Source organism: Rutidosis leptorrhynchoides, chromosome 11 (assembly GCF_046630445.1).
Source record: "Rutidosis leptorrhynchoides isolate AG116_Rl617_1_P2 chromosome 11, CSIRO_AGI_Rlap_v1, whole genome shotgun sequence".
Taxonomy (NCBI): domain Eukaryota; kingdom Viridiplantae; phylum Streptophyta; class Magnoliopsida; order Asterales; family Asteraceae; genus Rutidosis; species Rutidosis leptorrhynchoides.
The window spans coordinates 294,167,439-294,239,527 of NC_092343.1; the positions used below are offsets into that span (position 1 = coordinate 294,167,439).

At 38.7% G+C, this 72,089-nt stretch overlaps 1 pseudogene; it reads left to right on the forward strand.

The window, feature by feature from the left end:
- The first annotated feature begins 2,691 nt into the window (after nt 1–2,691).
- On the forward strand, nt 2,692–33,960 carry LOC139875584 (probable acyl-activating enzyme 16, chloroplastic; annotated as a pseudogene).
- Nucleotides 33,961–72,089: the final 38,129 nt, after the last annotated feature.

Genomic DNA, 72,089 nt, shown 5'->3' on the forward strand with positions numbered 1-72,089 from the left:
AGCTCAGCGCGAACAGTTTCAGAACGCTTAATTTCATTCAATAAGCGCTGGCACTCACCCTCTAGATGGGTATTCCTGTCTTCCACCTTTACACGAGCAGCAACCTCATAATGGAGCTGTTTCGAAATCCGTTTGTTCTCAGCATCAAGCCTGGCAAACTCCCTTTGCTCACGTGATAGATGTTTATGACCAAGAACTATTGAATTGGACTTTTGTTTCAAACGGCTGATATCTTTAACAAGGTTAAACATCATAGCTTGCGTGTCAACAAACAGATCTTCCTCGGGGGAAAGACCCTCAAACTTAGCAGCAAGATTGGAGGGGGCGCAGGCACCTAGATGAGAAAACTGTTGGGAAAAAGTGGGGACGGATATCTTGAAAAAATCCTCAAAATAATCCAGATTCATATCAGGGGATAAACTAAAGCTGGTAGGAATATTGAGACGGGCACGTTTGTTGCGGCTAGTATCAAGCGAAGAGGCGTCGGAGTACAGATTGGTGAGCCTTTGAAATGGCGGAAGTTCGCAGGAAACATTGGGATCTGCAGTTGATTTATGATGAGCAGGAGAAGGTGGAACAGTTTGGGATATTTGAGCTTCTGTAACAGGGGTGCGATTAACAGATTGCACCTCTTGATCGGTTTCCATTGGATCGCTAATATCTGCAACACAAAAATTACAATGAGATGTAATCACAATGATACTGAATGCAATGAAAATATGTTATAAAAAGCGCACAAAAGACACCAACCTATGATTGGCCTTTTTCCGGCCGCCTTCGAAGTCTCAACAGCAGGGGATCGCTGAATTTCGAAGAATGAAGACACGTCAGTTTCTCTCTCTTGGCGGAGACTTACAGTTCTACGCTTCGAGGTGGCAGGAGCAGTTGGATTAGTTGGAGCCTTGATAATTTCAGGGTGCGCATCAGAATCAGTGTCGTGCAGATCTTTCTGCTCATAGACAACACCGTCAGATGACTTCAATAGCATAAACTCGCTCAAGTCCATTTCTGCAAACACATGAATGCATAAAAATATGAGAAAAAAGAATTAAACTCGTATACTATGTAATGCAGGTATGAAAGGGATATACCCTTTTTGTTTTTAATTATAACAGGACGTTTATCAGCGCGGGCCCAGTCAGTGGAAATGCAGCCGATAACTAAGGGAACATTGGGATAAACACGAGACGTAAGCTGAAGGTTAAGGCAAGACTTATAAAATTTGTCCTCCTCAGCAGGAATGGGCAAAGGTTTGTTTTTCTCCCCTTTCTTGCCAGAGTACCAGACAAGAATGCTATTAAACTTTTCAGAAATGCAAGTAGCTTTAACATAGAAAAAAGATTTTTTCCATGCCCCTTTCACACCTTGTTTTGGGGTAACACAAAATCTGGCAACATTATCAAACGAGTACCAGCTCTCGTCGCTCATGGAAGCACAAAAAAGATTGGTAAAGATAGCCAAAGATGGCTTCTGACCGTTGGCGCGACACCACATCTCAAAAATAGAAATGTGATTGGCACCATACGGGTGCAGTTGGCTAATACCAATCGAATAGTGACGAAGAACGTCCATAAAAAAAAGGTTTGGAGGAATACGGGTGTTATCGAGCTCCATCACTTTCTCGTACACAGCAACCATTAATTCCGGTGGTGCATTAGCCCGTTGACAACTCAAAGGGGCAATCGGGGAAAATTGCTCAAGCGAGGGATACTGTTGAACGATTTGACGAATCTCCGATTCGGTGATTGACGACTCTATATCCTTAACGTTCTTATCGGACGACATGATGGATGGATGTAAGAGTAAAAATGTAAATTAAAGATGGAAGGAAAGAAAGAACGGACCTTCAGGTAATTGATTAGGAACGGAAAGGTAATTGGCTGCCGGAATAAGAGCAAAATTTGAAAATCAAAAGGAGCGTGTAAAAATCGAAAAAGGGTAACCTGCCTATTTATAGGCAAGTATAAGTGAAAATGACACGAATAATTCTTCAGCGTACACGTGTCACAATCTACGGGAGTTAGCAATCGGCGTATAATAGCAACTCTAAGCAGTTGCATATGCTGTCATCATTATCTTTAGGGTAAACAGTGACAACTGTCACCTTAGGTGAAGGAATTACAGTCGAAAGGACGATTTTTCAACCACACGAATATTTTGCATTTAATGCAAACGGCGGTTGGTTACACATACACGCATATAATGTTTTATGTGTCTAGCAAATGCATTAAAAACAAAAATTATGAGATCCGAGGTAATCATTGATCATTATTCGGTACTATTATTTTATTAGTTCGACGCTATACACTTATTGGCATTGTATATACCATCGAACTGGGGGGACTTAATGATACGCATATCCGCATAACTATGCGGATTGCGCATCCAAAGTCCTAAACCACACAAATTGCCACGTAAGACATGTAGCATGGGTATAGCCGCACATTGTGCGCCTATACCATCTGGTGTGAGTTTCGTATACTTGCACAAGGGTCCGGTACATTCTAGAAGAATGTACGGTATAATCAATTCGGATTCTCTTCCTTAAATAACGAAAGTTAGTTAGGGACGAGATTGCATTTAATTCGGGAAGGGATTCTACCAAACCCTAATTCGTGAGACTATAAATACATAGCTCATAAAACCCTAAAAGATATACGATTACTCGTTTACTCATACGTAAACAAAAGCATGCAAATCTCTACCGTACGAACACAGTTTCTTACGATCGTTAAAGACTTTCAGGTATGTATTGAACTATAAAACCTTCATGTCTTTGGGCCACTCAACCTGGTATGCTAGGTTGCTGGTGGGCTCTCAAATCGGCCACCCCATCGGGATCAAAACGATACCGATGTGGGTTATCCACGACTAAGCGTCGGAGGTTCGAATATTGATAGTCCTTAAACCCCATTATTGCACTCAAGCGTAAGTTCACCTTGACCCCGTGAAAATATGCTTGATCAACAATTGAAGTAACTTGCGGGCATAGTCCAACGGTTCCCCCATATACTTTGTGTCATGGGATAGGGAGAAGTCATGTGTTCGATCCTTAGGGATGACATGATTTTCTTTAAAACAATTGTACAACAATAATGGTGGTATATATTGACCATATAGGGAGGTTTTACCGGATTCGTTCACGAACCTCTACTCAGGAACACTGCCCAAATGGATGTGTTCTCGGGTACCGTCGATCAGGTTCGGGTTTCCGCCCGAACGTGTGTAATTCGTGCAAATGATGAAAAAATATAACGTGAAGTCAAAATTAGGTGACCCTAAAAAAAGTAGATGTATGATGGTCAAATGACATATGCACATCACAAACATCATAAAAATTTTCTCTTTACCTACCCACTTTTCTACCCATTCCATTTCCTTATCTTCATCCCTTCGATTTTACCTGCTACTTATTAATTTTAACATGAAATAAAAAAAAAAATTTCTATCTCACAATTCGATAGAAATGTGGTCAATATCATAAAGAATAAAGAGAGATTGTCTATACCCAAATAAAAATGGATGTTTAGTACCGACCTCCCTTTATGAGTAAGAGGAATCAAATGCCGGGTAAAGTTTAGTAACAACAAAGAATCCTTTCTCACTCAGCCCTACCTATCCTATGTATTCGAGGATGCTGGAATCAAAAAAGAGCAGCCATTTCTACCTATCCTATGTATTCGAGGGTTGGAACCGAAAAAGAGCAGGATTTATATTTTCACTTGTAATTCCGGTGGTCCACGTCAATAACGTTCGTTAGATTTTTTTTTTTAATTTCACATGTTAGTGAGGACAAAAGTGTCATATTGTACTATTCATTTATTTTTCTTTCAAGCACTTACCTGTTACTCTTCTTCTTCCCCATTTTCTTCCCTCACCCAACACATTCACAGTCGAGCACAACAATCAATTGAATAATTTCGCTCTGATAATCTTCGGTATTTTCTCCGATCGTACTAAATTTGGATTGCGGATAAAATACGAGTGCAAATCACAATCACGTTAACTGTGAGAAGTTTTATTCTTCCAGCACTCTCCGAATAACAATGATTACGTGATCCAGAGTCAAGCTGCGAATCCAGTCAAGGTCAAACTTGGTCAATCACTTTAGAGAGAGAAAGTTCTTCTGTAGAGAGAGAAAGTCCTGATCTAACAAAATGATGTAATCTACCTATCAATGGAATCCAGGTGGCCTATTTATAGGCAAAAAGGTCAAAGGTTCTTCTTCAAGGATAGACATGCGTCACGTTCTGATTGGTGAGTCAACCTTTATTCTTCGGAAGTTGACTTTTGTTCTTTATGTTATCCGTTGTCCGCTGTTCGCTGAAACTTATAATTTTTTTATGCTTTTATTCACGTTTATGGTGATCGGTTCTTCTTTGGATTGTGCTTTGTTGCCGTGTTTTTGTAAGTTAACCGAATAGCGTATCATTATTCCTCGATTTTACCTCAGAACCTTAACCTAACCCTAATATTTCGGTTCATTTCAAACCGAGGTTAGCATCTCGTAAATCCACTACATCAACTCTTTCTTCTAACCCTAACATGAACCTCGAAAATATTATCGATTTTTCCATGATTTTGATGGTGCCCGATACCGATTACCAGTGACATAGTTTGTGAAGGTGAATTTACGATGGGGTGTGTGTATTCCATGCGATTATGAAAAGCAGTTACCGTAATTGAGGGTGAATAAACTAAAATCCGAGGCATTCGATGAAGTGATTAAAGAGGTTCCGAATTTAAAGCACATGAATGTATTCGCGGACGACCACATAACTAAGTGATTTACTAAAAGAGAATCGTGAAATGAGACGTACATTGGATGAATATCAGGAAATAAAATCATGGCAGCTTTTTGTAGCTTTCATTCTCTTTGATTGATTTGAGTAAAGTTAAACCTTCATCTTATATTAAAGGTTTCTGTACTCACTCAGTTTGATTATTGAGATGCTTCGTTTGAGTTTTTAATTTGAATGATGAGTGCAGGTTAAGGTGTTGTTTGTAATATTAATACAAATAAATACAAATAAACATGAGTGCAGGTTTTGATGTTCCGACTAAAATGAGTAATTCGTTTTAACTTAATATTCAAATTTAGGAAACTGACAAAGAAACACTAGTCATATATAATTTGTTACATGACTAATTGTTCTACTTATAGAAGATTTTGATTCATGACCTATCTCTGAAGACTGCTCATTTGCAGAATGAAAAAAGGCAAGTTCGAAAGTACGCATCTCTCCTCGAGAGTTCATTACCATTACAAAACAATGTGTCAAGTATCGAAGTAACAACAATTCCCGACATTTTGAGATACTCCGCCGAAAAATTTGGTGATAAAGTTGCATTGGTAGATCCACATCATGACCCTCCTACAACAATCACTTACAAGCAGGTATTTTGCACATTATCAATTTTTCACTAGTCAAGTTTTAACTATAGAACAAGTTAATCGAAAAGTACACTATTGAGTTTTGAATATTGCAGTTGGAACAAAACATCTTGGATTTTTCTGAAGGTTTAAGAGTTATTGGACTTAAACCAAGTGAAAAGATAGCACTTTTTGCTGAGAATTCTTGTCGTTGGATCGTTGTTGATCAAGGTAGATAATATTCATACTTTGGACTGTTGAATACATTTATAAACATGCATCAATGTATTCTATGGTATAGCCTAATTCAGATAATAATAATAATTATATATAATATTGTTAATAAGTTTGGTTTTATAGGTATTATGGCCACAGGAGCAATAAATGTTGTAAGAGGATGCAAGTCATCTGTGGAAGAGCTGTTACTCATCTATAAACATTCTGAAAGGTTACTATGAATGATTTCGTTTGGTTGTTTGCATTAAACGTATTATATTCATCTGTTTTTAACGATATAAACCCTTCTTTTTTTTTTCTAATAGTGTTGCACTTGCTATAGACAATCCTGAGTTCTATAACCAGATAGCAGAGGCTTTTAATTCTGAGGTGAAAATTAGATTTCTCATCTTATTATGGGGTGAAACATCATCCATCAGTAGTCATATAATGGAGGGAGTTTCTGCTTATAGTTACAAGGATATCATGGATATTGGTCGTGAACATCGTGCGTTTTTGCTTGATTCATATGATGCTTGTAAGTCAATTTACAATGTTTATTCTGCTTTAAAAAGTTATAATAATAATAGTAAAAAAAAAAAAAAAAAAAGTTTGATGTTTATTAGTCACATTTAATTCTTTTCTATCTTAGAACTAGTAAACTAGAGGCCCACTTCCTTGGGCCAAGAAGACCAAAAAATGACATGAAAGAATAGAAAAAAAAACGTGATAACGTCATGATGACGCAAGTGACGATTAAAAATAAGAAGACATGACTTGAACCCTCAACCTCTTGGTTGAAGGGTCACCACAATACCATTTGGCCAAGTGCCCTTTGGTAGTAGAAATAATATATATAGGCTTACATAATGATAAATGAATCTCTTGAGTTGGTTGCTTTAGGGCATCTTTTGGAAGTGGAAGTGTCAATTTTGACCCATTTACTAATGGGATGCTTGAGTTAGTACTATGTTTCATCTCTAATGTTAGAATCAGATAACATCAATAAAAAAATGTTCAAAAAGGAATATGTTAGTTAAGGGTATGTTTGGCAAAATTAGCTGGTAACTAGTATGTTTTAGTTGGTAGCTTGTAGCTGTTAGCTGGTAGCTGTTAGCTGTTTATATGTATTTAGGTATTTGGTAGAGTAGCTGAAACGGTTAAAGTAAAGAGTCCAATGACAAAAAGCTAGCAAGTTTTTCTCAAATGCTAATTCTATTAACTTTTAGCTTTTTTCATCCGTCTAAAAGTTTTAAGCTCTTTTAACCAAACGAAATTTTCTTATTAGATATGAGTTTTTTCATTAAAGTTATAAGTTAAAAGATCCTAAAAACTTGAGAATGTTATAAATATAGTAGATTATAACTACCTTTAATGGTCTATATACTTATTATTAACTTATACTAATCTTATAAGAATGAAAGAAAGAAGAATAGAGAGAGAAAGGAATGATATATTGAGAAAATGTGTGTTTACAAGCTTTCATTGATGTAGTATTTATACTAAAAATTGGCCATCTATATTTGACTTTGTTTACATTTATATTATATTATAACACTCCCCCTTAGATGACAATTTTATTAAAGAGCAACTAGTACTGCCTCGTTAAAAACCTTGCTAAAGAAAAACCCAGTGGGATAAAAACTTTAGTCAAGGGAAAAAGAGTGCAGTATAGAGTTGACTCCCCCTCAAGTAGACATCGCTGAGTCGTCACATCTTTTGAATATGCCTCATGCCAATATTGTGAACGTGTGTTCTGAAAACAGCAGTTGGAAGTGCTTTGGTTAAAAGATCGGCAGAGTTTTGCTGGATTGAACAAATCTCATTTCAAACTGGTTGTCCTTGATGAGATCTTGAGTGTATTAGAAGAATCTAGGAGGTATGCGTTTTCTTCGGTCACTTTTGATATACCCTTCTTTTATCTGTGTTATGCAAGCTGCATTATCTTCATAGATAGTTGTTGGACTTTTATCGCGTTCTAGTCCACAAGAATCAGTAATGAGTTGTGGCATTGATCTCAACCAAAAACATTCCCGAGTGGCTTCATGTAATGCAATCACTTTGGCATGATTTGATGATGTTGCAACAAGTGTTTGTTTTTGAGAACGTCATGATATTGCGGTGCCTCTATTTTAGGAATACATATTCAGTTTGAGATTTAGCTTTATGTGAATCAGATAAATAATCTGCATCTGTATAACCAAACAAATCTTGTTTCGAGTTGTTAGAATAAAATAATTATAAATCGGTAGTTCCCTGAAGGTATCAAAATATGTGTTTGATCTCATTCCAATGTCTTTTGGTAGGGGCTGAGTTAAACGTTGTCAACAAATTAACTGCAAAGAAATGTCAGGCCTTGTACAATTTGTAAAATACATAATAACCCCAATTGCACTAAGATATGGAACTTTTGATCCGTAAAGATCTTCATGATCTTCACGGGGATGAAATGGATCGGTGTCAATATTGAGTGATATATCAACCAATGGTTTTGTCTTTAAAAATGTTTTAAAAGCTTTTTGATGTGCAAGTAAACCATTAGGCATATGTTCAATCTGTAAACCAAGGCAATACTAGGTTTTTCCGATATCTTTCATTTGCATCCCATACGTTTCACATCTTTAAAAGTGATAACGATTAATCTGAAAACTTTTCTTTTATTGAGCGATTCTAATTCAGCTCATATTGCTCCTTTCCATTGAGCTCAATCATGTCTGTTTTGATATTCAATGACAGATTTTGGTTCCAGCTCATATCTTTATTCATGATGTCATTATATGAAAAAATCTCATCAATATTTGTCATTCCATTTCGGTTCCATATGATTGCATAATTTATTGCAATTTATGTATTTACATTTATCAATATCCTCTGCAGAAGGAATATTGATTTGTGGTTCTTCTTGAACACTTTCTTTTACCTCATTATCAGCTGATTTTTCTTTTCGAGGATTTTTATCTTTGGAACCAATTGGTCTTCCACGTTTCAGGCGTGGCAAAGACTCATGAGTGACATTTCCAGCTTTTAGAATTTCAATTCTAGCTGAAGCATTTACTGCTGGTATATATGATTTAGTCACTTCTTTTTGTATCTGTAAATGCATCAAGTAATTTATTTGCAAGTTCTTGCATATGCATTATTTTTTAACTTTCTTTTCGCATTCTTTTGTGCGATGATCAAGATACATTAATTTATGTTCACACCATGAAACATATTTTTCTTTATTTTTCATTTCTCCCCCTAATCTAGGGAACATTGATAATCAGCAAAACGTGCTGTAAAAACATCACCCGTTATAGGTTCAATATATCTTATAATTGAAGATGTTTCATATTTAATATATATATCCCCATCCTCCTTTGAGGACCCATTTTAGTGTGTTATGGTTGTGCAACTAGAACATATATTGCACAATCAAATGTTCTAATGGTGGGAAATATTTGGCTCTCTGCCAAAATCAAGTTGTAGGGGAGAATATTTATGAGTTGCACTTTATCTAATGTGAAATAATATCGCAGCATGTAAATTTGCATGTCCCCATATATATCACCTTGAATTCTTTCAAGAAACATTGGTGATTCTTTCTCAATGTGTTTTTCATTAATCACCATATGTGCTTTTCATTGATCACCATATGTGCTTTTCATTAATCACCATATGTACTTTTTCATTAATCACCATATGTGCTTTTCATTAATCACCGTATGTGCTTTTTTATTAATTACCATATGCGCTTTTCATCATATATCCTTTTCACCATATGCGCTTTTAATCATATGTGCTGCGTTTTTCATCATATGCACTTTTCATCATATGCACTTTTAATCATATGCGCTGCGATTTTCATCATATGCGCTTTTCATCATATGCGCTTTTTATCATATGCACTTTTAATCATATGCACTTTTCATTATATGCGCTTTTAATCATATGCGCTGCGCTTTTCATCATAGCTTTTCATCATATGCGCTTTTTATCATATGCGCTTTTCATCATATGCGCTTTTCGGTGCTACATAGATATTTCTCATTATCTGTTATCATTTACTGATAATCATATCCATTATGATATATATATCAGAGAAACTCAATCAATTTCTCTTTGATTTTGAGAAAACAATGCATTGTTTATCAGAAAATTTGTACCATTTGGTAATATGAATTTTTTTGCCTTTTCTGTTCCTTCAAGTTTGCAGGACCTGATATAGTATTTATAATTCCTTCATTTGATTTAAATCAATGAAATATTTCTTAGATTTGATCATAGTGTGTATGTTACCACTATCTACAATACATAGGTCTTTACCATTTAATTGATGATGTATTTCAGCAAGATTCATACTAAAAATTCAAATAAGATAAGCAAATAATGAGTTATATTTCAGCAAGATAATCAAATTATATTACCTGCAAACAAGTTACAATCTGAAGTACATAAAAGATAACACTTTAATAAACATATGCGTTATCGTCTAAAACCATTTATTTATGAGTGATACATAACAAGCTAGACATCTTAGAAAATTCAAACCATTCAAGTCTCAAGGTAGCTCAGGGTTTATGTAATCAAGATTTTTCAACAAATTCACTCTCGTTTTCTTTTCTGTTGGGACTTATTTGTAGAGCTAAATAAGATGTTTATGTATTCAAGAAATAGTTACGCACAAGGAATTCAAATGATTCCAAACTTTAATTGCGCTCACAATTTGAGCATCATCTTCCCTTTCATTAACTTTGGGAGCGGTTCAACCAAGAACATCGCAAGGTTCAACGTGGTCAGCTAAAAGAATATCTTTTACTGCCAACGTTTAAAGTTCACACGAGTGAACTTCTCAAGTTTTTCTGCATCTGGATTCAACACCGAATTAAATAGAAAATTTGAAACAAACTATAATTCACGTAATATAATAAATGCAAATTTTAACAAGTATCACTTAGTTCATATAAGCAACATCCCAATATATTTAATTCATGTCATGCAAATTAATACTCCGTAATTAAATACGTGTGTTAGAAATAAATCATAACAATGGTCCATGCTCCAAAAGTCAAAGTCCGCAATCATAACAAATCATGATGCATATACCAATTTTATAGGTCGTTTTGATTTCTTATTATAGTCACACTATTTTGTCTTTCATCTAATCAAGGACAGTTCATACTAAATAAACGATGTATGTTCACTCGTGTATGAACATGCGTATAACAACCCATTTGGTTGTGAATACTCAGTTTTGTGGACTATATTATCCTTAAGGCATATTGAATATATAAGACATAAAACCAACTAATGGTTTAAATTTACAGGTGACCTACTCCCATTAGGTCATTATCCTTAAATATTATACTTATTAGGTAATAATATGTCTTATTAGGTAATCCAATTATTAACATGAATTAACAAAATAATAGCATGTGTCTGCATATAGCCATTAGTAATATTTACACTAGCACAACAACTACACTTGCAATTATAAAATTAGCAACTATATTCAACAACTAAACTAGCACAACAACTACACTAGCACAATTATAAATAGCCCCACTATCATCATCTTTATCTTTATATGTTAATATAAAATAATCCATATCAATAATAATATTTACACATATTCATGTTCCATGGTTACATATAAGAACAAGTCTTGATAAATAAATTTCAACCATGACTCACTAGATATAACATCGGACCATGTGTATATAAGCTAAAGCATATTACTAGCACTGAATCTTAAGTTTGGCAACCATGGATACAACCAATATCCATAAATTAATTGGACTTATTAAGATGAGTCAATTAATACAAAGTAACAATATTCGGTGCATAAGCTATATTATATAGATAAATAAATGATAAATGATAAATGTATGTGCTCTTAATTTAGAAGTCATACACGTAGATCTGATTAATTCTTATGTAATTTAATTGAGCATTACACGTAGAACATGGGCATAATCTAAGCAGTACACGTATAACATCTATTAAAGCTTTATATCCAATTTATAAGATAGATCATTATAGTTCAGATTTATAAACGTAATTAATCTCAATTACAAGTCAGTTTATCTTTTAAATCCTTTTGGCCCACAAATAATCTGTTGTTTATAATAGTTCAGTTTCGTAGGAACAATATAATCGATTTCGTGAACACGGGTCTGTTTAAGATTGTATGTAAATTATAACAAAACTGAAACAATTATACATATTATCACAAACGTAATAATAAGAACAAAAGGATAGAACGATCTAACCGAATTGAAGGTTGAACCGGGCTTGTGTTTGACACAATTCCCTTAAACAAATTCTTCGTCTGTTCCCAGGGTACACCGGTCCGAAACAGCGTACTGTCGGACTTGAACACTTGTCTTGATTAGTGACTTGTACTTGCTTAGATAAACCTTGATTATACGGAGCACTTCGTGCTGATAACGTGTTATAAATATAGTAGATTATAACTACCTTTAATGGTCTATATACTTATTATTAACTTATACTAATCTTATAAGAATGAAAGAAAGAAGAATAGAGAGAGAAAGGAATGATATATTGAGAAAATGTGTGTTTACAAGCTTTCATTGATGTAGTATTTATACTAAAAATTGGCCATCTATATTTGACTTTGTTTACATTTATATTATATTATAACAGAGAAATCATTGTGCCAAACATGCCCTAAATATCTGGCATGGTTTAAAATTTGTTAAAAGTGTCTTTATTTTATTTTTTATTTTTTTAAACGCCAAGCTTGCATCAGTGTATCATTTATTTCAACGACACTCATCATTTGCACACACACATGCGTTCGGAAGGAAACCCGAATCGCATTAAAGGAACCCGATCCTTTAACCCGATGGGCAGGCGGACCGGGTTTGAATCCTGAATGGATCCGGGAGAAAACCCCCATGGGGTCAATCTGGATATCTATATTTCAGGCAGATTAATTAATAGGATGGGCAGAGCGAGACTCGAACCCATGACCTAACCCCCAGTCCCAACACAAGGTGAAGGGGATGCCGTTGAAGCAATGATTCATTGGCAATTGTCTTTATTTTACACACAAGTATAGAACCTGCTGAATCATTTCATTACATAAAAAAAAACTTCTGATTCTTAAACATGTTTATACAGTAACTGACTCGTTCATTTTTCTACTATTTATTTAAAATATTTGTGTTGTCTGACCTTTTCCTTAATAACTGACTTTGTAAATTTTAGGTGAAAAATACATTTATGAACCTATCAAGTCTGATGATGTTGCCACTCTTATTTATACAAGTGGAACTACCGGCAGCCCAAAAGGAGTAATGCTTACACACAATAATTTTTTATTCCTGGTACAAATTTCTATCTTTTGCACCATTTTTTCATTTTAATCACTTTTTCTTTTTGAAAAATCTTGTGTCTAAATATAAGTTAAAAACAATAGATTTGACTTTAAAATTATTCGTCCGTGAGTTGGTTAATTACTCCTGATGTAAGACCGGACTTTCTTTAATTAAGAGGCCGAAGGTTTGATTCATTTGTTTATGAATGGATCCATTTTAGTTTTGTCTTCTCTTTTATTTAGGGATTAATTGGGTAGTTTAAAGAGTATCCTTAAAAGTAAATGTTTTAAACAAGTGGAGTTTTATAATACTCCGTAAGTAGGTTATACAACCTCCCAAACGGTTAATATATTGGTGTATTAATTTCTAATCACACCTTGTAAATCATAAAAACGTGAATCTAACATTGAATTTCAATGAATAGTCATAGTTCATACAAAAGTGGGATAAATGGAAAAACAGAAAAATGGCTTAAGGAGGCGGCAAGGGTTTGAATGTGTGAAAGGCTAACTCTAAAGTGGAAGTAATGGATTCCTCTTATACCTCTAGGAATCCATTTACAATTATAGGCTTAATTAGGGATATTGGCCCATTAAGCTAACGAATGGGTAGTTTGGTAAGTTCACATGGATACGTATTACATCAATAAAATTATGTCCTAACAAACACCCCCTTTGATGTGAGTTGTGCTTGGACTTCTTTGATCCTATTTAAATGTTGGGGGCGAGTTGTTATCTTCGACTTTTGTGTGAATTGATGTCTTTGATCTTTGAAGCTTTGACTTGATGATATTTTTCTTTTGAGCTAAGCAGGAAAAACTTTTTTGTGAGTTTGTTGATGTGATAATCTCTTTTTATAAGATTCTCCATTTTTGTTGTTGTATGATGTTGAAGCTTCTTCTTGAGGAAACTTCTTTGTCTTTAACAAACGCGAGATAAAGGTTAAGTGGTGTTGTTTTGTTAACTTTGTTGGAAACTTCTTCTTTTGGAAGTTGTCTTGTCTTTGTGGGTCTCTTGGTTTATTGTGTTGTCTTGACTAGATGATTTGTTTCTGAGAGAAAGCTTGTAGTAATGATACGCATATCCGCATGACTATGCGGATAGCGCATCCAAAAACATTAAACCACAGGAATTGCCACGTAAGGCATGTGGCACGGGTATAGCCGCACATTGTGCGCCTATACCATCTGTTGCGAATTTCGAATACAAGCACAAGGATCCGGTATATTATAGAAGGATATATGATATATTTAATTCGGATTCTCTTCCTTAAATAACGAGAGTTAGTTAGGGACGAGATTGCATTTAATTCGGTAAGGGATTCTACCGAAACCCTAATTTGTGAGACTATAAATACATAGCTCATAAACCCTAAATACAACACACACGATTACTCGTTTACTCATACGTAAATAAGAGTATACAAATCTCTATCGTACGAACACAGTTTCTTACGATCGTTAAAGACTTTCAGGTTTTCTTTTACTGTCAACAAGAATGGGTGGAGGAAATAAGAGTGCGAGGAGTCAAGGACGATCGGAATCTCCCGTGAGTCCAGGGTTTCAAACACCTCCGGCGACGGTTACAAACACACCGTCGACGCCGCCAGCACCAGCCAAAGGCGCGTCAAAACCTCCATCAACACCAAGTGTAGGGATAGGACCTGCTACAACGGAACCTGTCCCAAGTGAGTCATCTAAAGGATGGTGGCATACTCCCGACAGGAGTTTAATGGAAACAGGAACTGGTTTTAAACCCTTCGATGATCTGTCACCAAAAATTTTGAGCTTTGGTTCTCCAAGCGAAACTATTTCACCAGGTTTCAAAGCTAAAACTACCTGTGTGGGTACAATACCAATCATCACCTCGATCGAACCCGAAACGCCGATTGAAAGGGTCACCACCGAGAAAGCTCAAGACAAAATCAGACAAATGGGTCTGAGAAATCCAGACGGATCGTATATCATGTTGACACCACCGAAGTTTGCGGCGCATGCGTCTCCGCAGTCAGTTCATACTATCGCAAATAGCCAGTATAGCGGAACGCACAATTCTGCGTCCCAGTCAAACAGTCTTATATCCCAGTTACAGCAAGTTGCGCCACCACACTTGGCCCCGGCTTTCAATGAGCCAGCGCGAGTGCAAGAATTCATGAGCAATTGGTTCGCAGTTATGCAAGGGCAAAAAGCTAAACAAAGTTTGGAATTGGCCACCACCACAGAAAAATTTGTGGCGCACATTGCCAATCATCCCTTCGCAGTCGCACCAGTGTTGCCGCTAACACTGGGAAGTTATGACGGGTTATCAGATCAGGATGACTTTTTGCAAAAATTCGAAGGAACCGCAAGAACGCACAGCTGGGGAGACGCGGTAGCATGTCATATGTTGCCAATAGTATTGCAAGGAGTAGCCAGAGAATGGTTCAACAACTTGCCAGCCAGAAGTATTACAAGATTTGCGGACTTACGCTCAAGATTCTTGCTAAACTTTCATAATTTACGTGCACGAAAAAGAATGCACGTCGAATGTCACGACATTAAGCAGAAATCAAGAGAAAGTTTAGGAGAGATAATCGATCGATATACTAGAGAGGTGGCCAAGATACCAGACTTTCCAGAAAGCCAAAAGATATCTGGATTCATCCATTGCATAGATACTGACAGGTATTTGTCTTTATGGCAACGTCTGCGAAGAAGAGTTCCAGAGACTTTCGCAGAGGCCATAAAAGAAACGCATGATTACATGCGAGCACAAGAGGATATAAAGCAAAACCGCAGAGATACCTCTTCGGATATGGACATCGATGACGATTATCGAATGCAAGGAAGAAGTTCGGAGTCAAACAAACGTTATGGCAGTAGCGGCCAACCCAGAGGCGGTGCCTATCATAACGATAAATATCGCAAGTTCAACAATAATAAAGGGGGAGGAAGCCAGAGGTTCAAAAGTAGTCACAACGAAAATGTGGCATTGATAAAAGATCTCACAAAAACACCGAAGGAAATTTTGGCCACAGAAGCAGTGTGTGAAAACTTCGAGCCCCCAGTGCCTTTGTCAAGGCATGGAAACAGAGATAAAAGCAAGTTTTGCGATTTTCACGATGATTATGGACACGAGACTAACGAGTGTCGGCACCTAATCGAAAGGGTTATTGCTGAACTCAAAAGAGGAAGGCTGCAACACTTAAAGAAAAATGCAAAATCACAAGGTGATAAGCAAAAAGGAGAAAAGGAGTATCCATGGCAAAAGAAAAATGAGGCAAGAGAAACGGATAAAACCATAAACATGGTAACAAGCGGGAAGATAAACCAGAGGCGCAAGTTAGAAGCATCCGAAGAATGGGAAAATACACCCATCATATTCTCAGCTATGGCACAGGAACCCTTAGACGCGCCCATCACGATTAAAGGACGCGTCAAAAGTTGTGGATACATCATCAAACGACTGCACGTGGATACCGGTTGCGGTGTTGATATTATGTATGAACATTGTTTCCGCTTGTTGCCAGGGGCTGTGCGAGACAAGCTAGTTGCTCCTAATACTGCGTTGTCTGGATTCTCCGGCGAATCGGCATGGCCGATCGGAATCATTGAGTTAGAGTTGGAACTAGCAGACGATGATAACAGAGAGTTAATGAGGAGCACGACAGTGGAATTCGCTGTCGTCCGATCATACTCAAAGTACAATGCGCTTTTGGGGCGCACGACTCTCCAAAAATTAGGGGCAATCCCATCCACAATACATGGCCTTATAAAGTTTCCAACGCCATTGGGAATTGCAACTATCAGGTCAGAAAAGCAAGACGCAAACGTCGCAGCTGTTGAACATGCGGAACAACAGCCAAGTGAGGCGGAACAGATTAAAAGCTGCATGATCATTGCAAATCCACGGCACCCGGAGCAAAAAATTAAGATCGGTGGAGGATTGTCTGCATGAGACGAAGTTTAAACTTCGTAATATACTAACCGCCAACGCGGATGTGTTTGCATGGAAGGAAGCAGACATGACAGGCGTGCCAAGGGAGATTGCTGAGCATAAGCTTAACGCAAACCCTAGCCTCACACCAGTACGTCAAAAGAAACGCGGTATGGCTCCCGAAAGAAGTGAATGGTTAAAAGCAGAGGTCGACAAGTTGGTCAAAGCAAATATTTTAAGGGAAGTAAGATACCAAACATGGGTAGCAAACTCGGTGCTGGTCAAAAAGCCTGATGGGTCCTGGCGTATGTGTGTTGACTTCACAGATATTAACAAAGCATGCCCTAAAGACAATTATCCGTTGCCGGAAATAGATTGGAAGGTTGAATCGCTAGCCGGTTTCCGGTACAAATGTTTTTTGGATGCATACAAAGGATACCATCAAATACAGATGGCGGCTGATGATGAGGATAAGACCGCTTTCCATACAAGCCAAGGCATATATTGTTACACAAAGATGCCGTTTGGATTAAAAAATGCCGGTGCAACATATCAACGGGTAATTGACAAAGCTTTCAAAGGGCAGATTGGGCGAAACTTGGAAGCATACGTCGATGACATAGTCATAAAAAACAGGACAGAACAGGGCCTCTAGGAAGATATATTGGAAACATTCGCGTCATTAAGAAGGATCAATATGAAGCTCAACCCGTCGAAATGTAGCTTCGGAGAGGAAGAAGGAAAGTTTCTTGGTCACATAATAACTGAGCGCGGAATACGTGCAAATCCAAAGAAAATAGAGGCAATCGAGAACATGCCATCGCCAAGAAACAAGAAAGAAGTTCAAAGTTTAACGGGTAAGTTGGCGGCATTAACCAGGTTTTTATCAAAATCCGCAGAGCGATCACTCCCATTTTTTGGGACACTAAAGAATTGCTTGAAGAAAACGGATTTCAAGTGGACGAAAGAAGCAGAGACAGCATTTCAAGAAATGAAGAAACTGCTGAAGGAGCTGCCTAAAATGACTGCGCCAATTGCTGGAGAAACATTGATACTATACCTGGCAGCATCAAAGGAAGCAATAAGCTCAGTTTTGATAGCGGACAGGGGACAGGTACGCACTATAAAAATTTTAATATTGCTATCTTCAATCAATAGATAATTACATATATAGTTATGCTATGCGAGCAGGTGAAAATGCCTGTGTATTTTGTGAGCAAAGCTTTAACAGGGAGCGAATTAAATTATCCGGCGATCGAAAAACTAGTTTATGCGCTCGTGCATACAGCTAGACGCTTGCGGAGATACTTCCAAGCACACCCAATAAGGGTTCTAACAGATCAGCCGATAAAGCAGGTATGACACACACTTTGTTGTTGTCAATTAATACAACATTGCTTGATAAGCTCTAGCAAAATTTATATTCGCCAACACTTGTTGAGCAGGTGCTATACAAACCAGAAAATTCTGGTCGCATGGCCAAGTGGGCTATTGAATTGGGGGAACATGAGATAAGTTTCTCACCAAGAAGTGCGGTAAAAGGACAAGTCCTCGCAGATTACCTGGCTGAAACAGCTGGAGATATCGAAGTCTCGCATGAATCAAAAGAAATACCACCTCCGCCCGAACAGCTGTGGGAAATGCACACAGATGGGGCTTGTGGTCCAGAAGGCGCAGGGGCAGGAATAGTCCTAAAAAGTCCGGAAGGGGAAGAATATACTTTCGCACTCCGATTTAGCTTCCCCGTGACAAATAACGAAGCCGAATATGAGGCATTGTTATCTGGAATGAGGGTAGCAAAGCATCTGGAGGTCAAAGAATTATCAGTGTATGTTGATTCGCAGTTGGTGGCAAACCAATTCAACGGAGTATTCGAAGCACACGACGAATCAATGCAAAAATACCTCAAATTAGTGCAAGAAATGGCAGTTGACTTCGATTTATTCCAGATAGCCCAGATTTCAAGGACGCTGAACAAAAAAGCGGACGCGTTAAGCAAACTAGCCGCATTGACATTTAGTCATTTCAAAAAAGAAATTTGGGTAGAAGAGGTTAAAATAAAATCTATTGAAGAAGACAATGTTTTAGCTGCGGTTGAAGAAGAAGAGCGGAGTTGGATGACACCTATAATAGAATTCCTAACTAACGGCACATTGCCAATAGACTCGAGTGAAGCGCTAAAGGTTAAGATGAAGGCACCAATGTATTTGTTAGAAAAAGGAATATTATACAGAAAATCTTTCTTGGGGCCTCATTTGCGATGTCTCAACCCAACTCAAGCAGAGTCAATCATACGAGAAGCTCATGAGGGGATGTGCGCTTTGCATTCAGGACACAAAACAGTCGCTTCGAAAATCATGCGGCTTGGATACTACTGGCCATCAATGTATAGAGATGCCGCAGAAATAATCCGCAAATGTCAATCATGTCAACTTCATGCACCAGTGTGTAAGGCTCCGCGACATCCTATGATACCGGTTGCGTCCCCATGGCCATTCTGCAAATGGGCCATCGATATAGTTGGGCCATTTCCCGCAGGACCAGGGGGTGTAAAATTTCTGGTAGTGGCCATCGATTATTTCACCAAATGGGTAGAAGCCAAACCACTAAAGACCATTTCGGGCAAGCGAATTCGAAATTTCGTGTGGGAAAACATCGTCTGTAGGTTCGGAATCCCAAATGAAATAGTAAGCGACAATGGTACGCAGTTCGAGGGGAACCCATTTAGTGATTGTTGCCAAGAATTGAATATAAAGCAAACATTTACATCAGTCGCACATCCTCAGGCGAATGGTCAGTGTGAAGTGACGAACCGTGATATTGTTTTGGGAATCAAAGCAAGGCTGGGTTTGTGCCGCAGGGGATGGATAGACGAGCTGCCTAATGTTTTATGGGCACATCGCACAACTCCTAAAGGCGCAACGAATGAAACACCCTTTAGTTTGGTGTATGGGTCCGAGGCTGTAATACCCGCTGAAATAAATATACCAACATTGCGCGTAGCTTCCTTCGACGAAAGTAGCAATAGCGAAGAACTGCGTGAAAACCTAAACTTGGTTGAAGAAAGCAGAGAAATGGCGGCAATAAAAGAAGCAATCAACAAGCAAAAAATTGCAAGCTACTATAACAAACGAGTTCAACCATTATCTTTCCAACTGGATGATTTGGTGTGGCGCAAAAACGAAGCAAGCAGGGCAGAAGATACGGGTAAGCTTGGACCTAAATGGGAAGGACCATACAAGGTTATTGGCGTAAGCGATACAGGGGCGTATCGACTAGCAAGTTTGGATGGAAGAATAATAAAGCGCACTTGGCATGCGCAGACACTGAAACGGTGCTACATGTAAAAAGCTGGCAGAGGGATTGATCACCCCAGATAACTGTTTTAAGTCTTTATCATGTAAACTTTTCTTTCCACTGTAATATGACAGCTAAGTGCTGATCAAAACATATATTTGAATTAAATTGAATTATGCAATTTAAGCCAATAACTTATGCATTTTTTATTCATTTGTTGATTGCATGCCCCTTAAGCTGCACAGGGACATACTCCGAGTTCCAAGTGGCATAGTTTAGTTTGGTTACTAATACTATTTTTAATGGTTACAGTAGTAAAACATTGGTTTGTTTCAAACGCTTGTACACTGCGCAAGACGGAGACTTGCACAGTCTAGACTATAAATTACAAGTTTGGTTACTTGTTTAAAACACCCGGTCATTGGTTTGACCGGAAGACTCTTGAGCATAGACATTGGTTTGTCTATAAGTGCGGATAAAATACATTGGATTGTATATGCACACATACTTATAAAAATTTTATAAAAGTCTTGAGTATAAATTTATAAGCATTGGTTTGCTTTAATTTGCGTACAACATTGGGTTGTTAGCGTACGAGTAAAAAGAGCACGATAAGATTGAAGGGTCGCTCCCGTCATGAAATCGTGACATTTATTCCACATATGAGTTATTGAATGCATTATGTTGTAACAAATCATTATAACCGCCATATTGATTTCGCACAAACACCATAAAAGCAACGTAACCATTAAAATTCATCGATATTATAATCAAAAGATATCCAATTACAAGTGCAAAATGTACGATCAACCGCTTAGTATGAAAGCGGGATATATACCAAAATTAAACCTAACATAAGCTAAAAATAAAATAAGGGGGTGGCAATTGGCGAGAACGTTTGCCCTACACTAAGGAGAGTATGCCATCCTCGCACGCAGCAATCAGATGCATACCCCACTGTCAAACAAAAAAGAAAAATATATTATAGGGATGCGAAACCTCCAAGATTGCAAGGCCCATCCCTCACTAACAAAAAACATGCCACCAAGGGTGGTAGGAAGTAACCACCCATAGTGACATAACAAACTTAGTTAAGTTTGTCTGACACAATCTCCTGCGAGGAGACATTGGGATCATTGATTAAAGTTTCAAGACGGGGAATCTGAACGTGTTGGAGTTGCAGAAAAGCTTCATCAAATCTCTCCTTGGCATCATCCACAAGGAGTGCAGCAATATTCGGGGGGATAACAGGGGGCACAGATAGCTCTCGACAGATAACATTCCAGAACAAAGTTCTCTCATATGCACGTGCAGCAACCATCGCCGCACCAAAACGCTCCTCGACTGCTTTGCAATTGAGGGCGTGTTGAACAATGGTGGGAAGGCCTTGACGTAGAATGTCATGCTGCGCCTTGATAACGCCATGCTTTACTCCCCAGGACTCCTGAGCGGAGATCCAATCACTAAAGTTCTCATTTAAAAACACCACATGATTTTCCGCCTCCTTCAACTTTGCGGAAAGGGATGTGATCTCCGACTCTAAAAATGCCTTTTCAGCAAAATGCTGGTCCTCCTTTTGATCACGCTTAAACATCATAACGTTGATCCGCTCTTCCGCATGCTTATGCGCGGTCACCGCAACCGCCAACTGCGCGGAGAGCTTCGCATTCTCTTGTCTCAGCATCACCTCTGTGGGTGATGGTGTAGTTGGACTTGCAAGAGCAGATGACTTCAATTGGAGACGATGAAGGTCCTTCGCAAAATTGAATAGGGTCGATTGAGTATCAATGTATAGTTCTTCAGTAGGAGAGAGCAATGAAAGCTTCTGGATCAGAGATTGGGGGGCGCAAGCTTTGAGAAAAGAGAATTGTTCGGCAAACGCCGGTAAAGAGACCTTTATAAGTTCATCAAGATTCGGGATCAATGAGGAGTGATCATTTGGATTAGGGAATGCACGCTTAGCAGGTGGAGTTGAACAGCTTGGACCTGCATATACATAAAAAAAATAAATAATAATAATAATAAATAAAACGTACGAATGCCATAAAAGCTTCAAGAAAGTTGAACGATCGACGGATGAGACTCATACCTTCATCAGCTGCTCTTTTGTGGCTTTGAGTCACAGATGAACCTGGAAGGAGATACAGTGGCGGTACCGAATCCGACCGGCTGACCGGCGAACTCGGATCGGTATTCTGGTTGGGTGCATACGATTCTAGCTTCATCTGCAATTCGAATAATCAAACGACAAGTTAGAAATAATTTATTTCTTTGTTAAGGGCTGCTATATGTAAAAGCTTAAAGGAACAAGTTATACCTTTTACAAAATTGCAGAGAAGGTAGGTGAAGAAGATCGTCTTGAAAAGGAAAAGATTGGAAGCTATGAAAAAACCAAGGAAACTATTTATAGATAAAATTCAAAGAGTTAAAATGGTAACGCGGGCGTAATGATAGCCGTACACGTGTACTAATCTGGAGCTAATTACCTTGTTAAGCGTTCCGGTGCACGATAGCATCAACAGGCGGTTGCATAATTACAATCATTACCTTTTCGGTAAACAGTGACAGTTGTCACCTCGGTAAGTGGCGATGCAGCCGAAAAGACATTTTGGTGACTGCACGCATACATTGCATTAAATGCTAAAACAGTATCCGGTCACGCAAATATGTTTTAAAAATCATATAGAGACATCCGGTTGCAATTGAAAATCCGTCTTATAATTACATTGGCATTATTAAGTGTGAATACCTGGTTCTGGTATAATTGTTAGATTAACATGTGTATCGCTTTTTTCTTTCTAGTTCGACGTCATACACTATATTTCCTTGTATATAACATCGAACTGGGGGACTTAATGATACGCATATCCGCATGACTATGCGGATAGCGCATCCAAAAACATTAAACCACAGGAATTGCCACGTAAGGCATGTGGCACGGGTATAGCCGCACATTGTGCGCCTATACCATCTGTTGCGAATTTCGAATACAAGCACAAGGATCCGGTATATTATAGAAGGATATATGATATATTTAATTCGGATTCTCTTCCTTAAATAACGAGAGTTAGTTAGGGACGAGATTGCATTTAATTCGGTAAGGGATTCTACCGAAACCCTAATTTGTGAGACTATAAATACATAGCTCATAAACCCTAAATACAACACACACGATTACTCGTTTACTCATACGTAAATAAGAGTATACAAATCTCTATCGTACGAACACAGTTTCTTACGATCGTTAAAGACTTTCAGGTATGTATTGAACTATGAAACCTTCATGTCTTTGGGCCACTCAACCTCGTATGCTAGGTTGCTGGTGGACTCTCAAATCGGCCACCCTGTCGGGATCGAAACGATACCGATGTGGGTTATCCACGACTATGCGTCGGAGGTTCGAATATTGATAGTCCTTAAACCCTATTATTGCACTCAAGCGTAGGTTCACCTTGACCTCGTGAAAATATGCTTGATCATGTAGTAAGGCTATCGATCTTGCTTGTCATGTCTCCATCGCCACTGGTCAAGCTTGTAGACCTAATTTGAGAAATATAGTCGTCGTTGATCAAATCGCCGGTGATACATCTGTTGTTGCTGTGCGCATCGAGCATTCTAAGAGTAAACCCTACGCTCACCCCAATTATTATTCTAGTATTTCAAACAGGCCCAATTACATTATTAACCTAAAAACCGATCAGTCTAAGTCTAATTACTCTAGCCCATCATCGAAATCCATCACCACACCAGCCCATACTCCATTAAGCCCTTTAACGAAAACCCCATCAACACTATCTCCTGCATTGACGATTCATCGCTTATCTACACAGAATCAACCGTTATTCCAGTTGAAGGAGAATGTCACGCACCAGACCACCATGTCTTCTCTGATTCATCCTCTAACCTTGGCACTTCAAAATTCATGGGTAACTTTGGTAAAAGGTTTAGAGAAACCTTAACTCCGTGTGCCGTAGCACCCATACCACCCACCCCGTGAATGCCAGTATGCCGTAGAAACTCCTCCCCCCAATACCCAACAATTGGTGCAGGCCGAGAATCGAACCTGCGTCTCACATTTTGGCAAAGGACATCCAATAGTGAGCCCGGGGTTCAAAGGAGACGGGTACCTTTTGCCAGCTAACAGCTGGTTGGTAATTCATGGGTAACTTAATAACTACCCTGCTGTGATTTTTGTGGACAATGGTGCTACTCACAATTTTATCTCTAGAAAACTCTTTGAAACTCTCGGTTTACCAGTAAACTCTACTAGTCATCTGAATATTCAATTGGGAGATGGAAACCGCTTGAAGATCTCTGAACAATGCAAAGACATCACACTTCAATTCATCAAATTACAGGGAATCCACTCACCCCATGATGATTCATTCGATCACACAATCATATGTGATAAGAATCAAGTTAAACTATGGCCTATTGCATGGCAATCCGATTCTACTGGAGCTACAATTTGGAAGAATAAGCAAGTTCATCAATGGATTATTCCATGGCAACAGTCATATCTCAGGCTTGAGGACAAGCCTATTGTTATTGAGGCGGTATTGATAGAGAATAGCCCAACACAATAGTTAATAGCCCAATTGTAAGTCTATATATTAGTGTGTCATTTAGGGTTAGATTCATGTTTGGATGTACGTCTTTTGGTGATCGGATGTAAACAGCTTGGGCAGGAAGTTTCCATAGTTGGATCTTCTCTGAGTTTGGCAGAGTGATTTCAATCTGTGATTTCCTCTGATATATTTTGTTATTCATCTTTATCTTTACCAATATAATTATTCAAGTATTTCTATTGCTACAATTATTCATCATATCCAGTGTCCCACACTTCATATATATTGTTCTTCATTATTACAAAGTGTTATTCTTCATATTTGTTGATGTTGTTATTAAATCCTTACATAAGGTCTGTCGCACGAGTGTCATGCGATGGTATGGAGTCTTGTATGAGCGTTTCGTGCGATGGTATAGTGTGTCATGTGATGGTTTGTCTGTCGTGTGTCGTATGAGTGTGTCTTGCGAAAGAAGTTCTTGGTTGTTCAGATTCGGGTGATCGGAGAGGGATGGTGCACGACTAAGTGGTGACAGTGGAAGTTCAAAAACACTTCAAAACTCACTAAAACTTTTAATAAATGATATAACAAGGTTCCTAACACTTCTAGAAACGTTTATAAATCAAAAACTAGTCCAAAACATAGCTAAATCTAAGGAAAGGAATCAAAATTGCGTTCAACAATTTTAGCTCACAAAACACTGATTTTGAACTCGTTTCTTGATCTTTTTTCATGATTCAAGTTGGAAAAGATTCACAATGACCAGACGCAGCTTCGTTGATAAATTTAAGACCAAAACAAACGTTGAAATTTGAATTGTGATTTAAACTTAAAATTGAAAGTTTTGCACTCAAAATTGCATAAAAAGGATTAATTTTTGTAACAAAATGAAGCTATGGATTGTGGTTATGCTCTTATACCATTTCTAAATCTCAAAACTTAAATCTAACATTGAAATTCATTGATCAATCATAGTTTATACAAAGAGTGGGATAGGGTTTAAATGTGTCAAAGGCTAACCCTAAAAATGGGAGTAATGGATTCCTTTTGTCTTTTAAGTAATTTATTTACAATTATGGGCTTAATTAGGGATAATGGTCCATTAAGCTACCAAATGGGGTATTTTGGTAAATTTACATGGATACAAATTACCTCAATAAAACTACGTCCTAACACGCCTAACATATCAGTTATTTTTAAACTAGTGAAATGACCCGTGGAAACACGGGTTTGTTTAAACGAAACAGTTTAATGATATGTTTTACGTATTAAGTGAATGTAAATGTTAAAGTCATTTAGTTTATTGCCCCGTGGAACCACGGATTCCGACTAAAAACTTGTCGTTGATTTTACAAACATAAAGTTCGCTCAAAGTTGAGTATTTATATTTATATTTATATTTATATTTATATATTTAATAATAATAATAGTAATAATAATAATAAATGTCTTTTAAATTTTTTTATAAAGGTAAAATTACAATTTAGGAGAGATTAATATTTCCATTTATAAAAGATTTCGTATTATTTTTTAAAGTAAATTAATATATAATTATGACATAATTATTATGAAAATTAAGCTTAATGATGACATCATCATTTTAGAGGTTTATTAGACTATATACATAGGAAATATAAGATGTATGTCACTCAGCCAAACCCGACCCATTTCAATCTATGCTAAAAAAATACAACCCATATTGATACTGTTATGGATAAACCCTAACAACCAATGGTGACTAATAGGCTGAGCCCAATAATAAATGTGCTAGTATCAATATCGGCTAACAGCTACCTCTTATGTATGTTAGTAATATTTTGTCTCTATCCCATTCTTAATCATTCTAGCTTTTTCCAATCATATATTATATACGAGAAAGGTTAGCTAAATGCTAGTATATTATGTTGTAATGATTGGGTTTATGTTCATATTTTTTCAGGTTAGAAATTTGTGGGAGTTGTTCTCTGTTGGGCCTAAGGATAGATATCTAAGTATGCTTCCACCTTGGCATGCGTATGAACGTTCTTCCGGGTATCATGCTCTTTTTCATGGAGTTGAGCAAATCTACACAACGATCAAACACTTGAAGGTATGTTCAGTATATATATAATAATAGATTTTCTGATTACACACTTTTTCACCTTGATAAGTAATACGGAGTAACTAATTAATTTGTTGTAGGATGATTTGAGGCACTATCAGCCGCATTATATCCTTTCGGTGCCTCTTGTATACCAAAATTTATACAGGTACATTTCCATGTTTAAACGTTTTACCTTTTGGCCTCATTTGTTTGTGGACTTTATGGTGCCAATAATTGAATGGCCCAATTCGTTGGGATGATATCATGATGACATCAACAATGGGAAAAAAGGAAAAACTGGAAAATAGAAAATTACCAGTTTACCCTTGTGAACAATAACTATTCCACCATAATTAGTATATGTGAGTAGTGTGTATCATGTTATGCTATTCGTAAACTGATTTCACTTTCATTCTTAAAGATCAGTATGGCATACATGCATTTCAAAAACATATACGAGGTTCAACCTTTATCGCTCTTCTTAATTTCAACTTCTATTTTTGGTATGATGATAAAATTTGAATTTGATAATTTGATATTATTGTTGTTGTTTCCTTGTAGGGTAATATTTTACCAAAAAACCAGAAGCAACCGTCTTACGTTGTTGCGATGTTGGAATGGTTATACGCACGGGTTGTTGCTGCAATGTTGCTTCCATTGCATTTATTGGCGCAAAAAGTTGTGTATAGTAAAATTCCCTCGTCAATTGGGATCTCTAGGGTATGATTTATAAACATCCTATACTTTCGACCCATATACTTATGAATGGGTAAGCAAGGTTATATTTTATTTATAGCGGGTCAACCAGGTCAAATTAAAAATGACTATAAACGAAAAGTCACAAAAAATTTATTTTTCCTCTTTTCGGGGTCTAACGGCCCTAACCCTGGCTGGGTTTAGGCTCCATAAATACACCAAAGTGTATTGATCTTTTGTTAATGGATAAAACCTCCTAAATCATTTTCTTTTGTTACTTACATTACTATTAAAATGATTGTGTTTTTAAGTATATATGTAAAAACTGTACAAAATATGCACAAAAACTGATATGAGCCAATTCGACCCGTCCGATTCCGCCGCTTGACCCGTTATCCAACCCTCTCACCTCTTACATTTCGCCACATCTAAAACAAATATTTGTTATGTGGATTGTGTATATGTATTTTTTTTTTTTTTTTTATTTTTTTTTTTATTATTTTGGGTAAAATAAAGATTATATTAAGCAACCAAACATACACAGGCCGGAATGTGTGGAGGTGGTAGCTTGCCTTTGCATGTTGACAGATTCTTTGAGGTTTGGAGTAACTGTATTATATTTAATACATAGTTGATTATATTTATATAATTTATAATGTTTTCACCAAAAGAAAAAAGTAAATAAGACGCTAAAGTTTTATATTTACAGGCAATTGACATCAAAATTCTAGCTGGATATGGACTAACAGAGTCTTCTCCAACAGTAGCTGGTCGAGGATTAGATTGTAACGTAACATACCAATCTCGATCTGACTTTTCACCATTATAGTTGGTCATATTTTCTAATATAAAGAAAATTTGATAAAATTAAAACCGGTGAAATGGGTCTAAAGTCACAAACTGTATTCATAATGCATAAAACTATTTGAACATTACTCTCTCTGTCTCGATTCAATAAGGATTTCTTTTTTGGGACGCCCTAAATTAATAGTCAACTTTCATAAATAATTAAGAATAATGAAGTAAAGTTCTTTTGTACCTTTACTTTATGCATTTAAAATAAAAAAATATGTAAAAAGCATTGGCTAAAACTGTAGCATGAATAAAAGTATTGTGATAATAACATTTATTAAACTGTGTACCCTTCTTTTATCTGTGGATTATTATACTCGGACGGAGTGAGTATTATTTTTGAAATTGGATTATAATTAATCCCTTATCTAAAAAGCAAAGTTATAAACAATGTTTTTCAATATGGAAAATAAGAATAAGTTACACATGATGAAATTGTTACAATCCATTCTAAACAAGTACTATACATATTTTGACTTGTTTCTCAAATCCCAACTTGCCATTTTTCCAGTGATATATCCAACACTAGTTTTGATAAATCTGTTGTTGGGAAATTACGGCCTCACTAATCCCCAACAAACGTCCAATGAAAAACAGTAAAGAAATAAGAACAATACACAGCACAAGATTTAACGTGGAAACTCCAAAACAGGAGAAAAATCACCGGCCCCCAAAGAGAGAAATTCACTATATCACAAATTGTTACAATGATATAGACGGCTCTCTTAAGCCAACTACACTCTCCAAAATATTTAACTAATACAACTCTCAAACAAGAGTAAGAAAGAAAGAAATAATCAAATACTTAAAGTGTATTGATTGGTGCAATTTGGAAGTGAGGCTTAACACTCCTTTTATAACCAAGTCACCCCCCTCCCATTTCTTCCTCCCACCTATGTGGGATAAACATATCTTCTACTAGCCAAAATAAACCAACAAATCTCCACCTTTTGGATAGAAGAAGATAACCATGCTTCCACTTTGCAAAAGAAACCGACGTAGATGCTTCCTCGACGACAACTTCAAGATCCTCATCTTCATGCCGCTGACATTACCTCTAACCCAAGAAATAAAATTTGCATCTTCATCGAACATTGTCAAGACCTGACAATCATTATCATAACAGACAATCATAACTCTAAATAGAATTATCATACTCCACCATAAAGAGTATAACACTTAGAATATCACATTCCAAGCATTTCACATCGGCACATGTTGTATACCCAGCTGAACTGTTATGGTGCAACTTCCTGTTTGGCTTTCCCTGGAAGTTTCATCAGCTACAACATCCGTTTCCACCACACACCTTGCATCAACGCCAAACCAATGCCCATGTGCAATTGTGGAACCGCTAACGAACATCCTTTTCCATGGTGGCGCGGACACACCATGAGGATGACGTGACCTCAGAGGAATTCGTCACTCTCCGTAATAACGGAGACATCATTAGCGCCTTTGGAGCCATTTGCCGAATTAGCTCCACCTGGACAATTAACCCTAACATGCCCAGTCTTCCCGCACCTCCAGCATACCAGATTCTTCCCGGAGTTTCTCTTCCGCCTATCTGAACACAACACTATCGTATCTCCTGATGACGAGACCCCGTTACCTTCCAGTCTTTTCTCCTCGGATAGGAGCTTGCTAGTAACGTCTTCAAACTTTAAAGTTTCCTTCCCATACATCAAAATAGGTTTCATGTGCTCATAGGACGATGACAAAGATAATATCAACCTCAAAGCTTTATCTTCATCATCCGTTTTAACTCCAATAGCCTCCAGTTCCGAAACAATACCGTTCAAAATGCTCAGATGATCTGAAATCTTTGAACCCCCATCCATACGCAGAGTATGAAATTGTTCTTTAAGACACAACCGATTTGAGATGCCCTTGCCCTGGTACAACTGCTCTAGTTTAACCCAAAGCTCCTTTGCCGTTGATAACCCGTGCACATTTGCAAGCACGTTCTTTGCAAGACACAAACGAATCGCACTTGCTGCCCTCAAATCCATATCATCCCATTCTTCTTCATCGAACTTACTGCTAGAATCACTGCCAGAAACAAAGGTGGGTTTACCTTTCAAAGCCTTGTGTAAACCGGATTGAATCAACACATCCTTGACTTGAACCTGCCACAAGCCAAAATTGATCCTACCATCAAATTTCTCTACATCAAACCTCATTGGACTGAACTTCGACATCGTATATGTATCCTAAGAACAACACTTTCTCTGATTTTGCCCACGTTTCGAATAGCCAAAAGATGTAGCAGGAAGCCAGGACCCTTTAAATCGGAAGCCCACAACTTGCCACTAACAAATCCAACTATTACTACGAATCAGAAAAAATATTGTCTAACCAGATACCCTATACGATCAATAGAACTCGTTTCTAATGTGGACGATCCACTCCCGTGGCAACCAAAGAGTATACTCCGACTCCTATAACCGAGACCCCCGTCAAACCTGACGCTCTGATACCAGTTGTTGGGAAATTACGGCCTCACTAATCCCCAACAAAATCCACCTAAATTTCCTATACTATCTTTAAATGATGCCTTACACAACTTTATTGTTAAAGTTTTTTGAGAGATATATTTGAAAAGTAACATCAAATGATGGTGGATGTAGTAACTTGAATGTTGAATATATCATCTCCAATAATGTTTACTTATTGTAGAGCTTTATATCAAGTTCATATATGTGACATTTGAAGGTTCTTGGCTCAGTTGGGTGTCCGATTCCCTATACAGAAATAAAGGTTGTAAATGAAGAAACAGGTGAAGATCTTCCTCCCGGTGCAAAGGGAATAGTCAAAATCAAGGGCCCACAGGTCATGAAAGGTTATTATAAGGTACATCAATAATTTCGGCCTGGTTCCCATTTTGAAGTGAAATATTGTTTCAGTTTTGCCTCCAAATTTTTTAAAATTGAACCTGACGAAACTGAAAACCAAACTAATGCAGTTTTATTAGATTGCTAATGATGTTTATCTATTTCTAAATAGAATCAAATAGCGACAAAGCACGCGTTAGATAAGGACGGGTGGTTATATACAGGAGATATCAGATGGATTTCACCTTCATATTCAATAGGTCGAAGTCGTAATGCTGGTGGTGTTATTGTTCTTGAAGGACGGGCCAAGGACACTATCGTCCTTTCAACAGGTAAACAAGCATCAAAATTTGAAAACAATTTCTTCATATATGATTATATAAAAAAAGGTGACGAAATTAGGCTGAATTGGGCCGAAACTGGGCCAATATTGTATGAACAGTAAGTGTACATTTTTTCCATTTGAATTGATTATATATAAAAAGGTGACGAAATTAGCATGAAATTGGGCAGAAATTGGGCCACAATTGTATGAACAGTAACTATACATTTTTTTTTTCTGTTAGAATATGTATAATATATGACTTGATAACATTTTTTAATGGTTACTAGGGGAAAACGTTGAACCGGAACAACTAGAAGAAGCTGCCATGAGAAGTAGTTTAATTCAGCAAATAGTTGTAATTGGCCAGGTGTTACAAAAAATCCTAATTCATCATCAGATTTTTTCATCAATCTTAAATACAAGTAGGAACATGGATTAATCAGGTGAATCCAGGATGGGCCAAAACGGTCGGGGGTCAGGTCGGGTCATTTCTTACACTTTTATTTTTTAGCTTTTATAACCAAAAAAATGTTTTAAGAAGCACGCATTCACAAGTTCACATTACACTTTGGCTGAGTTTTGACAACTTTCATTCTTAGCTACTTTTTATTTGATTACCCAATTTGACACATTCATTAGAAAATGGGTCAACGTTGTCACGTCTACCTATAGATATTGCATGATTTTGGTGATATTAATTTGCAAACTATATACCATAACTGAAAACTAGGATCAACGTCGTCTTGGAGCTATCATTGTTCCAAACAAAGAAGAAATTATGTCAGTTTTTGGTGCTGCTGAACTTAACAAGGAGAAAATTGTTGGCTTGATACATGAAGAGCTACGGAGATGGTAAAGAAAACTTCATCTCAAAATATTATAAATACTCTCGTTAAAGTGGTATATTAGACTACTAATTTTTATCTTGGATTCTTCTAACAACAACCTGTCGTTAAAATGCATCAATTATTTGTACAATTTCAATTATAACTGCCCCTTTAAAGTCAACACTTAGCTTCTATTTACAAGTAGTTTATGCATCTTAACGACAACCTAAGGGATGCCGTTAAAAGTCCATTTATCTTTTTTACTTTTTTTGTGTCTATACTTATTGTCTACGTAAAGGTAACTAGGTCCTATCTATTTCTGTTCATAGGTTAGTAGGAGCCTACGATTAGATATTCCTTCGTACAACTTATATGACTGTTTTTAACCCTGACGCTGAGATGTAGTCAATTCGGTGAAAAAGTGGGTTTGTGACTGTGACATAGCAATAAAGTTAACTAGTGGTGAGTGTTATATTTAAGTGAGTGAAAAGCAGTGGCGGATCTAGGAATATTAGTCACTGGTGTCACCGGTTAAACCTCAAAATATTTTCTATTAGATGGCTTATTTCAATGGTGTCACTCAAAAAAATTTACATTATCCAGTGGTGTCACTCAAAAAAATTTACACTATCCAGTGGTGTGACTAGTTAAAACCCCGAAAATTTTTCCACTACATCGCGTATTTCAGTGGTGTCCCGTGCCACCACTCACTCTATAATACATCCGCCCCTGGTGAAAAGATTTGGGTGATGTGGTGACGCCTCATTAGGGGGCGTCAGGCAGCCACCTGTGCCAGGCTGCCACATGAGATGCCACATAATCTCACGCCCATATCTCACGCTGGGTTAATTAGTCTAAATAGGATTTTTGAAAAAATGGTTTGGTCTAACATGGCCGAAATATTAGTGATAGTTCTTGCTGCTAGTGTATAAGCATAGATTCAATTTCTCTATATACATACAGGACTTCTGAATGCTCGTTCCAGATTGGACCTATTCTTGTAATTGAAGAGCCTTTTACGGTAATCAACATAAACCCTTCTCTTTTGTTTCTGATTAAAGTCCCTTTGTTCCCTTAATTTTTCATGTAACCAGGCACATCTAAGCTGATCTTTAGTTTGGGTAGCAAATGTGACCCGTTTACTTATAAGTGGGTTGACTTGGGTGTGTCAAATCTTTAGCCGGTCAAATTTGTAAATAAAGAAAAATTTAAATCAATATCTCAAAGTGTAATCTTTATGCTAAAAACCTGCTTGGTTTACTAACAAAGTTTGTTTATAGCATAACCTTTTATCATATTGGACACAGTAACTATTTAATATTTATTACTAGATAATCTGTAAATCTTGGACAATGTGTTTCGGGTCAACCCACTTCATCCCATACAAAAAAATTTCTTAGGTCTTTTTAAGTCCCAATCTTATCGATTCATAAATAAAATGTGTCAAAACTGTTACATCATATTTTGCTTATATAGTCCTAGAAGTGACTTTTACCAATTGCTTTAAATCTCAACTAATAAAACAAATTTCTTTCAACCTATGTTAACCCTTTCAGATTGAAAGTGGTTTGATGACTGCAACCATGAAGATCAGAAGAAACCAAGTTATGGAATTATATAAAGATCAAATAAATGATTTATACAAGTAATATATGTTGTATGTTTAGCATGTTTCATAAATGCAAATGTACTTTGGTGTGCTAGAAATATGTAACTAGCATCTTCTTAAGTATGATATCTTGTTTTTTATATCATTCGGTACGGTATCATGTTATTCTGCTGTACCAAAGATTATGTAGTACTAATACATAACTCCAAATTTAAGGTGGTTTTGATATAAACTATGTAAGTTCTTAGTTATCTAAAGGAAAAGCGGACTCAAGATTGTTAGAGCATAACAATCATCGTAAGAGAGTAACTTCGTAAGTTCATACGAAAGGGTTGGTATTTTTGATAAATTTAAAGAGGGTTAAACATTCAATGGATATTAAACACATAACTTAGTGTGTCTTTTGTGAAAATTTATGAAAGTTTACTCGTAAATAACAACAAAGCGGATTGGCTAATACATTGTTTTTAAATATAAGTTAAGCATCAAATTTGGGATGAACATTAGTGTTAGTTCATAATCCCAAGTTCTATTATGTAATAAGTTCTATTCGTATCGTACGTTGTATTTCAGTCATGTATGGACATCGTCATTAATACTTTGTATTTGAATTGCTTAGTATAATGTCGTGAAATGGTTAAGAGCAATTGGTTGGCTGCTCAGACCATCGACCGATGGTAGGGACCATCGGTCGAGGGACTCTCACCATCGGTCGTAGGTCCCTGACCACCGCCGATGGTCACTGGAATTATATATATATATATATATACGGGTTTTGTGGTTTATTGTTAGTTTACACACCACAAACCCTATTGCCGTCGTATTACTATGTGTTTATTGTCCCAAACCAATCCCCAACCGAATACAAGGCTCTAGGCATCGATTATATCAACTATTTGTTGGTTAGATTGATCTCGATAGTTAATCAAGTATTCGACTCACCCTAGTTATCGTTTCCGCCGTTAATCTAGGTTTATACGTTTGATCTAAGGTCCTAAGTATGACTACAAAGTGGTATCAGAGCGTAGAGTTGCTGATCCAAACGTTTTTGAGTCGAATTTATAGTTTTGTGTTTTAGGGTTTTGGTCAAAACGGGTTTTCAATCTAAAGTTGTGATTTTTACGTTTAATTCTTGTGTTTTCGAGTCTTTTATTGTTCAAGGGTGTTTTTCTGAAGTTTCTATCAGTTTTGTTTAAGTCTAGAACGCCAGAATCGATCAAAATTGAAGTTTTTGTCAAAAAGCCTAGCTTTTTCTGCTCAGATTCGTAAGAACTACCCTCGGTCGATCGTCTTAGACCATCGAACGTTCGTCTCAACCCTCGACCGTAAGTCAGACACCATCGACCGATCGTCTAGCAGTGAACCGGAGGACAATTTGTCATAACTAAGAACCGTTTGTCTTTACCATCGGCCGTTCGTCTTTTGACCATCGACTGATCGTTCTTGACCATCGACCGACAGAAGTGTCCATCGACCGAAGGTCTTTACCCTAAGAATTTGTCACTAAGTTTTCACCATCGACCGTTCGTCCACGACCTCCGACCGATTGTCTTTGACCTCCGACCGATTGTCATCGTCCATCGGCCGATACTCTTTTGAAACAGAATCATTTAATTTATCACTAATTTCATACTTAATCAGTTAAAATGTCAGACACGAACAAACAATTAACAAATGAATACAGTGCACTAGTTATCGCTCCTGGATTACAAAAACTGTTACTGAATGAAAGTGAAGCGGGATCTAACAACAAAGTACCTAGACTTGAGAATCTTAAAGACTTTTTGGACTGGAAAGTTAGGTTTGTTATTTATCTTAATGGTCAAGATTCTAGACTTTAGGAGTGTATTGAGAATCCTTATGTTTGGCCGTGTGGAGCTGAAGGTGAACCCAAAGAAACTCAACAGTTTGATCCTGCAGAGCGCAAACAGTATAATCTTGAGTGTAGATGTTATGCTCAGTTAACCCAAGCTTTGACTAAGGAGATCTTTCAACAGTTTAAGAACCACAATAAGACTTCCTATACTCTTTGGTTGGCTCTTCAATCTGCAACAGAGGGTACAGCCACGTATAGGGCAACAAAGGGTAAAGTGTTGAAGGATGAATGGAGGGTATTTGCAGCCCTTCCGTCAGAATCTCTTGGACAAACTTTAGAGAGGTACAGGTTATTGGTTGCTGAGATGGCAGACTATGGGATCGAGGTGCCTGATGATAAGGCAGTAAAAGTTTTGACACTAGGTCTTCCTGAAAAGTGGGATTATGAGATTGAGAAAATCCAAAACAGGTATATTGCTTCGGGTCGTCCTTTGACGTTGACAGCTTTCACTTCTAAGTTGATGGAGAAGGACATTCAGGTTGAAGCCAAAAGGAAGAGACTTGGTACTGTAGCTGCAAATGCTTCATCTTTAGCCTCTTCTTCAGGTCATGCTCCATTGCAGACAGCTTACATAACAGCAAGTGCTTCTCAAATGTCTGCACCACAGTCTCAGTCCGACTACTTTAATGCCAAATAACAAAACTCAACAATTAAGATGATTGAGGCTTCTCCAACTCAGCAGACTCAGACTCAGACTCTAGTGTTTGAGACTGATAATATTAAGAAAAGGTCTATTGAGAATATTCAGGAAGACATGGCGTTGGCAGCTATCGTTGTTAACTCATACAACGATATGATCAGTGTACAAGTGCTTAATAGTCATCTTGAAAACGAAGACTATGATCAGATTGATGAGGATGAGCTTGAGAGAATGGATATTCTTTACTGTATGGGTAGCATTGTGAGGCGTGCGAGGAAGTACTTGAAGAGAACAGGTCAAAGATCGTTGAGTTTAAATCGCGATTCCAAGTTTGGTTTTGACATGTCGAAGGTTAGGTGTTACAATTGTGATGAACTTGGTCACTTTAAGAAAACGTGTACGAGACCACCCAAGCCTGGTTATCATGATCCTTTTCTCAGTACAACCATTTCAGTCACTCCACAACATTTGATTGTTGAGAAAGAATCATCGGGTTCTGCTCAATCTAAGGCTTTAACGACAACATATGCTGATGAAGTATGTGACTGGTCCATTCCAGTAGATGCTCAGAGAGCTAATGTAGTGTTTGTGGAAAAGAGTGCAGCTGAAATTGAAGAAGAAAGAATAGTTAGGAGAAATTCAGGTTGTAAGGGTAAGGATAATCCAAATTGCACATGCTATGTGTGCAAGTGTGATGCTAGGTTGAAGAGAGCAGAGGAGCTTATGAAATGGTGCTTCAGAAAGAGAGTTAAGGAACAACTGTATGATAAGTTTCGCAAAGCCAAAGACTTATCAGACATTGAGTTTACTACTGATTCATCTGATGAAGAAGCGGGTATGAGTTGTCATGAAGGAACTTGGTTTAGAAAAGAGTTGGGACACTTGCTCAACTGTAATCTTCAGAGTGGTGATGAGAAAGTTGTTACGGTTCAGAGTCCAGCTTGTTCAGATATAAGTGAGGGTAAAGAAGGTTATGATGCTGATTACTCAGATAGCACGAGCTCAGAGTCCGAATCAGATTCAGATACAGATTCTCAGAGTGAAAGAAATGATTATGCATTCATGGCTAACACGTCCGGTAACGATAAGGTATGTAATGACTCAGTTTCTAATTGTTCTAATTGCATTGGTTATGAACAGGAAATTGAAAGGCTTGAATGTATTATCTCTAAGCTAAATGAGATATCTGTTACTTGTGAAACTTGCCCTAAACTTAGAATTTACATTAAGAACCTAAGCTTAGAGAATCAGACAAATAAGAAGAACTACGAGGATGCCCTTTTCTACCTAAATAAACAGAAGACTATGTAGAGGTGATTAAGTCTTTAGAAAATCAGGTAGGATACATGAAATCAACTATTATAGATGATGAAAAAGTGATTACCATGTATTTGGGACAGATAGAGACACTTAAGGCAGAAAAGGATTCCTTTAAGTTAAAATATGAGTCTGAGAAAGCTAGGATAGATAACTGGCAGAGGATGTCTTATGTGACTCAGACTTTTAATCATCCTAAGAGGGAGGGTTTAGGTTATTCTGAGGTTGCTCCACCACTGATGGGTGAGTATGTTAATAAGCCTGTAGAAAAGAGTAAGGATCCGGTAGTGGAACCACCCTATGGCAAACCTAAGGAGACCCCAGCTGTGAGTTCTAGTAAGGTAGTTGAGTCAAAGAACCCTCTAGAGGTTGTTTATGTGACAGAGTCCGATACTGACATCGACACTGAAAAAGAAAGCAAACCGTTTGTGCCGGTGACTAAGCCTGTTACAATTCTTAAGAATCCCAAACATAGTGGCAATAGGAGTAAGAGGCATAAGACTCCGACAAAGAGTGTAGAAAAGCCCAAACAAAGTAAGAAGAAGACTACTTTGTCCACTCCTATTAAGTTTGTTAAAGAAAGCAGTTCTGGTAAATCGCAGTTTAGTGATCCTAAGGTAGAACAATCACCAAAAGGTGAGAGTTCTAACTCTAGTAATGTGTCCAAGTATGTTCCGCCTAGTCGGCGTCAGACTGTTAAGCAACAAGTTTTGACACCCCCTACGACTAGACAACATGCTGAACCGCCTAGGAGACAGTTTTCACCGATTAGACGCAGATTGTTTAATTCTAATGATTTTGATAATGTTAACTGTTTTAATTGTGGGAGGCTGGGACACATGGCTGTGAATTGTGGACCCATTCGACAGAAACCCCGCAGGAAGATTGATCTTAGTCCAAATCGTTCTTTTAATAGAAAATCATCTTCACCTGTATTTAAATTCTATGTGAAATCAAATGAAACAAAGGTCTTTCAAACTAATGATTATTACAGGAAACCATTGCCTAAAAATACAGTTTGGAAACCTAAATCTGATGCAAGGGGTGGTCAAAGTCCTGAAGATCCTTCTGGATCTAAAGGACAATGGGTGGAATTGCCAGTTGTTGGTGTTGATGGGAAACCCACTGTCATTAGGACATGGGTGGCCCTTTCTAACTAATCCTCTTACTTTTATGTGCAGGCTGCCTACAATCCACGCTGCAGTACTTGGATTGTTGATAGTGGGGCGTCCAGGCACATGACAGGGAACTTGTCCTTACTTTCTAATGTGAAAACAGTGGATGAAGGACCAGTTTCTTTTGCTGGTAGTGAAGGAGGATTTATTACTGCTCAAGGTGTTATTGCTAATGAGAATGTCAGCTTTGATAAAGTTAATTATGTGGAGTAGATGTCAAATAATCTGCTTCCAGTTTCTCAAGTTGCTGACAAGAAGTATACAGTTGCGTTTGATGATAAGTTTTGTTATATTTTAAAGAAAGAATTTGTTTTTCCGGAAGACATGATTCTGATGACTGCTCCAAGGTGCAAGGATCTCTATATCCTTGATATGCGTAAGGCTCATGTTAAAGCAGCCACAGGCCATCAGGCCTTCGTTTCTAAGGCTACTGAACAGGAGTCTATTATCTGGCATAAGCGTATGGGTCATCTGAGTCTAAGGAAGATGAATAATCTAGTCCACAATGGATTAGTTGATGGTGTGAATGTTAAGAGTTTTCATATTCCTGATGTATGTCTTCCGTGTAAACAGGGGAAACAGACAAAGAAGTCACATACTACCAAAAAGCATCATTGTGTTAATATTCTTTGGAGTTGTTACACATGGATCTCTTTGGTCCAGTCAATTGTAAAACTCTCACAGGAGAATCTTATTGCTTGGTAGTTACAGATGAATATTCCCATTTTTCATGGGTTGTGATGTTGAAGCATAAGTCGGATACTTTTGAGCATATTAAAGTGTTGATTCTAAAGCTCGAGAGTTTGTATAAGTTGAAGGTAAGGAAGATTCTTACTGACAATGGTACGGAGTTTAAGAACAATCAGATGCTGCAGTTTTGTAATGAAAAGGGGATACAACAACAGTTCAGTCCTGCTTATACACCACAGTCAAATGGTGTTGCTGAAAGGAAGAATAGGACTTTAATTGAAACTGCAAGAACGATGCTAGATGATTCATGTCTTCCAATTGTCTTCTGGGGTGAAGCCGTGAGTACAGTGTGTTATGTGATGAACAGAGTTCTAGTGGTGAAGCGTCATGGTAAAACGTGTTATGAGCTGTTGCACAAGAGAAAGCCTAACATTAAACATTTTGAACCCTTTGGCGCACCTTGTACTATTCTGGTACGTGATGCTGGAGGAAAATTTAATTCAAAGGTTATTTCTGGTATCTTCTTGGGATATGGGAATCCGAACAAAAGGGTGTATAACAATGAGACAAGGTGTGTGGAAGAATGTTATGAGGTTGATATTCAGCGCAATGCTCCGCCTCATGTTAGTAAAGGTTATGCATGGCAGTTTGAGTATGACAAGTTATTTGATTCTTTCAATCTTCCGCCAGATGCTACAGAAGAAGAACTTCTAACTCAGATATTGTTTGATTCTCGAAACTCTTCGGAGAATGTTATCACTATTCCAGTGCAGGTTCAGAATCCGGTTTCTAGCTTGCAACCAAGTTCACAAAGTGTTAGAGGTAACATTAATTCAAATGAGGACGGGGTAGTTGATACAGATGAGGATAGTGAGTTAGAAGATGATGAGGATACAGAACGTTCAATGTTGACAGAGGGAGCTACTATTCCTCTTTACAATCTACAGCCAACTGTGACAGTGCCCGAACAGACAACTGAAGCAGGAGGTGTACGTAGATCTAATCGTGTTATTCTGCCTCCTAAACATCTAGCAGATTACTATGTGGACACTAGGGGAATTCCTCATGTCAGTCTTCCTCAGTCTACAACAAATGAGGCATCCACGTCTGAAGTACCAACTACATCTGAGGTTCCCGTGGTTACTGAAAGTACAACAGCAGCAGAAAATGTTCAGACAGAAAGTACGAATATGGTGACAAATTTTTATTCTTCGTTGAACAAGACATGAAGAGTATTTGTTCATGCTAACTCGTGTTATGTGTGTCAAATTGAACCTAAAGATGCTTATGAGGCATTGAAGTATGATGATTGGGTTAGTGCAATGCAAGAGGAGCTGTTACAATTTAAACATTTAAAAGTTTGGAAGTTAGTTAATCCACCGCATGGTTGTGTATCCTATGGTCTTCGTTGGGTTTTGAAGAACAAGAAGATGAACAGGGTATAGTGATACGAAATAAAGCTAGATTGGTGGTGAAGGGATATCAGCAGATCCCTGAAATTGACTATGATGAGGTGTTTGCTCCAGTTGCGAGACTGGAAGCTATAAGGATTTTCTTGTATTTCGCATCCTACATGGGTTTCAAAGTCTATCAAATGGATGTGAAAAGTGCGTTCTTGTATGGAGAGATCAATGAGAGAGTTTTTGTTGAACAACCACCTGGTTTTGAAGATCCGCATTTCCCAGAAAAGGTTTATCGATTAGAAAAGGCACTGTATGGTCTTCACCAAGCTCCTAGAGCATGGTATGCAACGTTGTCCAATTACATGCTAGAGAATGGTTTTCGGAGAGGTGTCATTGATCAGACACTTTTCACCAAAAAGAAGGGACAACACCTAATGTTGGTGCAGGTTTATGTCGATGATATTATCTTCGGGTCAACAGATCAGAGTATGGTTGATGAATTTGAGAAGGTTATGCAACGGAAGTTTAAAATGAGTTCCATGGGAACTATAAAGTTTTTCTTAGGTTTGCAGGTAGCTCAGACGGATAAAGGCATCTTCTTGCATCAGACTAAGTACGTTGCTGATATCCTAAAGCGCTTTCAAACAGATACAGAGAGACCAGCAAAGACTCCGTTGTCGGTTAATCATGGGATCTCACCCGATTGTGAGGGTGCTACAGTGGATCCTACTTTGTACAGGGCAATCATAGGTTCTCTAATGTACCTTACTGCTTCTTGACCAGATATTATGTTTTCGGTTTGCCTGTGTGCTCGTTATCAGCGAATCCTAATGTTCATCATATGTTCGTGGTTAAGAAGATTCTGAGGTATCTGAAAGATACACCTAGCTTAGGGTTATGGTATCCGTGTGAGGATGGTTTTGATCTCACAGCATACAGTGATTCAGACTATGGAGGTTGTAAGAAAGATTTCAAGTCAACATCTGGATGTTGTCAATTTCTTGGTAGCAAACTAGTTACTTGGCAGTGTAAGAAGCAGACGGCAGTGGCACGGTCCACTTGTGAAGCAGAATACATTGCCGCGGCTAGCTGTACATCACAGGTTATCTGGATTCAACAGCAACTACGTGACTACGGTTTGCAAATTTCTAACACTCCTATTTATGTTGATAATACTGCTGCCATAGCTGTCACTAAAAATCCCGTAAATCATTCTAAAACGAAACATATAGGGATTAAATACCATTTCATTAGAGACTGCAATGAGAAAAAGTTGATAGATGTAGTGCAAATAGACACTACAGCCCAGAGAGCTGATCTCTTCACAAAAGCTTTTGATAAACCACGTTTTGAATTTCGGTTAAAAGAGATAGGTATTAAGTTGCTTAAAGATGTGGTTCCTGAAACTGAGGTTCCTGACACATAGGAACCTAAGCCTGAGACTAAGTTGTGAATGGTTAGAAACTGCTTGTAGGGTATGTATAGTTTTGCATGGTAGTTTGTAGATCATGTGCATGTTTACCTTTCATTTGCATGATAGATTAGTTTTTCTTGATATTTCTGCATGTTTGCTTATGTTTTTAAGATAGTTTTATGTTTTTATACAGAGAAAATCAAAAAGCAATAAAAATCTGAAAAACCAGAAAAACAAATAAAAATTGAAAAATGGAAAATCCATAAAAATTAAAAAACCTGAAAATGAGTTGCTTATTATGTTTGTGGGGAAATGATTGCAATACTGAACTGACATGTAAGTTGTGAAAAACAAGTAATACAGGATGATTGATAATGTGTTAGTAGACTTTATTGGCCTAATTCTAGATAGAGATGATCACACTAACAAAGCGTAAATATCATGATGAGGAAATCATGGAAAGATTTACAGCGGTTGAGGGTAGTCACCTACTTATCACTGAATATGTACTGAGAAATGATTGTCCAGAAACTCAACAGACGGTTGAGGTCTCCCCTACTACGATTTATACTCGGTAGCAAAAGGATAATTTTGTGAGTCCCCAAGGTGAGCATACTTTGTCTAGGATGCATACTTGTTTCTATTTATCTTTATTACTTGGACCGAAATCCAACAACATACATATCGGGTACCCAAGGGGAGGTGTTTTCTCTAAAAGGGTTGAGAAGTGCAGTCTTGTATCACAGACACAGAATGATTTGTATATTGCAACATCATCGGGTTCTAGATTTCAACATCAGAAGAATGGTTTTCCGTGCAGTTATTACAAATGTCAAAGACAGTGGTGCATCATCATCATGTATAGAGATTTTTATTTATTTATTTATTTATTTATTTTGTTTGTTTATTTATATGTTATGTAATATGGATGGCGAAAAGGCAACACCAGAAAATACAAAAAAAAAAAAAAATTGATGATGCAGTTATGTTTTGTTTATGTTTCTTTATTTATAGTTGTAAATAACATGATGCGCCACCTAGCTGCAAGAGAATCATGGATCAAGAATTGAATAAAGCTTCAGAGATTCCTCGGTTATCTAAGTCTGAGACAACATATATTTCAATCGGAGACTTATTTGGAAGATTTAGTTATCTACATCCGAGGGGGCGAATTTATCAGATCATCAGATATAGAGAACTTAAATCATTCAGTTCACATCTCAATTAGTGAACTTTACATCTTTTGTCTGTGGTATGGGATTGTGCCTATTGACCTGGATAGAGGGAATATCTTCTGGAAGGTATCTTAGCGTTCCATCACTCAAATATATATATCACTTCCATCCATCCAACATCATACATCATACATTTCCGTTTAAGTATGGGGTTTATAGCGGTCGGTATGCGTTCTTAACATCGTATGCAATAAATTTGAGACTACCAATGTTATCTGAAATGAAAAGTGTAAGTTTAAGGTAGAAGCTCATGGCTGACAGGGTTGCTAGAAACATCGTGAGATGGTTCTGTTCAATAGAATCGAAAGTACATTGATGTGATAAGAGGACAACGTCAACAGGTTTTTGCTCAATTGTTCTACCCGAGAAATCGTGCGATCTCAAATGAGGACTGACTTTGTGATCAAAATCTGGCATTGAAAAATTTTAAAGTAATTAATATTACGTGATCATCAAAGTCTAGGGTGAAAGTTGATAAATGTCTACTGATATATTTGAAAGTTGTTATGTATATGCTTTAACAAATAAGTTTGTGAATGAACTGTGAAATAACATGTTAATATAGTTCAGTTCTGATCCCCGAATCAAAAAGATTTAATCAATTTGATACGCCAACTCACAAAAAGATGTGTTATACTCCTTGAAGTGTGATTCATGATAAGCAGTTTTACCTGTTCCTATGCTGATAACATCATATATTCTACTGATTCAATTGTTTAATGAAACTGATGTTAGAAGTTGATTTATTACTAATCTGAAAGATTAACTGTTACTGTTATAATATTATAATATTGATAATCATGACACACTGGATCTTGTACAGTTATTTGCTTTGTGTATTTGCATGAGCATGCATATTTGAGATAGTTTGCATTCATATGTTAGTTGCATGTGCATTTCTGTTTCATCTTTTAAGGTTAACAACTCAGTTCTCAGAAAGGTTTACTGTGAAAGGAACCCTAGGTTTCTCATTAATTTTGAAAACAAGTTGTTTTGAGCTTAAAAGAACAAAGCGTGTTTGATTTATACTGTGGAGATCAGTCCCAGGGGGAGTAAATGTGAGAAAAGAGGTAAAGTTTGAATTTGAAAAGGGTTAAGTTTTAAAGTGTTTCAAAAGGATGGACTACCGGCCGAAGGTAATCACCACCGGCCGATGGACACTTACACTCGCCCGAGTGTCAAGACCATCGGGCCGAAGGACTTGACCATCGGCCGATGGTCACTGACAGGGTATAAAAGGACCCAGAGTCGAACGAGTCAGTCACTTTGTGCTCTTGTGATCGATTTTACCCAATTTTTCAAGCTAAAAGGAAAGGAGATTTAGTCCGTGTGTTTTATTCATCTTTTTATCGTGATTCTAGCGCCGTAAACGAGGTAATCTATCTCGATTTTGTTTAGTCTAAATCGTTGATTTTGTGTTCTGAGTTTAAACTTTAAATCGAATGATTTTTGTAAGTTATCTGCTGAAATTGGTGATGAATATGTGATTATCGGCCCCTTTAGCTTCTATTGTGACCAGAATCTGAATCAGAAACAACAAATTGATCGATTTGTACTTTTAACCAAAACAGATCTGATGAACTACCTCCGGCCGATGGTCTCTGACCATCGACCGATGGTGCCTCACACTCGGCCGGATGTCACCTCACTCGGCCGTAGGTCCTAAATAGATCAGTTTGTAAATGTGCTTTAGACCAACTGCCGTAGGTCTAGACCATCGGACCGATGGTCCAGTCCATCGACCGATGGTCACTCAATTGAGCCGATGGTAGATTTTTATATTGAATTTAATTGAATTTTTGATCTCTGGTAATTTCTGTTATGCCTATCTAATGCTAGTGCTTGTAGTCTGTATTAGAATGTTAGGTGGTTCATTTGTTGGGCAATGGATGTTTAACATCGACCGTAGGAGAATTCTAACTAGACGACGACCCATCTTAGTGGTACAAAAGGTCATTGCGACTCGACAGACCTATAGTCCTTGGGAACAGATTGGGTGTCAGGCTTTCTTAGACATTGGGGATTATTACTGTCCTGAATTACAGAGGGAATTTTATGCCAATGTTGCCTTAGAGGATGGTAAGAAGAAATTTGTGCACTCAGGCCTATTTAACCAACAGTATAAGTGGACTTTGGAGGAATTCTCAAACCTGTTGAATGTTCCTCATACTGGGGTTAAGATACTATTTCCTAGCAAAGATCTAAGAAAGATTCCCAACAGATTCAAACTGCCTGACATAATTGCAAGGTTATGCAAGCCATAAAAAGTAGTTAATACTGGTAGGGTTGAGGTTAGAGATGATGATATCTTGCAACAACATGAGATACACTTGAGAATCATCAAAAGGAATGCGACCTTTAGGAAAGAAGGAGATAATCTGTTGTCTGGTACTGAAGCTTTGTTTCTGTATTGCTTGTTAGAGGGTATTCAAGTAAACGTGGGTCACTTTCTCATTCATGTAATGAAAGATTTTCTTGAGTCGGAAGAACCATTTCCGTATGCAGCTTTATTATATAACTTGTTTGAGAAACTAGGTGTGATTCAGCATGAGGATAAGCTAGTGCCAGAGGATCCCATTATGGGATGAATGATTCTGATTTTATGTTTCTGTGTTTATTTTGATAGTTTGTACTTTAAGAATGATATGTAATTTGATAATGCTAGCCTGTTAGCATTGATACACTATTTTATGTCTGTAATAATCTTACATCAGACATGTAATCGTGTAACTGTGATCTTAATCTACTATTCTTACTAAAGTAACATATTTTGTGATGATCAATCAGTGATAGCTAATCAATCATGAATATAATGCTGATCTGAAATTGTGTTTGCAGTTATTTGTTAATCATGTCAGGTGTTCAGATGGATCAAGAACAGGTAGCTCACAGTTCTGAGACTGAATCATCGGGAGGACCAAGTTCTGCTAATCTTCCGGGATTGAAAGCGTGCAGTGGTTCAAACTTGACTGCTTGTCTAAGTGATAAGGGTCCTAATGCTGGCAAGTACAAAGAAGTGATTGAATTCTTAAAATGTTCAAGGATTTTTGCTGCAGTATCCATATCGTGTACTGCTTACTATTCTCATCAGAGAGAGTTCTGGAAGAATGCTAAAGTTGAGACTGTTAATGATAGACAAGTGATAGTGAGTACTGTGTGTGATCAAGAGGTTAAGATTTCTGAAGATACGATTCGCAACACGTTTTTATTTGAGGATGCTGAGGACATGCCCAAGAAGCTGTCCAAAACAAAGATTACTGGATGTATGCTGAGATGTAAGTATGCGGGTGACATTACTCGAGCTACCATCAAGAGAAGTGGATTCACTCCACCGTACAGATATCTGTCGTTAGTTGTGGTTAAGTGTTTGAGTCCGTTACAAGGCGGTTTTGATGAGCTCAGCGAGATTTATCAGGGAATGTTTACAGCATTGATTCTTAAAGCTGATTTTAATTTCTCGAGTGTTATATTCGATCTGCTGGTGGAGAATGTGACGAGTCAACAGTATTTGATTTATCCAAGGTTTCTACAGATAATGATCAATAGTCAAACTATGGATCTGTCGAGATTGAAGAAAGATATCATTGAGTTGAAACATATGACTGATCTCACGTTCAACCGATTGAATCAGAAGAAAAGCGTTAATGATGGTAAGCTGGTGTGTGATCTTGCTCGGGAGGATTATCAGTGTCCACCAGGAAAGAAGTGGAGAAATGAAACTAGTTTATCTGATCGGGAGCCTGATTTTGAGGTGGCAAATAGTGACGAAGAGGTTGATCAACCCATGAATACTCAAGCTGCAGGTGTTTCAGGTACTGGAGGTTTAGTTGATGAGATTGGTGATATTAATCCTATTGTTGGTGAGGAAGCTCCGAGAGGTGAAAGAAGAAGGTTGGTAGAAGATGAGGGTTCACAGGTTTCTACAAAGTTGAGACCACATAAGAGGTTTAGATTTGTTTTAAAGAATCAAGGTGGATCGGCTACTGGTGCTACTCAAGGAACACCGCCCACTCAAACTCAAGGTCAACCACTACAACAAACTCAATCAACACATCAATCACCACCAGTCGCACAACAAGTGTCACAAGAGACTGTTTCTACTCCAACTCCTGATGCTCCACCACGTACCGGGGCAGAAGGAGGTGTTAGTTCATCAGCTCTTCAAAATCTGAATGATATATATGTTCAAGCAATGGCTGATAACTTGAGGTTGAGGAAGGAGATGGATGAGAAGGTTGAACAGTTAAAAGAAGAAAATCGTGTGAAGTCAGATGATGTTACTAGGTTGGGTATGCAAGTTGAGTTGCTACAGAAGAAAGTGGGTGATCAGTCGTTGTTGTTGACTGATGCTAAAAGAGAGGCTTCTCAAGCTAGAAAGTTGGCTGAATCTGCTTTAGCTAAGGTTACTGCGTGGGAAGAGAAGTTTGATTTGATTGAATTACCCGAGGGAGAGACTGATACTCAAATGGTGGAGGCTCCTGGTTCCTCCAAAGCTACAGCACTGTCAGTAATTCCTCTTAAAATTGATTATAGTTTTAGTGATTTCTTTTCTAAACAGGATGAGCTCAAGCATTCTGTTTGTAACACCCGTTCTTCCCGGTGTATATTTAAGGTGCGTGTTTACCCTCGTGGTTATATATTATCATTTCCGTAAATGTTACGTTGCATTTTAGTGTTTAAAATATAGAAAAGTGGCCAACAGGCCTTCTGTCGCGTCTGCATGGGGTCTGTCGCGACCTAGCTCATCGCGGAACGCGATGCTTCACACCAAAACGCGATGAACCAAAATCCTGGCCGACTGTTCTACTTATCGCGATGTAAACTGGTGTATCGCGTTTCAGAAGTAGCGGTACGCGACACTATGTCGCGAAACGCGATGGCTTGTGCTGTTTGGACGTTTTTAACCTTTAAAAAGAGGATCTTTTGAGGGCTATGTTGTCTTTTCACTTTGTGGCCGGTTTTGGGACCATAAAACGGGTACAAGCTTATCCACAACTCACTCATAACATTTCCATTTAATTAAATTTAAGTTTAGAGAAAGAGCGAGGTTTCAAGAGTGAGAAAGCTTGGATTATGGAAGAAGAAGGATGAATCGGGTCAAGTCGTGAGTGTTAAAGTTGTTCACCTCGTTCACGGCTACATTTTGATAGTAGTGGTATGTTCTAACTCCGAATTTCAATTTGTTTGATTCTTGCTCATGTTAGGGTTTGAACTTGTTAGTGTTCTAAACCCCATTTCTCATGAAATTGGGGGTTTTGTTGTATTGCTAGTGTAAGTGAACCCGACTATTGTGGGTTTAGGGTTAGATGACAAATTTGGAAGTATTTGTCATTGGTTTGGGTGTTAATCACTAGATTGTAAGTGTGTTGGTGATTTAGATGTTCATAAGAACATGTTAATTGGTTAAAACGGGTGTTAACCTTGTTTTGTTGTCAAATTGTGTTTTGGGTCAAGATTTGGATGTATTGAGTGTTCTAGTGTTTGAATCTAGTGTTAATTTGTGTTTTGGTAAGTAATCACTAGTCGTTAGTGATTTTGGGCATTTTTGAGACTTATGTCAAAATGGGTTGACTTTGATTGGGTCAAATTTGATAATGACACTAGTTTTAATCAAATAGATGTTTAAACACTTTTGTAAGTGTTAAAAGGCATTTGAAATAATTACTACCTAAGTAGTAATTTAGTGTTAAGACCTAGGTGGGTTTAAATGGCGTCGAGTATAATTTAGGTTAAATTGTACTTGTTTGAATGGGTCGAAATTACCACCCGTAGTGGTAATTGGTGAAGTCCACTTTAGGTGTCTAAATGGACGGATTGTGGAAGTGGGTATAAACCCTTGATTAAGGGTGTTGGAGTCGAATTCTCTTGTAGAGAACGTGTGTTGATTTTGTGTATATCTATACGCGTATTATAGGTATAAGCTTGCTCGGTTGCGTTTGGAGGCGGGTTACATATATGATTTGTGCGGGCATCTCGAGGTGAGTGGAATGATTATACATGTGTGTATATAATGTATCTATTTGTAGGGCGGGGGATGGGGCGAGGTATAGGGGTTTATACCACCAAGAGTTAGTGATATATGTCGTTGTACACTAACGATGGACATTGTGTTGTCTGAATTGCCTAAGAGTTAGTGATATATGTCGTTGTACACTAACGATGGACATTGTGTTGTCCAAATTGCCCAAGAGTTAGTGATATATGTCGTTGTACACTAACTATTGCGTGAACGGGGTTAGTGATATATGTCGTTGTACACTAACGGTTGTTATGAACACCGATGGGAAATTCGAAGTACCATTCCCTTGTGTTATTGGTTAACCATAATTACGCATTGTGTTGTAGCATATTATATTATTCGAGCTATATATATATATATATATATATATATATATATATATATATATATATATATATATATATATATGTTATCGTTGTGCTAGCTTGTGGCCTTGGAGAATTTAGAGTTATACTTTGCGATGGTATGTGATGTGATAGACTAGCGTGTATGCGGTATTTGCATAAGTGTTTGCAAGTAGGTGTATTATATATGCGTATGTATAATTATTGCATTCACTATGCCTCGGCTTACCCCTCTCGTTGTTTACTTTTTTTCAGGTATTGCGTTATGATGTTAGCTAGTTGTTAGACTAGTTGCATAGGAGCACTTGGGCTCGATGGGGTAGCTAGTGGAAGTTGGACGTGGATTGGGGATTTGGTAGAATCCTCGGGATTATGCTCTTGGTATCGGGTTGGGCTAATGTGTCTTAACCATGGTGTTGTGTAAATGTTTGGAGGTCACACCGTTTGATTGTGTCGAGTCAAACCTTGTATGTTAAATACATTCTCGTAAGGATGTATGGTGTTATTTGTAAACCAAGAGTCGAGATAAAACGTTTAATGCGTTATTGTGGCAAATTGTACTTGGATAACTATTGATGGTTTATGTAAAGTGGGAATTTAATGGGACCTATCTTATATAAAAAAAAAATGTGCCTCGTTTTGGTAAACGGATTCGGGGTTGTTACAAGTGGTATCAGAGCATAGTCTAAGGGAATTAGGTGACCTTCGAGTAGGTGCCTAGTCTTAGACTTATTGTCCGTTGTGCGTTATTTACGGGACTTGTAGGGATACTTGTCGGATTAAGGTTTGTTAGTGCCTTAGAGTAGGTGACTAACTAGGACTTGTGTTGGTCCAAAGTGTGATTATGTGGGGCCATATTGCGTGTGTAAATTAGTGCCTTAGATAGCTAGTGCCTAATGTAAGTAGGCGGACTTGAACGTTGTTTTAGTGATAGTCACCTAGGGTGTAGGTTGACTTGTTATTGCGGTGTACTTGTGTACATTTATTATTATATTGTATATTGGTGTATATATGCAGGTATCTTTTGTGCGGTATCCTAGGGATGAATCTATTGGGGAGATTCGTATGTTTGGCGGTTTTGAGTGATCAAGTTCACGGTAAGGACTTTGGTCATTCGGGTACTAGGAGTTATCGCGTGTTATTTTGTGTGAATGTTGCGTCAGTCCGGGTAAAGTACTTTGCGTGACCATGTGGAAATGGTAAGGTACGCATTTGTAATAGTGACCGATCACCATTATTACGAAAGTGTATCTTGACATCAAGCATGACATGACGAGTACCGAACGGAGGAAACGTGGCATGCTTGGGGTAGATTCGGGATAAATGAGGAATCTTTATTGGTTCCTAGGTGATAGTTGTCTCGGGTGATGTGCTTGTAGTCACATCGGGTTCGTTGCGAGTCGAGAAGCGTTACGGTGGATTTGGTTAGTTAAGTGAGTGAGCCAACTCTCGAGTTCGGTGCGTACTTAGTCTCCCTAAGTAGTGAGTGCACTATTGAGATTTTCATTGGTAGTAGTTACCCATCGTAACTAGGATGACCGATTTATGTGCGTGCGTGTGTGCGTCGAGGACTTGAATTCCGTAAAGGAATGTGACAAGTCTAACGATTGTAGTTTTGAGTTACACTCGGTAGAGTGTGTGTTTAGAGAATCATGTTAGGATTCTTGTTGTGAGTCGCCTTGGAATTGGTGGATCGAGGAGTCTTCGGGTCATTAAACTCATGGGAGTGGGACCCATATGACGATGTTTACGATAGTGTGTTAGTGTGTTGGGGATTATAGGGTAACATTCCTAACGGAATACCCCTGCTGTGGTGATCGTGCCGATATGTGGAAGGGTGTAAGACTTGGTGTTCTCAAGCATCTCCTTAGTGTTAGATAAAGGGTTTCGTTAGGCTATATCGTTTTGGCCTTGTAGAAAATTGCGGGTAACGTGTGATCGCTTGGAACTTTCGATAAGACAATAGGCCGTAAGGTTTGTCAAGGTAGGTATGACTTCGGGTCATTATTGTGGAGAGATGGATGACATCAGGTGTTTAGAACCTAAAGATCGAGTTCTAAAATTTGGTAGGTTGTGGCGGGAGTCTGCATGACACTGCGTCAGGTGCCTTCTTATACCTGCTAGTGTGATGTTCAACTCCGGTAATGGTTTGATCGTTAGCGCTTAGGGTGCCGGTGAGATACCCTTGGAAGGAGTGGAGATGGTAATAGTGATCGACCGGTGATGGACTTAATGGTCGGATAGGCCAAGTGTTATGATGAAGTGTCGATATTGCGGTCGATGCGATTATTGTGTCGGATTGGTCCTTCTTCTCCATGAGAGTGGGCAATTATTGGTAAAGGTTCGTTGAGTGGAAGGTCGGGTGATCTCGACGGAGATGCACGACTGATCAAGCGGAGCGGCATATGCCTAGACTTAGAGGCGTACATAGGATTTTGATGGAGTTCGCTTTGCGAACGACGAAGGGTTGTTAGTTGTTATTCGTGGTACCAAGGTGCGATGTCGTCGCCTATACGACATCTCTGGTGATTGTGCATGACGGCTCTGAGAGCCTAAAGTGAATTTACGGTGGTTTGGTGTGGATGACCAACGATGAGGATGGTCATGTGTTTCGTGAAATGGTAACTCCGCAGGATGTTATCATCCTAGCGGTGAGAAATGGAGCTAAATCCTAAGTGGGGGAGTTTTTACAGAAGTATGAGGAAGCTTCGGTGGTGTTAGATCAAGTGAAGTGTAAGACTTCTTAGGAAGGGTGGTCGTGTAGCACCAAAGTGCGGTATGAGACCAAGTGCGAAGTTGGGGATCTCGGAGTGAGAAAATGAAGTTGTCATTGTGAGTGCTTTCGTGATGCAAATTTGGGTTGGTGTGAAGCTCGGATAGTACTTTTAAGGGAGAATGAGTTTGATATTGTGGCGAATACTGTATTTTTCCTTCTCGGGAAACGTGGTCGTGGAAAGTGTCAGTGGATTATTCCACTTTATGGATGATTGTGAGGCGAGAGTGTTGGTTCTTACTGTCTCACATAGAGACACGCGGTTGTTATTTGTTTGCGAGGGCGTGTTCCCTAGTGATGCGACTCGTTGGTTGCAATGAAATGTCGAGACCATCCTAAATGGACGGTCTAGGTAGGAGGATTTCGCCCGGCGTTGGTGAATATTTCGTGAGTCGTGTGGCGAATTGCGAAATTGTTGTGATGATGATTCGCCGTTGGCAGGATTTTAGTATACATGTAGCTTCTATGCTTGTACTAGGAAGTCGTAATGTATGATTCAGAGGAGAAACCCTATGACGATGTGTTGGTGTTTCATCTAACTCGTGGTGTATTATCGTCGTTCTATATTAATCCAGTGACGGACAGTCGTGTGCGGATCGATCGGTGGAAAGGTGGTACTTCTAAAAGTATTTACTTTGGGGTTACGCGAGTTTCTTCGTTGAAGAATGATCCGGCGTGGGGCCGGAGGAAGTTTGGATCTTAGTCTAGAGAATAATCAGGGATGAGCGGTGTAGTAGTACGTTTATGAACCGATGGAGTACGGAGCTTTACGGAAGCATGAATCCTTCTTGAGTTGGATCAATGCTAGACATGGGTCAGACGTAGTGGTTTTTAGTAGATCGCGTTGGGTGTTATAGTTATGGATGTAGCTTGTTGCAAGTTGTAGCGAGAACTTGAAGTGAGATGTGGTGTTTTTCGTATTTTCCGGAACGAAAATTTGGGACGTTGAGTGTGTGAGTTATAGCTTGTTGCGGTAACGCTGATATAGGGCAAAAAGTCACGTTTTTACCCCCTAAATCGAGCCCTAAAATAATAAAGATTAAAACTTTGTCGACAAAATTATCGTTTTTTCGGTTTATTTTGTAGATTAAGTGATTACAAAGGCGATGCAAAAAGAATCAAGCAAAACGGAACTAAAACGAAGAATCTAGAGCGAAAACGGTGAAAGTCAAGAAATCAAGTTACGATCCAGGAAACAAGGGCTGACCAGGCTAAAATCCGGCCTGCCATACGGCTTGCCGTATGGGTACGGCTTGCCGAATACACCTCACCAGGCGACTTGCCAACCCGGATCCGGCTTGCCAAATCCGGCTTGCCATCCGGCTTGCTGGCCGGATTCAGCTGAAAATTGAGCCTATTTAAAGGGGCTCTCTCCACTCATTTTCAACACACTCAACCCACTAACACACCTAGTACCTACTTAGGATAACCTCCGAGGTATTGTACGCTTCAGTTATACGACCAAGTGACATACTTCTCACTGCTCAAAGAGAACTCCGAGAGTCAGAGATAAGTAGGTCTGTGTAATTGGCTCATCCAACCAGATCTACATCAGTCCAAACATAGCCTTAACATAAGCATAATTACCTCAACCTAACCCAATACTGATATCTTGGTCAACATTTCCCTGATCTGCATACTCCGGATATCCTCCCACCTTATTTACTTTTCCGCATTTAGGACCTTTAGTTAAAAACCAACTACTATCTTTAACCCAGGTAATTTAAATAAAAGACAATTATCCACTTGATCTTCAATTCGTTAATCAGCATAAAAATTCGACACTAGGTTAACTTACACTTCTACACCTTAGAAAGTAAAGTAATTTAGGCCCCGCAAAATATAAATAAACGAAGACACTGTGTGCTGCCGAATCGGACACCCTGTGACCTAACGACACCGCAGAAATAAAACCGTCCGTTAGTAGCATATCACTTGTTTCTCTTGGCGCCGCTGCCGGGGACTCGAATATTTTGATCGAGAAAGATTTTTAAGCAGACAAAGTATTGTTTGGTGGTGTCTAAGAAATACAATTATACACGGACGTTGGTTATTGGATTTTCCGAACAGTCTTCAATTATATTGGAACCAAAAAGATCCTGCCTCTCCGTTGTCGGCCTGGCCAGTGAGAAGTCCTATCAGTTAAGATATCCGATCTGGTTAGTGATCGAATTTCAAGAATAATTGTTTTTATTAAATTATCGATCCTTTTAGTAAATTAATATTTTCTAAAAGTTACTTTTAAGTCTTTTTCTTTTCATAAAATCTAGAAAATCAAAAAAATGGAACAACAAGACACCCTTTCTTCTATGCATAAGTCATGCTTAGAGGAAAGAGGAGGACCAATCACCTTAGGAACCGAAGGAATTCCTGAAATCAGTTCACACATGATTAAACTAGTCACTATGATCTATAAATTTCAAGGATTACCGACTGACGATCCTAATTTTCATATAAACAAATTTATCAGTCTTGACTCTTTTAAGAAGGACGTAAACGAGAAAAACATTTTAAAACTGCATATTTTTCAATATTCGCTTTCTAAACACGCTTCAGCATGGTTTGATGCACTTAACCCGAATTCAATTCATACGTGGGAGGATTTGGCCACTAAATTTCTAAACAAATATTATCCACCCTCCCTGCAAACCTGTTTAAGGAATGACATCACTAACTTTTCCCAAAAAGAAAATGAGTCATTGTGTCTAGCATGGAATAGAGTAAAGATGATGCTTAAAAGATGTCCGAATCATTCATTAAGCCAGGCAGACGTAGTCTGTACGCTTTACAATGGTTTGACCAAAGATGATAAGTCTCTCCTAGACATGGCCTCGCAAGGCAATTTCATGTCTCGAACGGCAGATGAAGCATGGGATCTCTTGGACACGATAGCTGCACAACAGGAAAGCTGGAACAATGAAGCTGCTGAGAAGGATGACGTCTTCACGCATACGGTAAAAATGTTGGAAACCAGGTTACAAGATCTCACCCTCACTCTTCAAAGTTTACAAATTCCTAATAAATCCGATGCTACTAGAACCAATCTAAGGTATCCTTACCTTAGATGGGCACATAAACAGCACAATAGCTCGGATCATAATATAATATTTCCAGTGCATAAACCTACCCTCCACTCTAAGGAAATTTTAGCTGAATTTATGAAAAAGCAATATATAATAAACCTTCAAGTCGTAGAATGCCAAAACAAGTTCGACACTTTGATAAAGACTTTTGAAGAATTAATCACGAATTTTCAGCTTACGCTTAAAAGTTTAACCACTAAAATTGAGTTAGAGTGTGGTGAGTTTGATGCCCTCGTAATCACTCGAGGAGGAAAAGAAACAACTGTTAATATACCCATACAAGATTTTTCTGATAAGGAACCTGTGCCGATTGACCCAGTCGTCAATCCACCGGAACCTATCTCTCCTAAGGCCCCGGAAATCATTCCGCGCGCCCGCATACCTTTCCTAGGTAGGCTTAGGAAGGAAAAACAAGAGGCACAATTTGCCAAGTATTGGGATATTATCAAGAATTTGCATTTGAATGTACGTCTAGTAGATGCTTTAGTAGAAATGCCAAACTGCGCTAAATTTTTCAAAGAACTGCTTTCAAACAAAGAGAGATTAAGAGAGATAGTTAGCTTGCCCTTAAGTGAAGAATGCTCATTAGTGTTACAGCATAGAATTCCCCCTAAGTTAGGAGATACGGGAAGATTTACGGTACCTTGCTACCTGCAAGATGTCCAGATTAGTAATGCGTTACCAGACTTAGGAGCCAGTGTAAACCTAATGCCCTATTCATTATTCAAGAAGCTAGGATTAAACGATTTAAGACCAACCAGGATGACTATCCAACTAGTGGACAGATCAGTTAAAATTCCTAAGGGAATAGCTGAAGATGTCCTAGTTAGAGTGGATAAGTTCCCATTCCCCGTTGATTTCGTTATTATGGATATTGAGGAAGACACGAAGGTCCCACTCATTCTTGGCAGACCATTCCTAAATACTGCCAAGGCCGTAATTGACGTTCACGAGAAATCATTGAAGTTAAGGGTTGGAGGAGAAGAAATCACATTCAATGTTGATCGCCTCATGAACCATCCTAAGGAAGAGGATGTGAATCTCTCTGATTCTTTTCAAGAACTCGTCAACGAATACCTGGAAGAGACTATGGCTATTTGCAGTCAAGATCAAATTTCTAAGGATCTGTTCTTTACTCATCCTGAAGGAAATCTTGATGACCATTCCGCCGTAGATCTTAGTCAACATACATCTCCCCTCTCTGAAAGTAACCTTATTGGCAACACTATTCAAATAGCACTGCTAGGACAAGGCGTCCTTTACCTCTACTAAGGAGAAGACCGAATGAAGAGTCAGATTTCATTCCGGTATATCAAGAACCCCAGTCAAGGGAAGACTGTGGGGATTTTCCCGAACCTACCTTCGAAACTAAAGAAGAAGTTTCTGAAGAGGAAGCATTGAGAAGGACAATTTCCAGAAATGAAGAACAGATAGCATCAGTAACCGCTACTGAAGAATCAGAATTCCAGGAGAGGTACGACTCGTTAGATCGTGAGGAAATAGCTAGAATGAAGCCATCTATCGAGGAGCCTCCGGAATTGGAATTGAAGAAGTTACCCGACAATCTGGAGTATGCATTCTTAGAAGGAGAATCGCAGCTCCCTGTGATCATATCGAAAGACCTCAAGCCGCAAGAGAAGGCTAAATTGATTCAAGTGCTGAAATCACATAAGAAGGCAATTGCTTGGAAGATCTCCGACATCAAAGGGATCAGCCCCAACTATTGCACTCACAAGATCTTCATGGAAGATGATTTCAAGCCATCAGTTCAGAGGCAAAGAAGAGTTAACCCTATGATTCAAGAAGTCGTCAAGAAAGAAGTGATCAAACTTCTGGACGCCGGTCTGATCTATCCGATCTCCGAATCACCATGGGTCAGTCCTGTTCAAGTGGTACCCAAAAAGGGAGGGACGACCGTCATTCAAAACGAGAATAATGAACTTATTCCAACTCGGGAAGTCACCGGTTGGAGGGTTTGCATAGACTATCGTAAACTAAACGATGCAACCCGAAAGTATCATTTTCCGTTACCTTTTATTGATCAGATGTTGGAACGTCTATCAGGGAATGAGTACTACTGTTTCCTAGACGGTTTTTCTGGCTATTTTCAAATTCCCCTCGACCCAAAGGACCAAGAGAAAACAACATTTACTTGTCCTTATGGAACATTTGCCTATCATCGTATGCCCTTTGGGCTATGCAATGCACCCGCTACCTTTCAGCGATGCATGGTGGCAATATTCCACGACATGATTGATCGTTGTATGGAAGTCTTCATGGACGACTTCTTGGTCTTTGGAAGTACCTTTGATTCATGTCTGTCAAACCTTGACAAGATGCTCACCCGGTGTGAAGAGTCAAATCTAGTTCTCAATTGGGAAAAATGTCACTTCATGGTAAAAGAAGGGATAGTTTTAGGACATAAGATCTCCAAAGCAGGAACAGAAGTTGATAAGGCCAAGATTGAGACTATCTCAAAACTTCCAGGACCTACCACATTAAGAGCGGTGAGGAGTTTTCTAGGACACGCCGGTTTCTACCGACGCTTCATTAAGGATTTCTCAAAGGTCACCCGACCTCTCACTCATCTTCTAGGGAAGGAAGTCCCGTTTGTGTTTGATGAAGAATGTAGAAAAGCATTCAACTTTTTGAAAGAGCAGCTAACACATGCACCGATCATGATAGCTCCTGACTGGAGTTTACCATTTGAGATCATGTGTGATGCGAGCGATTTTGCAGTTGGATCAGTGCTTGGACAACGGGTAGATAAACACTTTCATCCAATCTATTACGCCAGCAAAACCTTAACCGGAGCTCAAGAGAATTACACTACCACGGAAAAGGAGCTGCTAGCCTTGGTATTCACCTTCGACAAATATCGTTCCTATCTTATCTTGTCCAAGACTACGGTCTACACAGATCATTCAGCCCTAAAATATCTTTTCACCAAGCAAGACGCAAAGCCAAGACTCCTACGATGGATCTTGCTCCTTCAAGAATTCGACATCGAGATTAAAGACAAGAAAGGAGCCGAGAACGTCGCAGCAGATCACCTTAGTCGTTTGGAGAATCCGACGATGGAAAAGCTTGCAGAACAAGATAAGATAAGTTTCCGGAAGAACAGCTTATGAGTTTAGGACAAACTCACATAGGATCACAGTTTACAGATACCCCGTGGTATGCTGACATGGCCAACTATTTAGTTGCTAGAGTAGTACAAAAAGGGATGAGTACCTCCTGAAGAAGGAAGTTCTTCAGGGATGCAAAGTACTACTACTGGGAAGACCCTTACCTGTTTAGAATTTGCCCTGATCAGATAATCAGGAGGTGCGTAGATGAAAAGCAAGCAGCAGGGATTCTTCACCAATGTCATCATGGACCAACTGGAGGTCATCATGGAGCGAACTTAACAGCAAGAAAAGTCTACGAATCAGGATTCTACTGGCCATCTATATTTCGAGATGCGCAAGAGCTTGTAAAGCGTTGTGACGCATGCCAAAGACAAGGCAATATCTCTATGAAGAACGAGATGCCTAGGACTAATATCCAAGCTTGCGAAATCTTCGATATATGGGGATTAGACTTCATGGGCCCTTTCCCAAAGTCTAACGGGAAAGAATACGTCCTCGTAGCAGTCGATTACGTCTCCAGATGGGTGGAAGCTCAAGCATTTCCGACAAACGATGCCAAAGTCGTCATAAATTTTCTGAAGAGACTATTCTGCAGATTTGGAGCTCCCCGTGCGATCATTAGTGATAGAGGCACACACTTCTGTAACACTCAGTTTATGAAGGTGATGCAGCAATACGGAGTTACCCACAAGATGTCCACTGCCTATCATCCGCAGACCAATGGACAGGCAGAGGTCACAAACAGGGCACTTAAAAGGATATTAGAACGCACTGTCGGCCATCATGTAAATAAATGGGCCGAGAAATTAGATGATGCTCTGTGGGCGTTCCGGACTGCCTACAAGAATCCTCTAGGAACTACACCCTACAGAATGATCTATGGGAAAGCTTGTCATCTTCCGTTAGAACTTGAATACAAAGCTCTCTGGGCGCTGAAGACCTGCAATCTCGATCCCTCAGTTACCGGTAAACACAGAAAGATGCAGATGAACGAACTCGCCGAATTGAGAGACCAAGCATATGAAACGTCGTATATCTACAAGGAACGAACGAAACTCACGCATGATGCCAAATTAATTCCTACAAAGTTCGCCCCTGGAGATAAGGTTCTTCTCTTCAATTCTCGGTTTAAGAAGTTCGCGGGAAAATTTAGATCAAGATGGAGTGGCCCATACAAAGTTGTACACGCTTTTCCACACGGAGCCGTGGAGTTGGAGGGACCTACGGGTAATTTCAAAGTCAATGGCCACCGGTTGAAGGCATATCTAGAAGACCACGAGAAGGAGGAACACCTTTTCTCCTTCGATCCATTTTGAAGATCTGACAAGGAAAAGTCGAGCTGTAACGACTTGATAAACAAAGCGCTCTTGGGAGGCACCCCTTGCTTATCCTTTTTATTTATATATTTTCTTTTAAGTTATTTTCAGTCTTAAGATATTATTCCTGTACTAACCAACTAAGCGCCATACTTGCGCTTAGTGCTTACGGTTTTGTTTAATGTGTTTTAGGCAATATTATGCCAAGTTCAGGAGCATCAGCTAGCTTGCCTGTACGCAGGAGAAGGACTCCTGTAGTCTATTCATCAGGGAGCAGTGCCGGCCAGAACAGGCCGTCTACAGGCCAAATAGGCCCCAGGAGACTGGTACTACAGAGCATCGAGGAAGATATCAGCACAGCGCCACCATCCCCCCCGGTCAGACGGTCCAGACGTCTGGCCAGGAGACCGGCCGAGCATTCACCACTGTTAGATTCATATGAGCCGCCGATATCTATCCACTATGGAGCTACACTGAGCGACCCAGATGTTGCGTGGGCGTTACTTAGGGATCAACAGAGCCTTTATACAGCTCTGCGAGCATACTTCCGCCGTGAAGAGATGCCTCGCTCTACCCTAGGCCCGTCATCCTATAGGCTAGTATCCCGTGCCCAAACGACACGACGATCTACGCCGGGGCAGTCTACGCCAGCATCGGTTCACTCTGTTGCTATGCCTCCACATGCTACTGCTGCGCCTACTATGCCACCTACCCCAGTTGCGGAACCGACTCCAGCTACAGCATTGCCAGATGGTTGTCATCTAGTGACCATTCCGATTTCAGTGGAGCCGCCAATGGCCCAGGTTTTTGAGATCACGGGGACCATACCCGATGAGGATCCTCTCGCAGACCTATCTCACCTGGAGCTACCATCAGACTTATGTCTAGATTCTTTGTTGGGACCTGAGTTGGATACGGGATACACGTTTGAGCGCATGCCGAACTTGGACTTGGATGAGGATGATTTCAGATATCTTTTAGAGCCTACACATGTTAATCAGGATAGTATCCTCTAGACTACCTTTTCTTTAATTTTTTTTTACGTTTATGTTTCAGTTCTTATCTTTTGAAAAATATTGTATTGAAAAGTTGTTATATAGTGGAAATGCTGCCTTTCTCTTTTTGTTCTTCATGCAGAATTATCATTATACAAGAGACTGGTATGTAGGAGATGGACCCTAGGAGGCCAGCACTAGGAAAGTAACGCGACCATAGGGAAGTAACTGTTCCTTAACCTATTTCAATTATAACACACTAAAATCTCTAAGTGTGGGGTTACCCCCGCAACCAACTTAGAATTTTAGAAGTCATGTCCTTAATTTATAAAGTATTAATATTCTTCTAAGAGAACATTAGGGACAATGTTCTTCTAAGTGTGGGGTAATGGGTAAGGTTTCTAAGGTCGAAATTTCAATTCAAGTAACCATAAAACGCCAGGTTTTGAAAAATTCTTTTGTCCAAAAGTAATTAAGCTATGAATATTGGGTAATTTTGAAAAATTCTTACTTTGTCTTTGCCCAAAAGATCTAATAAACCTGCTAGAAATCGGTTTTCGGAACATTTATTAGAACGGAACGATTAAGCTAGAGCTAATGTTTTGTGTCAAAAGATATCTTTTAAGAAAGTATGTTAAAGGCTACGCATGATCAAGCACGACCCCTACTCTAAAGGGTGAGGACTTTGGACCCAAAGTATCTGTACGACCCATCAAATCGACAGTACTTTGTTATTTCAATTGATGAGCGTGCCGGTGTACGGTTCAAGTTAGAACTTGGTTCAGACATACGTTTCGAGGCTAATGGTTAGTGAGCGCCATACGTGGTGCAGGTGCGATACTCCTTCCGAAATCATTCCGAATAGAGAAGACAAAAGCCATCCGTTTCCGTTTCCACTCCACGTAATTTCACCCAGACCAACTCACAACAAGAGTTGATGAATCAGAAATATTCACCCCAAATTCACTCCCAAATACACCATACACCATTTCATTCCCCTTTCCATTTCACCAAAGATCCAGAGATTAATGAAGAGATAGATCGATCAAATTCGCTTCAAAAGCACTAGTCTAAAGATTCCGAACCCCTGATTGTTTTTGATAGGTCAAAGACCTATTTTCAGTGGATTATCACTTCCTCTCTGGGCACCAGGAACAAAAGACAAAAGTTATGAAGAAAGGGTATGCCAAAAAAAAAAAAAAAAATGATTGAAAGAGCAAAGTCTCTAAGAGCAAAGTCTCTAATAAGGCAAAAAGAAACCCGAGGAAATGCCCTGAAGAAGAAGGATGGAAGAGCAAAAGAAAATTCTAGACAAAGTCTTAGCAAAAGCCGCCTCTTCCAAAGAAAAACCTTTACGGAATTCTCAGCCATTATCTATCCAAAAATGGATACTCTGAAGAATCAAAGTCTATCAATTCTCTCGAAAATCGAAAGATCTGGATCCCTTTCACCGAAATTCATACATTTCCATCCAAACCCTATAACCCGTCTTCCTCTTGAAAGAATGCCTAGGAAGAAGATCAGTGCCGTCCTCATTTAACCGGTGGAGATATCGATGCTTTACCAAGCCTATGATGCGAACTATTACAGACTGGCTTCTGAGAGACAATACAAGTAGAATAGGACACCCTAAACACTTGAGTGATATGAGTGATCCGTCTGTGAGGAGCCTGATCATGTATACTCTACATCTGAGAGTTGGGAAGTACGCCTTTTCCACTATGGACGAAACTGAGATCTAACGACCAAATCATCGAAGTTCGAAACTTTTTCTAATACTTTCGAAAGATGAACCGACTTCCGATGAAGGCATAATAAAAAGATCTACGGGTGGGGCATAGAAGAATCCATTAGAAAGATCCCGATATTCCCGCTTTCTTGCTTGAGGACAAGCAAAGCTAAGTGTGGCGTATTTGATATCGGGCAAAAAGTCACGTTTTTACCCCCTAAATCGAGCCCTAAAATAATAAAGATTAAAACTTTGTCGGAAAAATTATTGTTTTTTGGTTGATTTTGTAGATTAAGTGATTACAAAGGCGATGCAAAAAAGAATCAAGCAAAACGGAGCTAAAACGAAGAATCTAGAGCGAAAACGGTGAAAGTCAAGAAATCAAGTTACGATCCAGGAAACAAGGGCTGACCAGGCTAAATCCGGCCTGCCATCCGGCTTGCCGTATGGGTACGGCTTGCCGAATACGCCTCACCAGGCGACTTGCCAACCCGGATCCGGCTTGCCAAATCCGACTTGCCATCCGGCTTGCCGTACGGCTTGCCGGCCGGATTCAGCTGAAAATTGAGCCTATTTAAAGGGGCTCTCTCCACTCATTTTCAACACACTCAACCCACTAACACACCTAGTACCTACTTAGGATAACCTCCGAGGTATTGTACGCTTCAGTTATACGACCAAGTGACATACTTCTCACTGCTCAAAGAGAACTCCGAGAGTCAGAGATAAGTAGGTCTGTGTAATTGGCTCATCCAACCAGATCTACATCAGTCCAAACATAGCCTTAACATAAGCATAATTACCTCAACCTAACCCAATACTGATATCTTGGTCAACATTTCCCTGATCTGCATACTCCGGATATCCTCCCACCTTATTTACTTTTCCGCATTTAGGACCTTTAGTTAAAAACCAACTACTATCTTTAACCCAGGTAATTTAAATAAAAGACAATTATCCACTTGATCTTCAATTCGTTAATCAGCATAAAAATTCGACACTAGGTTAACTTACACTTATACACCTTAGAAAGTAAAGTAATTTAGGCCCCGCAAAATATAAATAAACGAAGACACTGTGTGCTGCCGAATCGGACACCCTGCGACCTAACGACACCGTAGAAATAAAACCGTCCGTTAGTAGCATATCAAACGCTCGTAGTGATTCTTAGCGTGTGGTGAAATCTTCGGATTAGCAGGAGGTATTATGGATTCTGAGCCTGGTTGTGTTTCGTAGGATCGTAGGGCGTGGTCCCTATCGTATGGAAGAATTTTTAGAATTTGGCATAGACTTCGGATGTCGTGTGTATTGCACGCTTCGGAACGCGTGCAAGTGTGCTTTTATTTAATGGATTAATCTTCGGGTTAATGAGTAATGTGATGGAAGTCGGATTGAAATGTTTTGAGGACCGCGGCGTGTAGGTTCGGGTTGGTTAAGTGATTAGGATCACGAGGACGTGATCGAATTTAAGTGGGGGAGAGTTGTAACACCCGTTCTTCCCGGTGTATATTTAAGGTGCGTGTTTACCCTCGTGGTTATATATTATCATTTCCGTAAATGTTACGTTGCATTTTAGTGTTAAAAATATAGAAAACTGGCCAACAGGCCTTCTGTCGCGTCTGCATGGGGTCTGTCGCGACCTAGCTCATCGCGGAACGCGATGCTTCACACCAAAATGCGATGAACCAAAATCCTGGCCGACTGTTCTACTTATCGCGATGTAAACTGGTGTATCGCGTTTCAGAAGTAGCGGTACGCGACACTATGTCGCGAAACGCGATGGCTTGTGCTGTTTGGACGTTTTTAACCTTTAAAAAGAGGATCTTTTGAGGGCTATGTTGTCTTTTCACTTTGTGGCCAGTTTTGGGACCATAAAACTGGTACAAGCTTATCCACAACTCACTCATAACATTTCCATTTAATTAAATTTATGTTTAGAGAGAGGGTGAGGTTTCAAGAGTGAGAAAGCTTGGATTTTGGAAGAAGAAGGATGAATCGGGTCAAGTCGTGAGTGTTAAAGTTGTTCACCTCGTTCACGGCTACATTTTGATAGTAGTGGTATGTTCTAACTCCGAATTTCAATTTGTTTGATTCTTGCTCATGTTAGGGTTTGAACTTGTTAGTGTTCTAAACCCCATTTCTCATGAAATTGGGGGTTTTGTTGTATTGCTAGTGTAAGTGAACCCTGTAACGACCCGACCAAAACCGTTATTGACGGCGCCGTTAACTTAGGGTTTTGGTCGGGTCGTTACAAGTGGTATCAGAGCGTTGGTTGTAGGGAACTAGGATGTGCATTAGTGTGTCTAACAGAGTCGTTAGGACGCATTAGTGAGTCTAGACTACAACCGGATAGTTAGCATTTGCATTCTGACATACATTTGCTATAGATAGCACTTACTTGACTACTTGTGCATTATACTTGAATCATTCTTAGGCAAACTTTTTAATGGTACCCAACCTTCATCATACGAACTCGTATTCCGCCACTTTTTGGTAACACACGTAAATTCATGATTCATACACGTATGGAAGACGACGACTTCATTAGTCACACTTGTTCGGGAACTCTGTCTCCCGGATTGTTATTTGCCACCGTTTCAACTTACTATCGGTTTCCCACTGGTGCTTCTTTCTATCTACTTTTTGGTGTTACTACCATCACTACTCTAGGTGAGTATCGTCATCAACATTTATCACTACGGTTGCGTGCTACTCGTTATCATGACTCGTTACTCTTTTCATACCTAAATACATTATTGTTTGAATCGAACCGATTTGACGTTAACAATCGTTTATACACTTCCCGCGGGGAAACGCTTCTTTAGAGTTGTAGAAACTATTTCGATTTAATACGAGTCACGTTTGAGACGTCGTTACATTTTGTTCATTTTAGATTTTCGCGATGACACGAACTTGAATCTATAGAGTGATGTGGGAATGGAGGTATGAGTTAGCGTAATATAACGACACTCGATCAACGTGGTTATATTACGGTAAGACATACCAAAGTTCTAGTGACGCGTGATGGTGGTTAGACTCGATCAACCTAAACACCACCATGTGCCATGTACATGACTTCATCCTTTCATGTTTGGACATCCAAAAACTCCGAGAAAATTGATAACAACCATACCGGGGACACCCCTTCGACTTTTGTTGAACTATACTTATGCTTCCGAATGAATTACCGATTCCTCTCGACTTCAACCGTATGTTATACGTGTATACTATCTCGTCCTCGCACAGTCTTATTGACTAATTACGATTTACTCGTTATGCTCGCACCGAGGCGGAAACTTCTCTCTCATCACACTCGTACTTCCGGTTCAGGAAATCTTTATTCTAAACTCCCAATGGAGGGAGGGACTCTCCACGTTATACTAGTATTCGCCTCGAGGGTGAATAGTCTCAACGAACGTATTTGAAAACCGATAAATCTTCCGCGACGTGAATTTTCTTGAGAAACTTGTCCTAGCTAACGTTTTCAATTCTTAGCAAACTTGTTCAATATGCCTTAGGGAAATGTACCCCGTTTCGGATCGAGATCCTCGTTTCACTTCTAGATTTTGGAGTACCTTACAAAAAGCCTCGGGACCGCGTTTAGACATGAGTACCGCGTACCATCCACAACCCGACGGACCGAACAAACATGCGATTTAAACCTTGGAAACCATAATACAAGTTTGTATTACTAACTTCAAATTTACTTGAGAAAAGTATTTTCCTTTAGCTTAATCCTCGTACTACAATGATCTTCATTCGAGTTTTAACGTCACACCTTTTGAAACCACATGTGACCGGAAACGTCATCCTCCTTTTTGTCGAAACCAAGTAAACGATGATCAATTCACCGGGGCCGAGGTTATTCATGAGCAACCGAGAAAATTTATTCATATTCGGGTAAAACCCTACGCGACTCGTAATCACCAAGAGCTACGCCGATGTTAAACGTAAACATTTCAAATAAACCGCGTCACGTTAAGAGTCGCACCTTGGAAAGGTGCAATCCGTTTCGGGAAAACGTAGGAAGCTAAATCCGCGATATTTTGATCCTTTAAATTCTTGGGGTGTTTTGGACCCGTCGCTAGCCGTTTAGACTTTTCCGACTCATTTTGGGTCTCCGTTTATCCTACATTCGATGTATCAACTCAAAGACGTGTTTTGCGAAACGAGAACTTGTTATCTTCTTTGATGAACTCACTATCGACGATAACCCTCACTTCCTAGGAGGACCGGTTGAAACCATAAATCGTGAAGCCAAACCTTAAAACAACATATGATCCCGACCGTCAAAATTCGTTGAAATACCCTAGGGCGTACTTCTCCCTCATTCGTAGAATTGGCAACACAAGATCTCGAGGAAGATTCAACAACTACTACTTCCAACTAAATTTCGGGACGAAATTTCTTTTGAGGTGTGGATAATGTAACATCCCGCGTTTTTCCGTTAAAATTATTTTTAACACTGTCTTTTTTTTTTTAAATAATATCTTTCGTTATTTATATTCGTAGATTCCGTTAACAAACGTTCATAATATTCTCGTTATTTAATTATAACATCACTCGTTTACTCGAGCGTTTTTAAAAATATTCGTTTGGTTAATTCCCGCACCCGCTTTGAAACTTGAGGGACTAAACTTGCCAAGAGGGCAAAGAGATGACTAGGTCAACTAGTCAACCTTCACCCTCCTCCATCCATCTCAACCTCCCCATTTCATTACTTCCATTTTTATTCTCTCAAAACCTCAAACACAAAATCATCATCTAAATTCGGTTTAGGGAGCTAGCAACAAAACAAATTACATATTTGGAATCCTCTCTTCATCCTCTACGATTTGATACCAATTTCATCCATTTTGGGTAACATTTCTAAAACACTAAATTTCTCTAAATTCGTTTTATATACTTGAAATTGTGTTAGTTAGTGTCTATGGCTCGTGTGTAACATGAATATATGTTTTGTTTGCTCGATTTGTGGTTTGGAGTAACTAGTTTGAGTTTTTGAAATGGGTTTGCTTAATCCTTGATTTTGGATGAGTTAATGTTGTTAGATTGTTAAAGTGCATGTTTTAATTGTGTTACTAGTATCACTAGCCACATTTGGATGTGTAGGTTGATTAAGAAAACTTCAAAAACCCGATTAATGATTTTGTGATGTTTGACTAGGGTTTGATAGTTCTTGACATGAACTTTTGGATGCTTAAATGCCATGGAATGTTAATTGTTAGTGTTTAGTAGTAATGTATGCTTCATTACCTTCAAAACGGCATATCATATGTGTGAATTGGATTCCCGGAACTCAAAATGCATTTGATGAACTTGAAACTTTGAAAATGGACTTTTATTGATCACTTGATGAGATTTCGGCTATTGTAAATGATGTTTTTGTTTGATGATATGTGGTTAGTTGTATTGCTCGTCAAAATACCTTTCCGAGGATATAAGATACATGTTTTGGTTGTTTGCGGATCATAAATGGTGAATGTTTGATGTTTGGTTCATGCATACTTTGAAAAACTGACCAGAAATCTCTGCCCAGATGGTGGCGCGGCGCGCCCCATCCCCGCGCGGCGCGCGGATTGGCCTGGCCAGATTCTGCCTTGTTTGGCGCATTTCACGCGAAATGTTTGACTAGCTACCGACCTCCGATTCACATGAAACTTGTTTTAATATACTTGTATATGAATATTTAGCATAGAAAAATAGTTCGGGACCCGACCCGAACGCGTTGACTTTTTCGTTGACTTTGACCAAGTTTGACTTTTAGTCAAACTTAACCAAACTTTTATACAATCACTCTAGCATGCTTTTATACTTGTTTCTTGTATGAAACTTGACAACGTGATTCACATGCTATACTTTTCGAGTCGTAACGAGCCATAGGACTAATTGAACACATTTCGCCCGACCTTGTGTCGTAACCGGTTAATTGATACAACTTACTTGTTTAGGTCAAGGCTAAGCAACTTTCATGCACACGTTTACTTTGTGAAGTACTTTTATACTCGTGCACTCGAGGTGAGATCATAGTCCCACCTTTTCAACAACTTTTTATACTTTTAAATTGTGGGCTGAGAAACATATACTTTGTTACATTTTGTACTACTTACTTTTATACTTTGAACACAAGTACAAGGAAAACAAACATTCCACAGCTAGTTAGAACAAAAATCCTCAATTCGATTATCATTAGTTACACTTACAGGGTGTAAGCGAGAACTTATATTGTGTGGCCATACGGGTTTGACAAACCCTCATTACGGACGGTTCGCTACCGTCTACGGATGAAATATATTTTCGAGAAACAGTGTATGTTCTAACACTATTGTGATGGGGTTCTATGGAAGGAAACGTTAAGCCTTGATAATTGGGTGCTCGCGAACCAACTTTTGGAATGCAACTTTTGGATGATCAATTTATGGAAATACTAAATCTTGTGGTTCAAAATATAACTTTTATTAATACACCTATGATTTCACCAACGTTTTTCGTTGACAGTTTTCTATATGTTTCTCAGGTTCATACATGGCTATTTGATACATGCTTCCGCGTACATTCATACTTGCTTGGGGTCAAGCATACATGCATACACTCTGATTTCATGCTTGGAGTCAAGCATACATACGTGCATACGCTAGTGATAGCACCTTTGGATTCAAACATATTGTTTACATACTTACGCTGTTTATAGCAACTGTGTTTTTCAACTTATATTATGTCGCAAGTTATTTCATTTATACTTTATGACTTTTGTAAACTTAGACTTGTTGTCGAACGGTTTTGTAAACTAAACTTGCAAGTCTTGTACCTTTCAAATGAATGCGACATAATTTTGGTCAAACGAGTCTCATATAGGGACTACGACCACGCAACGGGACCTAAGTTAACGGCGCCGTCAATAACGGTTTTGGTCGGGTCGTTACAAACCCGACTATTGTGGGTTTAGGGTTAGATGACAAATTTGGAAGTATTTGTCATTGGTTTGGGTGTTAATCACTAGATTGTAAGTGTGTTGGTGATTTAGATGTTCATAAGAACATGTTAATTGGTTAAAACGGGTGTTAACCTTGTTTTGTTGTCAAATTGTGTTTTGGGTCAAGATTTGGATGTATTGAGTGTTCTAGTGTTTGAATCTAGTGTTAATTTGTGTTTTGGTAAGTAATCACTAGTCGTTAGTGATTTTGGGCGTTTTTGAGACTTATGTCAAAATGGGTTGACTTTGATTGGGTCAAATTTGATAATGACACTAGTTTTAATCAAATAGATGTTTAAACACTTTTGTAAGTGTTAAAAGGCATTTGAAATAATTACTACCTAAGTAGTAATTTAGTGTTAAGACCTAGGTGGGTTTAAATGGCGTCGAGTATAATTTAGGTTAAATTGTACTTGTTTGAATGGGTCGAAATTACCACCCGTAGTGGTAATTGGTGAAGTCCACTTTAGGTGTCTAAATGGACGGATTGTGGAAGTGGGTATAAACCCTTGATTAAGGGTGTTGGAGTCGAATTCTCTTGTAGAGAACGTGTGTTGATTTTGTGTATATCTATACGCGTATTATAGGTATAAGCTTGCTCGATTGCGTTTGGAGGCGGGTTACATATATGATTTGTGCGGGCATCTCGAGGTGAGTGGAATGATTATACATGTGTGTATATAATGTATCTATTTGTAGGGCGGGGGATGGGGCGAGGTATAGGGGTTTATACCACCAAGAGTTAGTGATATATGTCGTTGTACACTAACGATGGACATTGTGTTGTCCGAATTGCCCAAGAGTTAGTGATATATATCATTGTACACTAACGATGGACATTGTGTTGTCCAAATTGCCCAAGAGTTAGTGATATATGTCGTTGTACACTAACGATTGCGTGAACGGGGTTAGTGATATATGTCGTTGTACACTAACGGTTGTTATGAACACAGATGGGAAATTCGAAGTACCATTCCCTTGTGTTATTGGTTAACCATAATTACGCGTTGTGTTGTAGCATATTATATTATTCGAGCTATATATATATATATATGTTATCGTTGTGCTAGCTTGTGGCCTTGGAGAATTTAGAGTTATACTTTGCGATGGTATGTGATGTGATATACTAGCGTGTATGCGGTATTTGCGTAAGTGTTTGCAAGTAGGTGTATTATATATGCGTATGTATAATTATTGCATTCACTAAGCCTCGGCTTACCCCTCTCGTTGTTTACTTTTTTTTCAGGTATTGCATTATGATGTTAGCTAGTTGTTAGACTAGTTGCATAGGAGCACTTGGGCTCGATGGGGTAGCTAGTGGAAGTTGGACGTGGATTGGGGATTTGGTAGAATCCTCGAGATTATGCTCTTGGTATCGGGTTGGTCTAATGTGTCTTAACCATGGTGTTGTGTAAATGTTTCGAGGTCACACCGTTTGATTGTGTCGAGTCAAACCTTGTATGTTAAATACATTCTCGTAAGGATGTATGGTGTTATTTGTAAACCAAGAGTCGAGATAAAACGTTTAATGCGTTATTGTGGCAAATTGTACTTGGATAACTATTGATGGTTTATGTAAAGTGGGAATTTAATGGGACCTATCTTATAAAAAAAAATGTGCCTCGTTTTTGGTAAACGGATTCGGGGTTGTTACACTGTTGTTTATGATGATTTAGAAGAGGGAGAGATCCCTCACAACTTCACTAGAGCTGAGCTGGACGAGCAGGTGCGTCTAGAGCAAGAAGAAGCTAAAGCTGCTGACGCACAGTCCGATGATCCTCCATCAGAGGATGATTCTTTTGGCCCTGAGATTTCTGAAGATCTCAATGATAGGGATATTGATGGTTTAGTTGAAGATGTTACACATGAAGATTTTCCTACGTATAGAAATGATAAGAATGAAGATCTCCCTGGTTTTGAGAAGTTGTTTAGAACGGATGATGAAATTTTGAATAGAAGGTGTAAAGAGAAAGAAAGGACAGAGGTTTTACCTGAAGGTTTCTTGCCGGTTAAGTATAATGATGAAGCTGTAGAGAAGTTAGAAGCTGACTGGCGT